Source organism: Notechis scutatus, chromosome 9 (assembly GCF_049901735.1).
Source record: "Notechis scutatus isolate UNSWTSFEM ecotype Mainland chromosome 9, rNotScu1.2, whole genome shotgun sequence".
Classification (NCBI taxonomy): Eukaryota; Metazoa; Chordata; class Lepidosauria; order Squamata; family Elapidae; genus Notechis; species Notechis scutatus.
This window is the reverse complement of record NC_142017.1, coordinates 7,989,805-8,061,893: the sequence shown is the minus strand read 5'-3', so window position 1 is coordinate 8,061,893 and position 72,089 is coordinate 7,989,805. Positions and strand designations below refer to the sequence as shown.

General features: G+C 40.3%; 1 protein-coding gene across 1 annotated transcript; it reads left to right on the top strand.

Moving 5' to 3' along the window:
* Positions 1-37,600: 37,600 nt before the first annotated feature.
* Positions 37,601-42,998, top strand: UQCRFS1 (ubiquinol-cytochrome c reductase, Rieske iron-sulfur polypeptide 1). The gene is made up of 2 exons (XM_026675909.2): positions 37,601-37,845; positions 42,263-42,998. The coding sequence occupies exons 1-2, from the start codon at positions 37,632-37,634 to the stop codon at positions 42,871-42,873; spliced, it is 825 nt and encodes a 274-aa protein (XP_026531694.1). The 5' UTR covers positions 37,601-37,631; the 3' UTR covers positions 42,874-42,998.
* Positions 42,999-72,089: the final 29,091 nt, after the last annotated feature.

Genomic DNA, 72,089 nt, shown 5'->3' with positions numbered 1-72,089 from the left:
AAGTGTGTCACACTTTTACTATGTTAGAGTCATAAATTATGCACACATAAAAAAATATGCAAATCCCCACACTTCCACATTGCCTAGGTAAGAGGAAATGTGCACATAGTAAGAATAAAATTTACTGTAGTAGAAGCTCGGATTTTGTGACCACTAAAAATGAGATGTGGGCAAAATGTTCAGGGTGAAGAAAAAGAGATATATTTCCCACACTGACTACATTGTACTTCATTGTGGGAAGGGAAGGTGAGATGTTACTGTAAAAGAGAATAACACACAGCCTTATTCATAATACCTTCTATATTGTCAGATGTTGCTGTAACGCAAAGAATAGTTTTCTGGGGATTACCAATGTTTTATGATGGGTGGGTAGAAGATTACTTATTATTAATTACTTATTATTATTACAATTATTCAGTGGACGTGGTGGCTCAGTGGCTAAGATGCTGAACTTGTCGATCAGAAAGGTCGGCAGTTTGAATCCCTAGCGCTTCGTTATGGAGTGAGCTCCCATTATTTGTCCCAGCTACTGCCAACCTAGCAGTTCGAAAGCATGTAAAAAATGCAAATAGGAAAATAGGGACCCCTTTGGCAGGAAGGTAACAGCGTTCCGTGTGCCTTCGGTGTTTAGTCATGCCGGCCACATGACCACGGAGACGTCTTTGGACAACACCAGCTTTGTAACAAAGATGAGCACCTTTACCTTTAGAAGGTTACTCAGGGCAAGAATAGATCTGGTTTGTATCTTTTGGTGTGCTGCGCAAAGCTTCAAAGGAGTCCTTGGCTTTGATGAAGATTTAATCAAAGGGTCGGTAGAAAAAAAAATATTCGACAAAAATAAGTGGTCCCAAAATACTAAACAGCAGATGGACTTCATTTGTAAGAATGGAGTTGAGTCAGAATACATCAAAAAAGTAGAGACAGAGTATCGTATCTGTATATGAAGGACCCAAAATTCAGAGAGTTGCACGAAGCAGGTATTTCTAGAATATAACATATTGGGAGGAGGACCGTCCAATCTCAGGTAAGGCACCTTAAAGCTTGAATGGAGAGAAGTTTCGTGATTTCTTCATCCTTGCCACCGAGGAAGCTGTCTTATTACAGGCCAAAATTAATCCAGGTTGGTCTTTTGCTGCTCAGCAGCAGAACTCCGAGCTCAAAGCTTTCCCCAGCTGATGTTGCTTGAACCATTCTTTAAAATAAAAATAAAAATCAGCAGCAGTAGAAAAGAAGACCAGTAGCTTCTCTCTCTCTCCCAAGTAGATCGGTTTGACTCCCCTTGAAGTATCCCTTTGATGAGCCCCTCCATATCCCCCTGTGACTACTTTTAAGATTACAACCATCAGAACATTAAATCCTACTCTGTCTTGTCATGTTTTGGTTGAGGACTGGACGAAGCTTGGCATCCTAGAACTAGGGCATCAGGGCATCAGCCACTGGCATACATCTGTTAGATCGTATTTATCTGGAGGAATGTTCTGCTTGCAACACTCAAAGTGCTGAAGGAACCAGGTCTTCCCAAAGGCTCAGCCTAATTACTTCAGTGGCCTTTCAGAGCTGTTTGTGGAGGGCTGGAACAGCTCTGATTTCTCCTTCCATCATATCTGTTCTTAGCCACTAAGTGAAGAAAAGGAGAACAGAAGGGAAAAGTTACTGCTGCTAAGACTCACCAGTTGTAGTTGGAATTTATGGCTCTAAGGCCATAATATAGATTAAGAGATAGCAATAGCACTTAGACTTATATATCACTTAATAATACTTTACACACAGGCCTCGATTGAAGAGATCTGTAGGGCAGCAATGTGGTCATCACCATCTCCATTCATCAGAAATTATAAACTGGATACGTTTGCATCAGAGGAAGCATCTTTTGGAAGAAGAGTGCTACAAAGAGTTCACACTGAGAATGGGGGCTTGGGACAAGGAGTTGGCCCACCCTCAGGACAACTAGCTTGGGTACGTCCAACGCTTTGGATTCTCCAACCCGTACAACTGAGAAAGAGTGTTGGGCTTACCTGAAATGCATCTTCTAGTTGTACAGGAGGAAAATCCAAATCCTACCCTTAAGTAGTTAGTCCCGAGCTCAGAATGGTCGAGAACAAGCACCAAAGAACTCTCCAAGTCAATCATCAGCCTTCATCGAAAACTGGGCATGCGCAGTGGAAAGGGGGCTGGACTAAACTTTGATTGACTCCATCTTTAAGCAAGGAAGCAGGAGACAGCATATTGCCCTCAACAGTCTGGATCCTCATTTTACCTACCTTGGAAGGATGGAAGGCTGAGTCAACCTTGAATCAACTCCTGGCAGTGGGAATTCAGAATTAGCCTACAATACTGCGTTCTAACCATAGCCGTACCACGGCTCCTAAAGATACTTGACTTTATTTTATTTTTAAATTATTTTATGTATTATTTTAATTTATTTTTTAAAAAATGTTTGAAGCACTCTGATCAGCCCTGGTGGCTGATAGGAGGGGCATCAAAGCTGCAAAGTGGTGTTGCAATATTCAGGCAATGCACCTTGCTTTGATGGTTGTAATCTTCTAAGTTTGTGACTCTTGATCAGAGAAAATACAGAAAGATCATTTGAGTCCCGAAGGAGTGGATGGGTCATTGGTGTCTACCCTGAGTGTTTGTTGAATAAGGGAAGTAGTCACAATATTGCTTTGAGAGACTGGAGAGGCGGGGAAAGTCATAGAAGAGAGAAGAAACCTAAACAATCAAGAGACAGGAGGTGCCTTATCTCGTAAACAACAACTTAGCACAGGTGGCAAGAAACCTGTGAAGAAACATGTCAGATCATTCAAAGAAACTCTTCCTTAGTAAACTCATATTCAACTAGGGTTGGAAACTCTTATTTTTTCAGTTTTCAAGGTTGGTATTAAAGATGAGGACCCAGATAGCTTGGGGCGATATGTTGACTCTGTAAACCACTTGGAGAAGGCTGTAAAGCACCGTGAAGCAGTATGTAAGTCTTAGGGCTATTGCTATTGTGGGATTGGAACCAAGATGGCATTTTATGCAAGACGCCAGCAAATTTGGGAGTGGCATTGCCTGTGCCACACAAGGCAGAAGGCAGACCTCTCTCTTCCCCCTTCTCATCAACCATCTATATATATATATATATAAGTGTGTGTGTGTGTGTGTTCCAGCATAACTCTGGAACGCCTCGAACAATTTCAACCAAACTTGGTACACAGAAGACTTACCCTCTGGAAACAAATATTGTGGGGGTAAGAAACCACTAACACCCCTCAGTATGTGTGTGTGCCTTAAAATGACTTGTACTGTAGAGCACAGTGGACTTGCCATGCTAACGGCTTCACAGTACTCCAGTACTCCACAAGGGGGCTCCCTCTCAGACCTCCAAGGAAATGTCAGGTGATTGGCCAAGTGCAATAAAAAAATATGAAAAACCAGCATACACAAGAAACTCCTGAGGAGAGGGATAGAAGACTTGTGACGCTGCACGAGAGACAGTAAAACAGCATCAGTTCCGACTACAAGATTTTCCTGTCTAATACATGATTGAGATAAATAAATACCTGGGCAATGCTGGGTTATCGGCTAGTTAGACATAGACCTCATTCTGTGAGATAAGTAGGGAAGGGCTTGACACACTTATATTGTCCGTATAGAACAATGGAGCATCCATTCTGGAGAACTCGCATTCATTCCAGCAAATATATTGCCCATCTGTCAGCTCATAATTTTCAGATCGTTCCAGCTTTGTTTCCCTACAAACTTCAGAAAAACTCACTCACTGAGTATGTGCAAAACTGCAAACAAGCATTTGGATGCATTTCCTTCTCTTCCCTTTCCATATTTTCCTTGGCAGGTTGACTCGACAATTTGTCGTGTTCCTAATTACTCAGACAATGGCAGCAAGGAAGCAGTTTGTCACAGCCTCGTCTCTGATCACATGTTTCACTGGAAGAAGACCCAAAAGACAGAAGGGGGGAAATTAAAAACAAAAAAAGACAGGTGTATAACTCTATGAGTTATGGAGTGGGGTTGGGAAAACGACTGAGCAGAAGATGTTCCGTCTTGGGGAATTCATGCTAAACCAGTCATTTTCTCTGTTAACGATCACACTGGTAGAGTGAGATAAAAGACTGATCCATGGGGGTGACCACAATTAAGGTTGAATTAAGGTCAAGAGCCCCGGTGGTGCAGTGGTTAGAGTGCAGTACTGCAGGCTACTTCTGCTGGTTGCAATTTGGCAGATCGAACCTCACCAGGCTCAAGGTTGACTCAGCCTTCCATCCTTCCGAGGTGGGCAAAATGAGGACCCAGATGGTTGGGGGCAACGGGCTGATTCTGTAAACCACCTAGAGAGAGAGCTGTAAAGTGGTATATAAGTCTATGTGCTATTACTGTTGCAGTCTAAGTGCTCACTGCCAGGAATTCAATCCTGATGGGGCTCAAGGTTGACTCAGCCTTCCATCCTTCCATGGTCAGTAAAATGAGGAGCCATATTGTTGGAGGCCAATACGCTGACTCTGTAAACCACTTAGGGCCGTAAAGCACTGTAAAGCGGTATATAAGTCTAACTGCTATTGCTATTTAGTTCAAACAAACGGGGTAAAATGTTAAAACCGATTTCGTACTGCAAGTAGGCAACTGATTGGATGCCATGTGGGTAGACCTTGACTTACAACTCACAACTGAGCCCAAGAATTTTCCACTGCTAAGCGAGACAGTTGTTAAACAAGACAGTTTCTCGCCCCATGTTACGATCTTGTCTCTTAAGTGAATCACTGCAGGTTTTCAGTTAGTAACGTGATTGTTAAGTGAATCTGATTCCCCCAATCGGCTTTGCTCCTCAGCAGGTAACCAAAGGGGATCATAAAAACCCAGGACACTAAACCCAATATAAATACATACCGGTTGCCAAGCATCTGAATTTTGATGATGTGACCATGGGGATACTGCAACAGTTGTGAGCGTGAAAAACAGCCACGTCACTTTTTCAGTGCCATTTTAACTAAATACGGTCTCCCTTAATGAATGATTGTGAGTTCGAGGGCTATTTACAAGGGAAATCTATACATGTACAAAACCGAGGCCTTGAGGGAGAAGACTAGAATAAAACTTTCCTTCCTTTACTTTGAGTTTCCGTGTATAAAAAAAAGGGAGCTAAGCACAATGATTGATTCTTTACTCTTTAAGGGCTGTCAGGGAAAGGGGTACGTGGCAGGAATTTCTCAGCCAGTGACCTTGCTCTAGACCGGTTGATTTTTGTGAGGAAAGGAAGGAGGCCAAAAGGGAGAAACCGATCAAAAATGTTGGGAGGCAAAACTTTTATCAACCAACTAGAGTTGTATAAGTCACTGTAAGCTTTGGAAGGTCATGGATTTTTCAATCACGCATCTAGGTTAGAACAAAAAGCAGAAAGGAAAAACTGGATGATGTTCAAGTCGCTTGAGAAGACAAATTGAAAGTTATGGAACAGGGTGTCCAACCTTGGCAATTTTAAGTTGTGGACTTCAACTCACAGAATTCCTCAGACAGTAGTAGGATTCAATTTTTTTTTTTACTACCTATTCTGTGGGTGTGGCTTACTGGGTGTGGTGTAGCTTGTTGGACATGGTTTGTTGGGCACACACACACTCCCCTCGCTGCGAGGCCACTTCTATCGGCCGATTGAAGTAGCTAGTGACTCCATTTGGGGAGCTTCCATCGCCTGAAAGAGACTGCCTAAAGATGAGGGGACACGGGCAGCCACGCCTCGCCTCAAGGGAGCTTTTGTCTGCCGATAGAAGCAGCCTCGCAGCGAGGGGAGTGTGTGTGTGTGTGTGTGTGTGTGTGTGCACTCACCCCGAGGCTGCTTCTACCGGCCGATTGAAGTGGCTGGTGACTGCATTTGGGGAGCTTCCATCGCCCGAAAGAGACTGCGTAAAGACAAGGGGACATGGGCAGCCACGCCTCGCCCCGAAGCGGCTGGGGACTCTGCCTTCAAGGGAGCTTTCATCTGCCGATAGAAGCAGCCTCGTGGCGAGGGGAGCGTGTGTGTGTGTGTGTGTGCTCGCCGCCGAGACCGCTTCTACTTGCCGATCGAAGTGGCTGGTGACTGCATTTGGGGAGCTTCCATCGCCCGAAAGAGACTGCCTAAAGGCGAGGGGACACGGGCAGCCATGCCCCACCCTGAAGCAGCTGGGGACTCTGCCTTTGGGGAGCTTTCGTCGGCCAATAGAAGCGGCCTCGTGGCGAGGTACATGCGTATGGGCCGCTCTAGGTGGGGGAGGAAATTAAGTCACCCCCGAAAAAACGGCCTACCCGTTTTTTCAGGGGTCAAAAAAAAAAAAAAAAAAGGCCCGGCCTTATTTTGTGAGAAACACGGTATATGCTCACAATTTTTCTTTTTCATCTGTAAGCTCGTACCTGTAATGGGTGACATTACTTGATAAAGTGATCAGGATTTTCAGACATGCAACCCATATTCTAGCAGGTCTTAGATTATAATAAGAACTCTCTGGTAAGAAGAAACATGCATTTGTGATTTTATTTTTATTTTGGAAGTATAAACCCTAATGGTTAAATTCTAGATTTAAATCACATAATGGTTAAATTCTAGATTTAAATCACATAATCATTCTCTGTTGCCTTGGAGGCTAGCGTATGAAGATTTGATCCAAGCTGGAAGAAAAAAAAAAAAAACTCTGCTCATATAAACACTTAATCTTTCCAAGAGAAATGAAATGTTAGAATGATTGCTTTTTTTTTTTTTTTTTGGTAGCCCAAAAATTCATCTTCATCCTGACATGTTTATATATATATCCCATTACCATTGTTTACATCCCAGGGTTTTCACTAAAGCAATGAGGATCGATGCAAAAACTAATAATAATAATGAAAAAATTAAGCCAAGATTCAGCAGATGATTTGAACGTAATCAAACTGAATAAGTTTGCTAATTAAAGATACAGATTCGATAATGAAACTAGATCATCAGAGCCAAACCAATCAATTTTCTTCACCTGATTTTCATAATGATTAACAATGCTTTAGAAATACAGAATAGCTATTAGCAATAAACATAGATAGAGTATTGGGGATATTCTTCCCATTAAAAGGGAAGGGGAAGGATCTATTTTTTTTTCTGCTTATGCAGAACTTTGCAAGGATAAAAATATTCCCCACCATTGTTGGACAGAGCTAAAAAAAAGAAAGATCCTATAAACCTCAAAGAACTGCAGCTGGTCAATGGCACCCATCCTTAGCTAGAGGAATGAGTAATCTGACCAGGGATGGGCTTCAAAAATTTTAGCAATGGGTTCTCCGCCCAGTTGCTGTGTGGGTGTGGCAATGGTGGGCGTGACCTAGTCAGCCTCCTGCACCATGGTGAGGGGGGGGGCATTTTTGCCCTCCCCGGACTCTGGAGGCTTTCTGGGAGGGCGAAAATGGCCTCCCTGGGCTCCAGAGGCTCTCTGGAAGCCAGAATGAGGCCCATTTCTAGCCATCCTGAACTTCCAGGAGGCCTGTTTTTCAACCTCCCCGAGCCTCCATGGGCACCCTGCACTTAATGCATCCAAAACGGGTGCGTGGGGACTACTGGAAGTAGAGGAGAGGGGGGGGGGCTGGGCTGGGCCAGCCAGGAGTGGGATTCGGGGGTTCTTCGAACTGCACAAAATCTTAGCTAGGGGTTCTCCTAAACCCCTGCAAACCCCCAGTAGCCCATCCCTGAATCTGACTCTTCTTAGCATCTTCTTCTTTCCTTAAAAGGCAGAACGATCCTCTATGGAGAAGCTCACATCGTGAACCACACGAATTTCAAAACATCCCTAAGTCTTGAGCGCAAGGTGTGAATTTGAACAGGTCCCTTGGGATTTCAGAACCCTTTGGCCTCTGTCTGTGGGCAGACCAAGCATTACTCCATTGCCGGCTAGAAGGTCAGGACAAGCGACACAAAGGTGACCCCAAACAATGAAGACGATTGTTTACAGCTCACAACTTTGTTCTTGTGCTGTCAACTGTCTCTCTTTCCAACCTTTTTTTCTCCTCTCCACCTCTACTCCTTTCCTGAGCTCTAGCCTTTGAGTTTTTTAAGCTTGAGGGCAAACTCGGTGTCTTGTTATATGTACAGAGACAGACAGTAGCTTGTGTGGTGAATGTTAATTGCCCTGAGGACAGCTCTCCCACTCCTACTACAAAAACCATGAAAAACCCACAAATATTAAGAAGGAATAAAATCAAGCCTGAGTGCTGAACAAGAGGCAAAGAGAAAGCCATTCAAAGGACCAGAGTAAATGGCCTGGTGAACATTAAAAAGGGCCTTTTTCCCATTCTCACACACAATTACATCCCACCTAAAGAAGAGTTGCTGGACCTTTCACAATATTTTTGAAAGCTGAGGTAAACCCAAATGCTTGGTAAGCAGGAAAGTGGAAGGGAAGTAATTTCAATAAATAATAGGCCAGAGTGGAAAGATGATATTTTATTTACAAGTAGAACTGTGACAAAAGCAGTTCAGGGCCAAATAGCCCTTAGCCTTTGTAGGGATATTCAATTATTTTAGCAGATAGGCTGTTTCTAACAATATTTGGTGGAAAGGCGCGACAGAAGACTGTTTCCTGCCTGCTGTCTCGTTTCTTGTTTTTACACGCTGTAATAATATAAATTATTTTAAAAGGTAGGACATGTTGGCTTGCAAAACCAGACAAGGTGGTTTTTGCAAGCCAAGGTGGCTTTTTAACGCATACATGCACAGATATGCATATACAGCTTTGCTTCTGAGTGAACACAGCCCATAATGTTCCTTTCTGGTTGCAAAAAAAAAACACCAACAACACCAATTTTCTTTCTTTCTTTTTTCCTTGTGTGTCGTTGTGTGCATGTGTAATAATTTGCACAAAAATCAAAATCTGAGAGGAATTACTTTTTACTTTTCCCACAATCCCAATCTTCCTGAGATCACCAAGAAAAGTGTGCTACAAATATTCCAATCCATCGTAAGGAGATTGAGGAGGTCAAATATTTTCCATCACACCAAGAGTTAAATATCTTTGTCATGTTCATTGATGCCTCCATCTTAGGTACTTGTTGGATATACGTCCTTGATTGATTGATTGATTGATTGATTGACAGATTATATGCCATCTGGTGGTTAAGAGGATGTAAAAAAGAGGTTGAGACTCTAGAAAGAGTGCAGAGAAGAGCAACAAAGATGATTAGGGGACTGGAGGCAGAAACCTATGAAGAATGGTTGCAGGAACTGGGTATGTCTAGTTTGATGAAAAGAAGGATAAAGGGTGACATGATAGCAGTCTTCCAGTATCTGAGGGCCTGCCACAAAGAAGAGGGAGTCCAGCTATTCTCCAAAGCACCTGAAGGCAGGACAAGAAGCAATGAGTGGAAACTAATCAAGGAGAGAAGCAACTTAGAACAATTAATCAGTGGAACAACTTGCCTCCAGAAGTTGTGAATGCTCCAACACTGGAAGTTTTAAAAACGATGTTGGATAACCATTTGTCTGAAGTGGTGTAGGGTTTCCTGCCTAGGCAGGAGGTTGGACTAGAAGACTTCCAAGGTCCCTTCCAACTCTTCTATTCTATTCTATTCTATTCTATTCTATTCTATTCTATTCTATGGTTATTTTCAACTCTTAGCACTATGAACTTTCATCACAGATCATAGAGTTTGAGATGATAGAATCATAGTTCATAGAATCACAGATTTTCTCCATGATTATGTACTCCTAAGCTGTTCTTTCAAATCTTTCAACAATAATTTCAATTTCTGGTTGTCTTTTTCTGCTCTTCCCTACATCAGTCTTCTCCAGAGAGGTAGGTCTGTGCTTCAGGGGTCTTAGTGTCTCAAGTATGTAGAATAATTTTAGCCTGGACATTTAGCCTTGAGTCAGAACTCTGAGCTAACTGATTTGATGATCCGCTTGTTTGTTCCTATACATACCCACATGCACATAAATATACATATAGAGCGAGAGACGTGTGTTCATAGGCTTCCTAGCTGTGCATAATATTATACAGTTCCCACCTTTTTCTTCCAACAAATTGAAGATGGCACAGAACTTCACTTTATCAGGGGACCTTGATGGTCTCTGAGCTTGGTTGTTTTTGTGCAGACACTTCATCATCACCTAAACTAGGTAACATAATCAATTCTATTCTCGTTTCTTGGCATTTCACTTTATCTTCATAACTGCATGGCAAATTATTCTGAAGGAAGAGTAAAGGATCTGGAGATGTTTTTAAAGTCTTTCCCAATGAGAGCACCTTCAGTTGTTTGGCCATAAAATTCCCATCAACCATGACTGTTGGTGTTAACAGTCTCACTCAGTCATCTAACAAAGAAAGGCTCCTGGCCATTTGTTTTGCCAAGAGAATACTTTACTGAAGCTTAAATGGTTCCAGAAGTAGTGTCAGCTGAATCTGACAACACAACACAAAGGAAAGTTCCCTTTCCACTCCAGCCATTCCCGGGTTACCTGTAAATGTCCAACCAGGTGCTTGTATATTGTTCAGGAAACAGGTACTCAGTTCCCAATTCTCCTTCTTTAGTGAAGGCTGCTCCAACCACAAAAAAATGCTTCCTATTCTGATCGTATCCGGAAAAAAAGCAGCACCTGTAAAATGTCTTCCTATCTTCCAAGTCTTGAAGATTTGGAAACCTACCAGAGAAAAAGCTTGCACATTAATAATGCAAGCAAGCTGATGCCAGCTCTTGTGGGTATTCCCTGAATAATCTATCAACCTTATTGGCTCTGTGTTCCTCTGCTTTATGAGTTCAAGGATGTTTTTATGATGCCTTTTGCAAACTGGAGGGACATTGTTGTTACTACTTTTAGAGGGCATAGCAATAGCAAAAGCACTTAGATTTATATACTGCTTCTCGGTGCTTTACAGCCCTCTCTAAGTGGTTTCAGCACATTGCCCCCAACAATCTGGGTCCTCATTTTACTGACCTCGGAAGGACGGAAGGCTGAATCAATCTTGAGAGGAGAGATTTCAGTGAGAATCGAACTTCTGGCAGCTGGCAGTCAGCAGAATTAGGCTGCAATATTGCATTCTAATCACTGTGTCACCAGGTTGAAATTCAGGATGAATGTTTTCAAAAAATGGTAAGATTTGGAGAATACCCATAGAATAAGGGTATTCTGCTACTCCTTAGAGGAAAAGCTGCTTTTAGAAAGCAGCAATGATACGTGCGTGCAACAACACAGGCATGTTTGTATGTGGGTCTGTGTGCATGTTTGACACTCCAGTGCTTCCTTTAGGAAGAGCTGGCTCATTTGTTTCATTTCTCGAAGCTGAATCCTTAGCTTGGCTACGGTGAACTAACTGAAAAGGACAGTTATTTTATGTTTTTTAAACCCTCTCACCTCATTCACGTTAGAGAAAATTGTTGCTTTGAATAGTCTATTGACAGCCTTAAGAAAATACCATGGAGGCGAAGTAATTTGCTTCCCTCTTGGTGGGGGCGCAGCTGTTGGACGGGAGAGAGAAAATCATCAGAAGATGCAGCCGCATCGCTTTTGATCATAGATCACAGGAGCATCACAGGAGCTGTGGTCAGGGCTAACTAACTGCAGCTAGTGGTAGCTCCGTGTGCTTTGAATGAGTTTGCTCAATACGGTGAACGTGGTTACGAAATTAACCCATTTTTCTGGACTTATGCAACATCCCGGATTTTAAATAAAGCAAAGAAGTAAGGGTCATGCCATGTGCTTGCCACAAAAGACCCAGCTGAGGTTCAATCTAACCTGAAGTTCGTTCGCCTTCAGAACTTGTGGGTGTTCCATCACTGGAGGCTTTCAACAAGAGACCAGACCACTGTTCATCTGAAATGGAATAGGGTCTCCCATTTGACCAGGGGGTTGGACTAGAAAACTTCTAAGGTCTCTTCCGACTCTATTATTCTATGCTCTTTGCAATAGCAACAGAACTTAGACTTATATACCACTTTACAGTGCTTCACAGCCCTCTCTAAGTGGTTTACAGAGTCAACCTCTTGCCCCCAATAATCTGGGTCCTCATTTTACCTCATTTTACAGCTTCTATCCCAAGGTAGCAACTCTATTGAATTCTACTGCATAGTGCAATATTAATGCAATATCAGGGGTTTTCAATTCAATGTATAGAATGCGAAGGATGTATATTTGTGTTTATTTTCATAGTCATAATGTACACTGAAGATGGTATTTAATTTTGCTGTATGAGGTGCAATGACAATAAAGTAAACTAAAACTTGGAAGGATGGATGGCTGAATCAACCTTGAGCCTGGTGAGGCTTGCATTGCCAAATTGCAGGTAGCCGGCAGGCAGCAGAAGTAGCCTGCAGTACTGCACTCCAACCACTGAGCCACCGTAGCTCATAGTAGAAACCTCCCAATGATCCACAGCTAAAGGAAATACAGATCGATGTCAAATTATGACCACAATTGAGGTTCAGATTATGGGGAGAAGCGGATGTCAGAATTGCAGCCAAGCCAGTAACCACTTTGTTAAGCATATTATTTGGATCCAATATTTGCTTCTCTCACTGTGCCAGATCAGCTTCTTGTTCATCTAGTTGGGGCACTGGAATCTCTCCAAATCCAGTTTGAATTATAAACTCGATATGACATAAAAAATGGACGCCATTTGGCTGATTGATCCATTTCAATCACCAAACGAACTTCATTGAAATAAAGGTGTCATTGTGCTTGTTATCGTGATCCACACTCATCAACTTCACCCACAGTGCCACACTAGCAGGAGCATAGTAGACCTTCATGGCTGGTTTACAGCTGGGATTGCATAACCTGGTTACCATTGATTAACTCAATCACGGTTTCTGTGTTGACCGCATTGCCTGGTTTCATAAGACACACTGAACTGAAAGGCACATGAGGTGGATTTTGTAACTGGTTAATTAAACCTAGTTACTTTGTATTTTAAATAATTACTTTGTATTTTAATTTGACTTATTTTCTCTTTTAAAACGATGTTGAGGTTCATTGCAGAATGGAATGTAGGAAAACTTTTATCCTACCGATTGTATGAATTGATTAGACAGCTTTTAACATTCCTAAATTGGAAAGATAATTTACAGAAGAATGGCTGGAGACTATCTCCTGAGAAGAAAAAGTTTCTTAGTGTCAACTGATATCTGGTTATCTAACTTCAAACAAATAAGCTTTGTAGTTGATTTATAGTGCAAGGAAGGATTATGCTTATCTTGACCAACCAACTTTCCACTTTCATTTGTAAGGTGGGTCGTAACCTTTTCATAGGGAGATCCCACTTTAACAGGGTACCCCAATAAATTGCTTTTAACTGCTCTTCCAACTCAGTTGCTTATTGGGTAGATAAATCGAGACAGTAGCTAAGACTACATTGGGCTATCAGAACCATAAATGAAACACATGATCTGGGTTTCCAAAACCTGTTAAGGCTACAGTTGACCTGCTTTGTGGTTATGGGTGCTGTAGAAACAAAGCCCACATTTACCAGCATCTTTTAGCATGGCTATTCTAGTAGTTTCATTCAGGTTTGGGGTTTTGGTGTCTTTGAACATCAAGAAATTTTGTCTATTCTACCCAACGTGTCCATGAGATCAAGAGTTTAGAATTGAGGGTGGGAACATGATTCAGCACAATGTTATTAAAGCCTAAAATTATCATTCCTCTTCCTTATTCTTGCAACCTTTTCAACAGCTTTGCAGTTTTCACACAGCTGCCAACAAAATGTCAAAGGCTTCGCAGGCTCTCAACCTGGAGAGTCAGACAGCAGGAAACGGGATACCGAGAGGGTTTACTTTTTGTAGCCGTGTTGGTCTTGATGAATAAAATATAGTGTACATTTGTGTACGTGTGGTGCTTTTTTCTTCTTCTTTTAAGACCATATATGGGCTTTTCACACTGTCCAGTTCATGAACAATACTGAATTCCTAAGCACCTGTTCCTTAGCAGAGTAAAAATGCAGACAGTCTGAAATTATTCCCAGGAGGGTAAAAATGAGTCAAGATGACAAAATAATAGCATTTAGACTTATACAGTGATGGGATTTTAAAATTTTTTTTACTACCGGTTCTGTGGGTGTGGCTTGGTGGGCGTGGCTTGGTGGGCATGGCAGGAGAAGGATACTGAAAAATCTCCATTTCCTCAACACTCCTGGGGTAAGGTTACTGCAAAATCCCATTCCCTCCCCACCCCACTAACCTGCTTTCCAGCTCTGTTCTCCTGTGCAGGGCAACAAAAGAAGACCCAGCCTAACACCTGGGACTCAGGAGGCAGAGAATCAGGGGTGGGATTCTACCAGTTCGCACCTATTCTCTAGAACCAGTTGTTAACATTCTAAGCAGTTTGGAGAACCGGTTGTTAGAAGAAATTCCTGGCCTAATCCTGTAAGGAAGGCAGGAAGGAGACATTCTGGTGTTGCTTACAGAAACTGCCTCTCCACTAACCCTTATTACATTCTTGGCAGGACTAGACTTCCTGTCTCAGGAATGTCACAGGAGTTTTTCCCCCTCCTTTGCTGGTACTTTGGTTGTGTGGAATGACCATTCAAAGTTACAATGGCACTGAAAAAAGTGACTTATGACCATTTTTCACACTTACGACTGTTGCAGCATCTCCACAGTCATGAGAAGCCAGGAGAGGAGATGCGTGCCTCGATGTGAGTGATATTGAGTTTGCCACACCAAGCCAATAACATGACCACCAAGCCATGTCCACCCAGTCACATGACCACCAAGCCACGCCTACCACCTAAGCCATGCCCACATAACTGGTTGTTAAAAATTTGAATCCCACCCCTGCAGAGAATAGATGGGTGCGGGGCCAGTCAGAGGTGGTATTGGCTGCTTCTCCGAACTACTCAAAATTTTTGCTACTGGTTCTCCAGAACTGGTCAGAGCCTGCTGAATACCACCTGTGGACTAATATGACACTTCATAGTGCTTTACAGTGCTCTTTTAAGTGGTTTACAGAGTCAGCGTATCTGAGTCCTCATTTTACTGACTTCAAAAGGATTAATTAACCTTGAGCCGGTCAGGATTGAACTCCAGAGTGTGGGCAGAGTTTGTCTGCAATAGAGTTTTACAATTTTTTCTGGGTGGTTTACAAGATCAGCATATTACCCTCAACAATCTGGGTCCTCATTTTACCATCCTCAGAAGGATAGAAGGCTAAGTCAACCTTGAGCCGGTCAGGATTGAACTTCTGGCTGTGGACAGTGAGTTAGCCTGCAATACTTCATGCTCTGTCCTTACAGCAACAATCAATTTATGGATCTTGTAGATGAGAGAAAGAGATTTCCAATACTGAGTTATAGAAATAGTTTACAAAGACTTGGTGCCTTTTTAAAAAATTGTAATAGATTCACTGTTACATAATATATAAACAATCTGCAAAATGCAACTGTGAGAGAATTTATTCACGATTTAGCATCTTTGTTTGTAGGGGTTTGAATACAAAGCACAGCACAATATCCAGAATCCTAAAAATAAGTATGCTAAATCTTAAATAAATCCTTTCTCCTTGCATTTTACAGATTGTTTATGTGTTACAGGAAATGGGAATTATGAAAACTTCACAGGGACTTTATAGACAACCCTATATGTGTCACGTATCCTTCCTAATGTATCTTTTTCTTTATTATCTTTTTGTTCTGTTGCCACACTGAAACACTTAGGGATTAGAAATGCTTTAAATCCCATGGATGCAAGATACAGGATAGGACAGAGACAAGGTTAACATAAGAACATAGGAACGAACAGATTTCCACTAGAAATTAACTTTATCACACCAATATTAACCTACTCTAGCCTGCAAACATTTCTAACTCTGTCTCTTTTACAAGGACTAGGACTCTGAATCTTTCTCAGTCCTGTCCTTCTTCTTGCACCTCCAAAATCTTTATCCTCTAATTTGCTCCTCTTATTGGAATAAACCCTAGGAGGAGGTTCCAATAGTGCCTGATGCCATCCTTCGATTGGTCATTCCCTAATTCAGTAATCACATGTGGTTCCACTTTAGTTTAGCATCATCATTCAGGACTTCATGATATGCCTAAGCTTTGAAAGACACAACATGATTGAGATATCTTGTCACAATTAGATGAAAGACTGTCTTGAAACAGCTTCTGCTGTCCATAGTTCTTCTCCTTGAAGAAGGAGCAAAGATATGCAATCTGGTGAGAGCAATCTTATCTGTCAGGTGCCTAATTGGGACCATACATTCAGACACAGTTCAGAAGTTTTATTACTCATGCCTATATATAAAAATCTAGTCAAGTAACATTCAATACTAAATTGGCACCAGGTAAGGGTCCAAGGAATCCAAGAGGGGTTGGACTTGGGATATTTGTGGAAACATTATGATTCTAAGCTGATGACGTGCTTAACTCCTCCCCCAGCTCTGCCTGATCTACCATACCAGATGGACCATGAGATCTCCAGCAAATTGTGGGAGGTTTTTTTTTTTTTTTGCAAGATACCAGACACTTAGCATTCACATGGATCACATGTTTTGACTTGGAGCTGCCTAGAGTTGGTTAGAAGATGGGAGGCTACATAAATATTTTAAATCAACAAATGGGTTCATGTTCTACAGTGGAATGACCATGGATTGGAGAATGTTCCCCATTACCAGCTAGGTTTTAAGAAAGGCAGTTACAGCAGAAAATGGATGGCAAGATCAAGGAAGCTGGATGAATCAGACATCTTGCCTATGGAATTTCTAAATGTGGTGGCATATTGCATAATCGAAGATAAACCACAGGACCATAAAGTAGATAGACTCGGGTAAGGTCTGACTTTTGGTATGGGCTTAAGAAGCTATTCCACCTACTTGCAAGGTCAACTACATTCTTCCCAAATAAATACCTTCCAAATGTTTTGGACTAAATTTCCAAAAGTCATAGACATCACCGCTGATGGCCATAGCCTCAACAGGTACCCGAATGGAAATAGCTAATGTATCTGAGCTTTGAGCAGTCCAGGTTTGAGAGCATGGGAACAAATTGCAGAGAAGGGAAATTACCTTGAGTGCTGAAATGGCAGGAAAAGAATCTATAAATAAACCTGTTGGAGAAATTAGAGTAATGGAAAGATGTGTCACAGAAAAAAGCAACACCCAGTTGTAGCACAGTTTCTGATATATCCAACCCTGGAGGAAACTGGAAAAAAAAGAAAAAGAAGATTGAAAGATGTTCTGAAGGAGACAAAAAAAAAAAAGAAAAGAAAACCTTGTTCCAAATGGCAGATTCCCCCCCACCTGAAATGGCAGTGGAAACATCTTGTATGGAGCTCTGAATTCCAATTCAAGGTACTTTCATGTTTGGTTTCCAGTTCTGTATCGCTTACCTTACTTCTAGGTCTTTTGTGAACAGAAGTTGTGGGAATCTTAGATGAGATAGTTGACTTCTTGTATATTGCCATCTTCTTTTATTCATTGATAATTCTATTCCAAAATATTCTGAAACCCCATAGCTACTTCTGGTTGTGAAAGTTGGACCTTAAGGAAAGCAGGAAGAAAAGGCAGGAAGAAAATCGACCCATTTGAGCTGTGATGCTGGAAAGGGCTCCTGCATATTCTTTGGACAGCAAAGTTGACCATGGTACTGGAGTGCATAACACCAGACTTGTCAGTAGAAGACAAAAACATGAAATTGTGTCTCACTTCTTTTGGCCATGTCACGCAAGGGAATTCAATCGGAAAAGTGATAATGTTTGGAAGAATTAGCAATAAAAGGAAATCAGGTCAACAAAGAACACAATGGCTGGACACTGTTAAAGTTGATATCAGCCAGAGCATAGAACAACTCAAAGAAATAGTGAAAGATCAGTGTCAACTCTGAAGCAAACTGAATAATGTGCACATTGAAAGCAGAACTCCAAGGCAGGTAGATTCCTCAAAGAACATGTTTATTGGATACATCATATCGGTACAGCCGGTGAAAACCAACTCCAAAAGTTTCCATGGTTTTCCCCTAATTAAAAGAGTAAGAATCCCCCCTCCCAGGTGTCACCAGCCACATTGTCCAATGAATATATCTGCCTGTTATGATAACCTTGGTTCCCATAGGAAAATGTTTTGTTTTGACTACTTTCCCCCATCCTTTCTACCTCTCAGGCTTCGTGGCAGCTATGAAGCAACACAAGATGGCTTCAGCCAGGCTTGCTTCAGAATTGACAGTCAGAAGTTATGGAGAGACTTGGCCCGGAGAATCTCCAATAGTCAGTCTCAACTAAATGGATAACATTATTCCAAAGTAAGCTATTCCCATTCTGCTCTCTGTTTTTGTTTTTTTAAACAAACAATTTTGAATGACAACTGCAGAAGAAGAAGAAAACTCTTAAGGGCCCTGTTTTCACCTTGCATATGAAGTAAACTGTTAAAGCAAATCCATTTCTTCACTGGGCATGATGTGCTTGCTAAAAACTTCTCCAGTTTCAGCATTCTCTTTATGCAAAAGGAGTGGAAGAAGAAAAAAAACAGCACAGAGGAAAAATACAAGTGATTGTTACTGCTGCTTACTATTCATAGCAAGAATTCTGAATAGCTTTATGAATAACGTAAATTGATGTTCTTGTCAGCAGCAACAATATTTACGGAACATACTCTTACATTAAAAAAGGGAAATTGGAAGAAAAGAGGGGATGCTGTTGAAATGGGTGTAAAAACAAGCCAATTCCTTGAGCGATGTTGAAGGGAATCATCTAATTCTCTTGTTTTTGAGGTAGGAGTATGTGGGGAGAGGTGTCTGTTTTATTGCTTTGCTCAGCTCATCATATATAAATGACTGAGACCAGTAGAGTGTTCTTCCCTGAATGGGCTGTTGTGTTTTCCAAAGTGGATATTGTGTGTCTCTTTTAGAAATTGAAAGGAGATTTTTAGTAGGGGTGAAGGATGAAGAACCAGCCTGTAATGGTGACTCAAAGAACACCTCTGGGGTAGCTTAGGGGCAAAGTTCAGAGAGGATAAGGGTTTGCTGCAGTGGTGGGATTCAGCCGGTATGCACCGGTTCAGGCGAACCGGTAATTCCAGCGATCAGTTGGCCTCGCCCACCTGCCCCTGCCCTAGCCTATCCTTATTGCCTTCTTTTGAAGCCCAGCCGATTCGCATGGCACAGTGGATTGCCATGGCTCAGCCGTTTCACTCACTGGGGCTGCAGCAGAAGGTAACTTTTAGCTGAAAATGGTTGTTTTTAAAACGCTGCACACGCAAAGCGCGCCGCGGTCACCGAACCGGTTGTTACACTGGTTAAATCCCACCACTGGTCTGCTGGTGAAGAAATGCTAACCATTTTATTTTTGGAAAGGGAGAGGGAGAGGCGCTGAATCCTGAAAGGACAGACTCTACCTGCAATTAAGGTAGATTTGTTCTTTTGCTTGGCAAGGAGTCTCATAGAATGTCACTGGTCTATTCTCTTCTCTCTCTGGGTACAGGGCTGGGAGGCCTGACATCATCCACCTCTGATAGCTCCAGTTGTTCAGCTGGTGCCTGCTTTGATCAACCTCTTGGGACTCTTGGCTTTGTATCTCCTTGGCTGACATTCCACAGGTTCAGCTGGAGCAGCTTCTCCAGAATCAGATTCAGATTCTCAATCCTGGATCGTGCTAGAGCAGGTGTTCCGACCCAGGCTTCCCCAACAGCACGAAGCAGACGCCTCATCCCAATAAACTCCTTTTATTGAGATTACAGTGAATTCCTCTCCAGCAAAGTCCCGGCCAACAGTCTTTCAAGATACTTCCCAATTTTATCAGGCCTGGAGAGCTGCCAGGCCGATATCTTTCAGATATTGCCACGCTGTAGCAAATGACGTTTGGAAAGAATGCAGCAACAGATCTTCACCCAAATGAACGAATTGTTTCCTGCAAAACCCCACTCCCCTTTCACTCCTCTTTTATTCCCTATGGGAGGGGCCATTCACCATCCACCTGTGGCTTCACTCCCAAGTTGACCCTTGTTCCTTAGCTGTTCTCTTCTTATGGCAGTTCTGTGCATGCACACACCTGGAACAGGCTCCAGCTATTCTTCTGCCTCACTAATATCCGACTCTGAAGGCAGCTGATAACTGTCAGACAGTCCTGGCCCCATCTCTGCTTCTGACATAGAGCCCTCGTCAGAGCCTTCCCCAGACTCCAGGACTGGCCCATGTTCCTCCCCAACCTCCTCACTGTCCAAATCTATGGCCAGCTCTGCTGGCTGCTGGTGGACCACAACAGCAGTGCTGTCAAACTCCCAGCCCACAGGCTGGATGGGGCGTGCGCTGGCCATGCCCACGCCCGGTTTAGCAAAGGGAGGAAAAGTCCCAATACATTACATGACACCACCGTGACGATGTGAGTTTGACACCCCTGTGATAGAAGGTTCGGACCATCAGTTTGTTGTCAGTGTATGTCAACCTATATATTTTGTGGGTGTGGTTGCCAACTCAAATGGTGAGGGGAGGAAAAATTATGTTTGGGAGCTTTGGGGAATCAAGCTGTTTGATGTCCCAGGATGGCATTTATCCCAATTTGGTGGTGGTGGAAACCTAAAACCACCTTTATAAAATCTAATTCCTTCACTAGCTACCCCGATGAGTGAGTTCTGTTTCTTTTGTGTCGAAACTTAGTGCCTTGCTGGGATGTCATGTTGAGATGAAAATTAGAAAATAAGTACATAGGTTGGCTCCATCCTGCCATTATCCCCTCGCCTCCCTTTTTCTCCTTGCCTTGGAAATATCCCAAACCCCATTTTTTAAAAAAAAATGTTTTTCAAGTTGTGTCAAAGCAAAAAATCCTTCTTGCAAAGATGATATCCATATAAAATGACCTTAAGACAATGTCCAAGATATTTTATTTTATCACTCTGTGGGATTGAGAGGAGGAAAGGAAAAATACTTCTTTTAAAAGGATCTTCTCTCCTCTTTTCCATTCTCTTTAGCAAAGACCAGATTCCCCCATTCATTTTTCTTTGGTTTTCAACTACAGTTGCGATCTCATTTGGGTCCCTGTGGATGGTTTTGAGCAAAATATTTTAGCTGAAACATGTTCCCCAAACCAATTAAAATGCATTAAATTAGTACCTGCAGGGGGAACAAATTAAATACAAGCTAGAATAATTCCATTCTCACCCTTTTTCCTTTGTATCACAACAACACAAATGTTCTGTGTTCTCCTAATATCTGAAAATGCAGCTTAATCCAGTGGGAAGAAAACTGGTAGATGTGTTTGTATGTGTGTGTTTGTATATAGATTTAATATGTGTTTTCCTTAACTTCTTATATGAACATGTGAAAAGGATCCAACATGCATCATACTTGTTTGGCTCTATGTTACCTATCACTGATGACTGTATCTTTTCTTTTATGTATACTGAGAGTATTTACACCAAGACAAATTCCTTGCGTGTCCAATCACACTTGGCCAATAAAAGAATTCTGTTCTATTCTATTCTATTCTATTCTATTCTATTCTATTCTATTCTATTCTATTCTATTCTATTCTATTCTATTCCATTCCATTCCATTCCATTCCATTCCTCTCTTCTCTTCTCTTCTCTTCTCTTCTCTTCTCTTCTCTTCTCTTCTCTTCTCTTCTCTTCTCTTCTTCATTCCAATGTTCTATTCTATTCTATTCTATTCTATTCTATTCTATTCTATTCTATTCTATTCTATTCTATTCTATTCTATTCTATTCTATTCCATTCCATTCCATTCCATTCCATTCCATTCCATTCCATTCCATTCCAAGACCTTTGTGAAAACCTGGAGCTTCTCCATGAGGTTATAGGGGCCCTTAGTGCTCTCTGAGCTTGATTGTTTTCTTACAGATATTTCATTACTCAAACTAGGTAACATCATCAGTTACATCGTCATGATTGTGATCGTCATCTATCATTGATAATGTTACCTAGTTGGGTCATGAAAGGTCTGCAAGAAAACAACCAAACTCAAAAAGCACCAAGGACCTCTCATTTCAACCCCGAGCTACAAATATTCTCCTTTATTGTTTATAGGGGCATTTGATAAGCAGGAAGAGGAGTTCATCAATCATTAATCCATGGGAAGAGAAAGACAGAAGTACAACAGGCAAACAAAAAATGTTATTAAAAATGGAAGAACGAACATCTACTAGTCATGGAACATCCATGTAATCCTTTCATCTCGCTCTGTCAATCAGTACACAGCTTCGGCCAATACTATTGGGATATTTGGGTGGTGAGGAAGACGGATCTAAGATACATTGGTAAAACAAGGAGAGAAACTACTTGCAGTTGGTTTTATGTTTTCTTCCTTCTTTGCTAATATAACCCAGAGAGTTTATAACTGAACAGCACATTATTCATTATTTCATTCTGTTGTAGGCTGACAATAAATCATAGGGTTTGGTTTTTTTTTCCCCATTATGTGTAGGAAATATTTTCTTGGATGGAGCAGTTTCCAATTATGTGAAACGCTCCTCGATGATACAGAACATGATTAGGTCTGATCATTTCACCCTTCATTTGTGATGATCAACCCCAAGACAGTAAGTAGAGGTGGCTCATTTTTAGAGGAGGAAGACATATATTGTGGCTTAACATAGGTTTGCCAGGACAAGCCAAGGAAAGAGACAATGTTCCGATTCATTTTATTTTTTTGCTCTAATTAGAAATGTTCACCCCATGGGCAGATGGAAGAGAAGAGAATCTGCAGGGGCCTTTTTTTATGGTTGGGTTTAATTTTTTTTCTTCAAATGGTAATGTAATTAACGAGCTCCTTCCTGTTAAAAGGAACTCATTATAGCTACATTTAGGGGATTGATTGATCCATAGGCATGACGCTATTTTATAAATGAAGGCACATCACCGCAATTGTCCTCTTCCCCTCCCCCACCCCACCTGGGAGATGGAGGGTGGGAAGAATATAAGATTTTAAAATAAATATTAAAGACGTGTAATTACCAGCTGTACAGTATCAGTTTTGCAGTTAATCCATCCATTAATTAGCAAGAAAGATTCCTTGGCAAAATTGTTTTAAAGCATGTTTGGAGCAGAGCAATATTTCTACTGTATGTTTTCCAACTTGGTGTCTTCCAGATATGTTAAGACTGCAACACTCAGAATTTCTTAGCAAGAAAGACAGATTTTGGCACAACCTTAAGTGAAAAGTGGAATATGCTCCTGTTTAAGGGCAAGCACTTAATTTGCACCACATTTTAAAGCAGAGCTATTCTAACTTCATATCATATGGATGTAATCATGTGTATCTGCATATTCAGGTAGTCCTCAACTTACAAGCATAAAACAGCCTGCCCATACATCCTTACGTTGTAAAGCAGGTCATCATGTGACTGACTCGATTTGAGAACCCATTGTTGCAGCAATCGTTAAGCGAACCCATAGCTTGCTATGGGGTGTTTCTGTTGAAAATCGAACATTTTCAGCAAAAACGTCATAAACCCATGTGTATCAACCCTGAAGCTGGCCTGACCGAGGTCATTTTCTGGGCTTCAGTGTTGCCACACTGGAGCAGAAGGATAGGGAGGGAGGGATAGAGATAGCTGGGGTTTGTAGCCAAAACAAAATACTTTCTCCTGAGAACCAAGGACATCTCCACAGGTGGTCGGAGAGAGGAGGAGTGAAGTTACCAGGCAAATGGGTGGGACCTTGATTGGACCATGTGACTGATTGTTTGGGGAAGGGTTAGGGTTAAACTTTTACTTTTAATTAGGTGAAAACCATGGGAACATTCAGAGTCGGTTTTCACCAGCCTGTGCTAGTATGATATATCCAATAAAACTGTTCTTTGAGGAATTTATCTTCCTCGGAGTTCTGTTTGCTATGGGTGTTTTACTTGGAACCCTGATATTGCAGTCACATGACCATGGGATGCTGAAAACCACTTAATATGGTCTCATGTCCACCAAGCCAAGTGTCAGAACTTCAGAACTGGGTTGTAAGTACCTTTTGGGGGGGGGGGGGGGTTCCCTCATAACACTCTACGGTCACTAGGAAACAGTTGTAAGTTGAGGACTACAGCTAATGATGTATTCTGTATAATATCAGGCCCAAAAGATCAGGTCCATATCTGAAGGTCAAATTAATCTGATTTATTGCTACTCGTGATAATGCACAGGGATTTATTCAATTAATAGTTAATATCTGGTTGGAGTTAGAGAAGTGTCAACAGAATTCAAGGATGTTTGGACTTAGTCTGCTTGTGACTACATCGGGATTCTAGGCTGATCTGTCTTTTGACTCCACCCCCAGTTCTTTCACTCTTTCTCCTACAAGTGTTTAATTAATTTTACACTTCCCAAAAACAACAGTTCTATGTTTCTGTCTATGTAACATACAATAACATTTCAGAGGAAATAACTGTCAGAGCATTGTTTGCAATACATATGTTGTTCTATGTCTCCCCTAAATTTTTGGATTTCCAGGAGCTACAATGAAAGCAGAACAAACATCTTCAGAAGACATTCCCAAGAAAGAAATTGTGATATCCCCTTTCAAAATAGTACAACAAAGTTAAAAGTTTCTTTTCTATTCCTCATCCTACTTCTCAAATCTTGATTTTTGTTTTCTTTCACATTTATGAGCTATGAAAATATTTTCCAGTCTTTTTTGTAACTTAATGAAGATAAGTGTTTATTGCATTAATTTTGCTCCCATATCTTGCCTCAGTCTCAAGCTGTGGAAACAACAGCTTCTGCAAATTATTGTTATTTTTGTTAGAGGTGATTGATTTATTTTTAATTGCTTCTTCGGGTCTGTAGGCAGTTTGCCAGTACACATGCCTTAATTGAATTTATTAGTTAAGGTTACAAATGGAGCTAATGCCTTACTTTTATTTTCTTGCTCAGAAAAGTTACAGGTGATTGCTCTGATTAAAACTTTGGCCAATAAGACATAAAATTAAATTAAAAAATGGGACAATTCTAGACTTCTAAACTCCAGGCTCCTGGGGAAAACTTGTGCAAAGAAAGAGGTGGGTTTTGTGCTGTAAAAATGTTTGTTTTTTATTTCAGTATGCTGAGGTGTTTTGTTTTTTTAAGATCTTCTATTGGTATTGCTTTTGAGCTTCTGTGATTGCAAGAGAGAACAAATAAGACCAGATCTCAGCATTTTATGTCCCTCTGGGCCACATCCAACCCTTTGTCTGTCCCTGTCCATTAGAAATTAGAAATCAAATGTAAGTAAGTATACATTATGCATGCAATACAACTGCATTGCTTTTATTTTGAAGGCAACCGCTTTTTGTTTTTCCAGTTTACGTATGTACATATGTGCATACCTATGGACCTTCCCAGCCCCATTGGTTTGGCTCTCCACAATAATCCTAGTTTCTCATGTGATCCCTCAGGAAAAGTAATTGTCCACCCCAGAATAAGGTAGAGATTCATTGATTTTACAGGGTAGAAATTTTCAAAGTTTGAAATAAGCCACCAAGAAGGCCATGACTTCTGTTTCTGTACCATGTTCCTCAGTTATGGTGAAATAAGTGAATTATAGGGAGGTCTTTTAATACAGACCCCTTGGAGCAGTGGTGGGATTCAAAAATTGTTTTACTACTTGTTCTGGTGGGTGTGGGTTGGTGGGCATGGCATGGCTTAATGGGTGTGGCTTGGTGGGCTGTAAAATCTCCATTCCCTCCCCACTCTAGGGGGAAGGTTACTGCAAAATCCCCCTTCCCTCCCCACCCAACAAAACCTGCTTTCCAGCTCTGTTCTCCTGTGCAGGGCAACCAAAGAAGACTCAGCCAATCAGCTGGGTCTTGGGAGGTGGAGAATAGATGGGGGCGGGGCCAGTCAGAGGTGGGATTGGCTGGTTCTCCAAACTACTCAAAATGTCTGCTACCGGTTCTCCAAGACTGGTCAGAACCGGCTGAATACCACCTCTGTTTTGGAGGTCTTCTAGTCCAATCCCCTGCTCAAGGAGGAAACTCTATAAACTCTATTTCAGACAAATGGTTGTCCAATCTCTTCTTCAAAACTTCCAGTGTTGGATCATCCACAACTTCTGAAGGCAAGTTGTTCCACTGATTAATTGTTCTAACTGTAAGGAAGTTTCTCCTTACTTCTTGGTTGCTTCTCTCCTTGATTAGTTCCCATCCATTGTTTCTTGTCCTGCCTTCAGGGGCCTTGAAGAATAGAATAGAGTAGAGTAGAGTAGAGAGTAGAGAATAGAATAGAGAATAGAGTAGAATAGAATAGAATAGTATAGAGTAGAGTAGAATAGAATAGAATGAATAGAGTAGAGTAGAGTAGAGTAGAGTAGAATAGAATAGAATAGAATAGAATAGTATAGAATAGAATAGAATTGAATTGAATTGAATAGATGAAAGAATAGAATAGAATAGAATAGAATAGAATAGAATAGAATAGAATAGAATAGAATAGAATAGAATAGAGAGGAGAGTGAGAAGGGGATGAGAGATTAATAGTAGAGTAGAGTAGAGTTGAGAGTGATGGCATTCAGGAAAAAAAACTGTCCTTGTGTCTAGTTGTTCTGGTGTGCAGGGCTCTATGGCGTCGTTTTGAGGGTAGGAGATGAAACAGTTTGTGTCCGGGATGTGAGGGGTCTGTAAATATTTTCACAGCCCTGTTTTTGACTCGTGCAGGATACAGGTCCTCCATGGAAGGCAGGTTGGTAGTAACTGTTTTCTCTGCAGTCCCAATTATCCTCTGAAGTCTGTGTCTGTCCTGTTGGGTTGCAAAACCAAACCATACAATTATAGAAGTGTAGATGATAGACTAGGTTGACCTCCTCATCTTTGTGGTAGCCCCATCCTGAGAGAAGCTTTGCTGCAATTTGGAGGAGCTTTCAAAATAATAGATATCACCTAAATAAAGCAGCCTTCAGATAAGGTTATGTTGAATGCAGGGACCCGAACACCCGTTTTTACAGAATGTAGAAAGTTTTGTTTGCATTTCAAAGAAGGAGATTCTGTCCTCCTGCTGTCTCTTCAACTGACATTCACCGTGTTTGATGCTGCTCAGGGCAACTTTATTTAGTCTTCGGTGTTTTCCTGCTTAAAGCACTCTTGGAAGCTGCTTGAGGCAATTATCTCGCCTCTGGCTGTTGCTAAGTTGGACAGTTTTTGTTAGTGTTCTGGTTTTTTATTTTTTATTTTTTTAAAAATGATAAGGTCTTTCATTTGCCCTACTGCAGTCTCAATTCTTTTTGTCTCCTTGGCAATGCTCGCAAAGGACTCAGTAAGTCCATTGGCCTGGCTCTGTGGACACTCCATTTTCTTCTCATTTTAATGCACACTTCGGTAATTCACTCTTCCAAACCTCCTCTATAATGACTCCATTGACTCCCCCCCGCCCCGCCCTGTGTTGTAGGATGCGGGTTGGGTCAATAGAAATCTTTAAGGTTAGGATAGCAGCAGAGAGTGCAGCCACCACCGCAAAGATAGAATGGATGCAGTTCTCCACTGATGTAGAAGTTGTGGAAAACAATCAGGATAGTAGCAATAGCACTTAGACTTATATACCGCTTTACAGTCCTCTTTAGGTAGTTTATAGAGTCAGAATATTGGCCCCTAACAATCTGAATCCTCATTTTACCCACCTGGAAAGGATGGAAGGCTGAGTCAACCTTCAGCTGGTCAGGATTGAACTCTTGGCAGTGGGCAGAGTTAGCCTGCAACACTGCATTTTTAACCACAGCTCTTAGATATATATGTATATATATAGAGAGAGATGGGTGGGTGGATGGATGGATGATGGATGGATGGATGGATGGATGGATGGATAGATATGGATGGATAGATAGATAGATAGATAGATAGATAGATAGATAGATAGATAGATAGATAGATAGAGACATAGAGATAGATATCAATAGCAAGAATACTTATATACCGCTTTATAGTGTTTTACAGCCCTCTCTAAGCGGTTTTACAGAGTCAGCCTCTTGCCCCCAACAATCTGGGTCCTCATTTGACTAACTTCGGAAGGATGGAAGGCTGAGTCAACCTGGAGCCTGGTGGGATTTAAACTGCCAAATTACAGGCAGCTGGCAGGCAGCAGAAGTAGCCTGCAGAACTGCACTCTAACCACTGCGCCACCATCGCTCATAGTGGAAACCTCCCAATGATCCACTGCTAAAGGAAAGACAGGTTGTCGTCAAATTGCAACCACAATTGAGCGCAACACTTCTCTTGCTAGATGGGACATTTGTGAAGTGAGTTTTGCCCTGTTTTACGACTTTCCTTGCCAGAGCGGTTAAGTGAATCCTTCCAGCTGTTCAGTTAGTAACGTGGTTATTGAGCGAATTGGGCTTCCCCATTGACTTGGCTTGTCAGAAAGTCACAAAAAGGGGATCACGTGACCCCAGATTACTGCGACTGTCATAAATATGAGTCAGTTGCCAAGTGCCTGAATTTTGATCACGTGACCCTGGGGATGCTGGAAAGGTCGTAACTGGTGTGGGAAGCCTCCTCCCCACTCCTAGAAAAATGAAATATTTGGGGGAAATATTAAGAGGCAGGATATTATATTTCCCCAAAGGAGAAATGGAGAAACATGCTCTTAAAAACAGAAAGCGGATTCAGTCTTTCTTAATAGCCTCCAGCAGATATTTTGCGCCCATTAAGAAAGATTGAGCCAGCCTATTTACAAAACAAAAGAACTTCACCTCCAAGGATGGGATTAAAATTGACATTCTCCTCCACCCAAATTCTAAGAATAGGACATGACCCTTCCGGACATAACAGGATTAACCCACTATCAGAAGTGGTATTCAGCCGGTTCAGACCGATTCTGGTGTACCAGTAGCAAAAATATTGACTGGTTCGGAGAACCGGCAAATACCACCTCTGCCTGGCCCCACCCACCCCCGTTCTTACCCTCTCCTATATTCAGTTGTTTATTAGCTCAGATGATTCGCATGGCAGAACGGATTGCTGCACCTCAGCTGAGCTAAAAAAACAACACAGCTCACCAGCGTTAATACAGAGGGAGGTCTTTGAGCCATGTGCATGGGTGCGCAAAGCGCTCTCTCTGAACCAGCAGGAATTTTTTGGGGGGGAAACCTACCACTGCCCACTACCATTTAGCAGAAGACATAGAGCTCACTACATTTCACAATCTCCTAAGAGCATTTCAGACATTGCCTGTGATATGTAGAATTATACCTGTGAAAATATAAAGCAAAGGTAATGCCATTTTTAACCTCTGTGTTAACCTAAAATAATTTACTGGAATATTATGTAAGAATTCTCTATTGTTTTGTATAAAAGTTACATATTTGGCTATCCAGTGTCATGTTAATGATGGAGATTACTGGAAATAAAAATGGGTAAACAGGATAAGGAAACTGATGTTATGATACAATAATAATAGGGGTGTTGCGTAGCTGGATACATACCTGGATAGATAGTGAACCTGGAAAGGGGCAGAGACTGTATATTTGAACCTGTATATAAACCCCAGCCTTCTTGGGAACCATGTCTTGTGCCCAAGGGCAGAATTACCTTTTGCAAAAGCTTCATAATAAAGCATTTATATACTGTTCACCAGTGTCTCCAGTTGTCCTGAATGGTTGATTTTTATCACATTGCCCAACCCCCCAAAGAGTTCAAACTTCAAAGTCACAGAAACCTATAAAGATCCATCCACTCATTCAACCATTTGTCCAGCTGACCCAGAACCGCATGCTGTCTTTGTGTGTGGTTCAGTTCATCATTAAACTTTCTTTCCAATCAGCCTCCATGTTGTTCCCAATGTCTTTGGAACCAAACCAGATGGATTTTTCCTTCCAACACTGGGGGAAAATGCTCATAAGCCACTTTTTTCCCCCCAGCGCCATTGTAACTTTGAACGGTCACTAAATGAACTGTTGTAAGTAGAGGATGACCTGTAATCATTTGTGCATACCTTTGTCTAATCCACTGTGTTTGCCATCTCTCCTGATGGTGAATTCTGGGGGGATGGAGAAACTCCAGTAGAAAGATCCCTTTCATATTTTCATCTTCCATTGTAAAAGTGGGTGTTTTATTAGCTGCTGTATAAATGCCAGGTGTTCCTCATTTCAGCCCTGCATTTGAATCGGTAACAATGCACTGTGATAAAAAATGAAATACACAAAAGAATACGGCTAGTACAGCAAGTTGCTTTATTTTTTATGCAATCTCATAAAACGGTAGCCTGCATGCTCCTTGTACGTTTCTGTCTAATCTGCTTCAAAGCTCTAATTGGTACTAGGAAGCTGAAAGTCAGTCTCTCTCCCTCTCTCTCCCTCTCTCTCCCTCCCTCTCTCTCTCTCTCTCTCTCTGTGTGTGTGTGTGTGTGTGTGTGTCTGTGTGTGTGTCTGTGTGTGTCTGTGTCTGTGTCTGTGTGTGTGTACATTCAAAGTACAAATCATTAGTTATCCAAGCCTGGATTAGACAAATTAGATTGCAGGGAAAAAATTTTTTAAAAAAGAAGAAGCTGTAAATCAATACAATTTGAATGATCAATTAATCATTCCATTTAATTAAAACCACCAAATCCCACTACATTTCATTTACGTTTTATTGCACTATTTCTAAGTTGAAGCCTTTAGACAAGGATATTGATTAGTGTTATATTCTGCATACCTGTGTACCAAGTAATTTGTTCATTAGCAGCATGGCCAGCTCCAAGGGGTCTATATTATTTAATTATCATAGACTACTGCACTGGAAAGCCTTAGACTGTGAAGTAATGAAGATATCAATGTGTTAAATTCTAAACATGTGTTAATTGTTGACAACTGCAAAGGGAAGTCTCAAAAATTAAAACTTCGAGCAAAAGTCAGGAAAGACATGGAGATGGAGGAGATTTTCAAAGCTTGAAAATAAGAGAATATTTGGAACTCAGGGCTGACATGATGGGTCCTTGGTGCTCTCTGATCCTGCTTGTTTTCTTGCAGATGTTTCATTAACCTAACTAGGTAACATCATTAGTGCTAGTGCATCAGTGCTAGTGATGTTACCTAGTTAGGGTAATGAAACATTTGCAAGAAAACAAGCAAGATCAGAAAGCACCAAGGACCTCTTGAAAATAAGTTTGCAACCCAATTTTTGACTATGGAACTATCTATTATTATTATTTTACTATAATACCATGTTTCCTAATATAGGATACTTTTTTCATCATTTTTATAATGACTATGATTCTACTCATTTTTTGTGGGTGTGCAAACAACATACCAGAAAAAAGCTGTGTAGTCCTTGGCTCACCACAATTGCCTACGCCTATCTCAACACACTAAGCCATTATTAAAAGCAAAGGAGCATAGAGAAGATTAAGAAAGAAAAATTGGCGAAATTAAGGCTAGGTTTACTTCTAGGATATCCAAAAACAATTAACAGACAATAAAAGTGTAAGAATACAGAGCTGTTACACAATGTGAAAAAGGGATTGTATTATCACCAGAAAGATACACATTCCATCTATCTATCCATCCATCCAACCATCCATTCATCCAACGAACCAACCATCCAACCATACATCCACTCATTCAACCATCCATCCCTCCCTTCCTCCTTCCATCCATCCAACTATCCCTCCATCCAATCACCCATCCAACTATCCATCTACCCAACCATCCATCCCTCTCTCCCCCTTGTTTATTTCTTTGTTCAAATAATTTATATGGTCACCAATCTCACAACAATAATTTTGGGTGAGATACTTTCTCAATTGAAACTAGAAAATTTGCCAGAATTTTGGGTTCTTCTTTGTGTTTCTTCTTGATGAGGCTTACTAAATCAGAAGTGAGATGGGGTTTTGGAATTAACCACTTGCAGTCTGATACTGTTACCCAACATTTGACAACCACGGTAGATCTGTTAAAAAAAAACCTTGCACTTTTATATTGCAGAATTTAATGGAAAATACAAGCATGCATGCTTTTTTGCTTTTTCTAGAAATAGCTTTGCTATGTATCATGCTGTAGCATTTGAGAATGAAGATGCCCTGTGTCATTTTTTTAAGCAACTGTCAAGCTCTTTTATGTGATATCTCAGTTATTTCTTCTTTCCCCAATGAAATCCGTAGTACTAACCTTCAGTAATATCCGTGATATATCTATCATCCAAGTTGGTGTCTTGACTCGCATTATCTTGATGAGCCATTGGCACTGGCAGGAAATATTATTTATCAAAAGCACACATGGAACCATTTTTAAAGGAAAATGGGGTGGATGGTTCCTTGCATCAAACTATTTTTAGCAATGAGAGTTGGCTGTATTCTACAAGCTGCAGAACTCTTGTTGAATGGCGATTGTAGAATCTAGTTAGTACAGGTAGCCTTCAACTTACCATAATTCATTTAATGACTGTTCAAAGATACAATGGCATTGAAAAAAAGTGAGTTAGGACCATTTTTTCACACAACCATTGCAGCATCCCTATGGTTGCTAATCAAAATCCAGATGCTTGGCAACTGACCAGAGGTGGTATTCAGCAGGTTCTGACCAGTTCTGGAGAACCGGTAGCGGAAATTTTGAGTAGTTTGGAGAACCGGCAAATACCACCTCTGACTGGAGATTTTACAGTATCCTTCCCCTGCCACGCCCACCAAGCCATACCCATAGAACCGGTAGTAACAAAAAATTGAATCCCACCACTGCAACTGACTCATATTTATGACGGTTGCAGTGTCTTGGGATCATGTGATCACATTTTGCGACCTTGTAGCAAGCTAACTTAACAACTGCCGTAATTCACTGACTCCCCCTGGGGCAAGAAACAGCGTAAAATGGGGCAAAGCTCACTTAACAAATGTCTCACTTAGCAACAGAAATGTTGAGCTCAATTGGGGTCATAAGTTGAGGACTACTTTCACTGTAATAACTATCACTCCAGAGAGTTAGACTTGGATGTCTCTGTCTGTAATGAAGTTTCCTGGATGACACCAGACACTCTCTCCTAATATTTTGCTCCAAGGTCAAAGCAATTGAAAAATGCACTTTCACTGACTTTCTTGGGAAAAGGGAAGGTCAAATTTAACTTATCAGGACCTTGAAGTGATTTAACTTTTTGAGCAAATTTTCTAAGGATGTGTGTGTTTGTGTGTGTGTGTGTGTGTGTGTGTGTATGTGTAACAAACTATTCTAAAAATACGAGTTCCAGGTATACTTGTAAAATGTAATTACTTGAATGTAATTTTAAGTTTCGGAGATCGCAGGATGTCTGTTTCTTCACACACACACACACACACACACACACACACACACACACGTGATGGCTGAGCATTGAAGAATTGATGCTTTCAAATTGTGGTGCTGAAGAAGATCTTTTGTGATTGCAAGGAGATCAATCCTAAAGGGAGTCAACCTTGGCTGTCCTTTGGGAGGACAGGTATTGAAGCTGAAGTTCAAATACTTTGGCCACCAAATGAGAAGAGAGGACTCATTGGAAAAGATCTTGATATTAGAAAAGGTGGACAGCAAAAGGAGAAGGGGACAGCAAGAGGATGAGATGGTTAGATGGCATTATCGACGTGGTAAACATGAATTTGGGCAGACTCTGGGAGACAAGAGGAGGAAAGGGAGGCCTGGCATGCTATGGTCCATGAAGATGTGAAGAGTCAGTCGCATGACTTAGTGCAAGGGTCTGCAAACTTGGCAAGTTTAAGACTTGTAGACTTCAACTCCCAGAATTCCTGAGCTAACATGACAGGGGGAGGAATTCTGGGAGTTGAAGTCCACAAGTCTTAAACTTGCCAAGTTTGAAGACCCCTGACTTAGTGACTGAACAACAAAAAGGTCATGTATGTTAATTCTCCAATCCAATCAAGCCAATTCATTGGGATTATAACTGCCCATTTGCATTAACCAAAAAACAAAAGCAGAATCAAGGGCAGGCTCTGATTTCCTATCTCCTCACCGTACACACCACTGAGTAAGCAATTGGTGGTTCATCCAATCATTTAATGCAGGAGTCTCCAAACTTGGCAATTTTAAGACTTGTGGACTTCAACTCCCAGAATTCCCCAGCCAGCAGTCTTAAAGTTGAAGGTCTTTACAGTCTTAAAGTTGACAAGTTTGGAGATAACGCATGGATCAGTGATGGGATTCAAAATTTTTTACTACTGGTTCTGTGGATTTGTGGGCATGCTTTGTGGGCGTGGCAGGGGAAGGGTATTGTAAAATCTCCATTCCCACCCTACTCGTGGGGGAAGGTTACTGCAAAATCCCATTTCTTCCCCACCCCACTAACCTACTTTCCAGCCCCATTCTCGTGGACAGGGCAACCAAAAAAGACCCAGCCGATCAGCTGGGACTCAATGGGAGGCAGAAAATAGATGGGGGCAGGACCAGTCAGAGGTGGGATTTGCTGGTTCTCCGAACTACTCCAAATTTCTGCTACTGGAAATTCTCTAGAACTGGTCAGAACCAGCTGAATACCTCCTCTGGCATGGATGGTGTTGAAACAACTATACCATCCAAAATGAGCACTGAAGCAAATATATTCGCCTCTTCTAATCTTTGGTGGCACCAATACTTTTCAAGAGAGATATTTTTTGATACCAAACCGAATCCAAAAGATGGTGAAAGGGAAAAAATAAATGTCAGCAGGATAAGCCTGTTGGGAATCAGCTTGTTTTGAACAACTCCCATCTATGATTTACAACTTTTTTCCAAATGAAAAATTGGGAGGATTTAGCCCTGACCTTTTCTTTTATTCAAAAGAAGCTTTTTAAGCGTTAGAGGGATCAGAGAAGGAAGACAAAATACAACTGTTTTTCTATTACTGTTGCTTTGAAGAACAAGAATACTTGGGGGAAAAGGTCAACAGTATAGGAAAACAAAAGAGAAGTAGTCCATTCTTTGCCTTGAAAACTCCATTTTGCAAGTTTTTCAGATGTGATTATATAAAAATTATGAGTAACCAATCCAACAGTTACAGGTAGTCCTTCAAAAAATAACCACAATCGGAACCAGAATTTTCATTGCTAAAGAAGTTGGTTTAGTCCAATTTTACAACCTGTTTTTGCCATGGTTGTTATTTTATTTATTTATTTAATTTATATTGCCGCCTATTTGCCCATGGCAACTTAAGGCAGCTTACACAATGTAAAACCATATTTAAAACAAAAAATAAAAATAATAAAAACTAACAAAAAGAATCAAATAAATTAGTAAAGTACAATAGAACAAAATTTGGGAAAACAAAAAAACAAAAAACAAAGCAAAAAATCAAAAACCCAACTCCCACCCTCCGCCTCGATGACAGCAGATCACACTAGCCATTTGATGGGCTCCCTCGCTCTCTGGGTTCCCCAGGTCCACTGGCAGAACCAGGTCTTCAGTGCCTTTTGGAAGAGTATTAGTCAGGGGGCCATTCTAATCTCTGGGGGAATGATGTTCCAGAGAGAGGGAGCCACCACGGAAAAGGCCCTTCTTCTGGGTTCCACCAGGTGTATCTCCCTCAGGGGTGGGACCCACAACATTCCCTGCCTCCTCGCTCTAATGGGTCGGGTGGACATGACTGGCAAGAGATGTTTCCTTAGATAACCCAGACCCCAGTCATGAAGGGCTTTAAAGGTGACAACCAGCACCTTGAATTGCACCCGGAAGCAAATCGGCAACCAATGCAGCTCCTGCAGGAGAGGTGATACATGTGCACACTGGGGTCTGCATAAAACCATGCGGGCCGCTGCATTTTGCACCAACTGGAGCTTCCGGATGCTCTTCAAGGGAAGCCCCATGTAGAGTGTGTTGCAATAATCAAGATGGGAAGTGACCAGGACATGAGTGACTGTGAGTAGGGACTGCTGATCCAGGAAAGGGCGTAACTGGTGTACAACCCGCAGTTGCACAAAGACCCTCCTGGCCAATACCGCCACCCACTCTTTGAACAGGAGTCGTGAGTCCAGGAAAACCCCTAGGTTACGCACAGGGTCTGTTTGGGATAGTACTATTCCATCCAAGACCAAAGGTGGTAATTCTCCCTGAGCCAACAAACCCCTAACCCGGAGCCACTCGGTCTTGCAAAGGTTTTAGTTTCAACCCGTTGCTCCCCATCCAGCCCCTAACAGCCTCCAGGCACCGCGAGAGGGAGGACACAGCAACACTTAACTCACCAGGGGCCGAGACATACAGCCAAGTATCATCAGAATATTGGTGATACTTTAGTCCATGGTGACGGATGATCTCACACAGCGGTGAATCACTGTGGTTGTTAAGTCATTAAACAAATCTGGCTTCCTCTATTGTCCGTGCTTGTTGGAAGCCAGCTGGGAAAAGTGCAAATGACAACCACATTCACTCCAGGATACGGCAACTGTTGGAAAGAGCAACCAGGGGCCAAATGTCCGAATTTTGACCATGTGACATGAGATAGTCATAAGCGCAAGCAGCAGATTTAAATTGCCTTTTTCAGCACCTTTGTAATTTCAAAAGATCACTAAATGAATGGCTATACGTTGAGGACTACTTGTATAGGATTTCCTGATTATATTTCCTGGAGGTTTTTTCTTTCTCTTTCTCTCCAAGTGTTTAAATTCATTTTAGTTGCAGTTTGAATGGCTTGTGAAATGTAGAATTTGGAAATGTTGGGAAACTTCTGGCACAGAACTCCGTGTCTCCTGATGACCATGTCATAAAAGAGTATATGGAGATATTCTCTCAACCGCCATGAATAAAGTATCTTTAGCTTAGCAGGCTTGCATCTCATAACTTTCGACACATATTGTATCTTACGATTTATATCGTTTTATTTAGTTTCCTGGTATGATTTATGTCGATTGCTTATTTGGTATCCCATGACTATCATTAAGTGTTGTATCTTATGATTCATGGTGAATGTATTTTTATGATGATTGTGATCATGATTTATCACTTATATCTTTTATGTACACTGAGAGCTTATGCACCGAAAACAAACTCCTTGTGTGTCCAATCACACATGGCCAATAAAGAATAAAGAATTCTATTTTATGGATAAAATGGGCTGGAGAATACATATTTTCCAGTGTCATAAATAAAATAAAACTGATCATCTATGGCAGTTAATCATCAAACCTACAGATCCTCTAGTGTGCAAGAGGAAAATGTACGCAACATATACATTTATATTTACTTATGCAAAATATAAATGTTACGATCATTTGCTACCAGACTTTCATTTCTTAACATTTATTCCTTTGACATGATTGTTATCAATATGTCATTGTTTACAGTTACTGATGAGACTTATTGTAAAAGCCATTCACCTATTTCACACAAGACTTGACATTATCTCGGGTTTAACATGTGCCTACGTGAAAACGTCTAACCAAAATGATGAATCAAAATCAATTTTAAAAAAGATATTTTTGATTCCCAGTTCAATCTATATAGACCAGGGGTCTTCAAACTGGACAACTTTAAGAGTTCAACTCCCAGAATTCCTCCTCTAGTCATGTTAGCTCAGGAATTCTGGGAGTTGAAGTCTACAAGTCTTAGACTTGCCAAGTTTGAAGACCCTTGATATAGGCTAAAGACTGCCAGGTGATTATTGGGGGGCAATAGCTCGCGCAGGCGCACTTTCCACGGCGCCCGAAAGGCGGGGACGGGCGGTATTAGCTCCGCCCCTCGGCTCCGCCCCCGCCCCGCCCCACTCTCGCTGCTCCAAACAGAAGGGCTGTGGGTGGGGCTTCCCCCGGGCGGCGTGCGTCCTCCGTCACCGCTCGGCGTGCGTCGCCTGCGTCCGCCGGCCGCGGAAGGTGACCGCGGTGAGGAGAAGGCGTCCGCCATGTTGTCGCTGTCAGCCCGTTGCGGCCCGTTGGCGCCTTATCTGGCGGCGGCCGCGCACATCGTGCCGGCTCCGCAGAAGCCTCTGGTGCCGGAGCTCCCGCCGGGGCCCAAGAAGATCCTGTCCTTGGATCCGAGGCGGCCTCTGCTGTGCCGGGAGTCGCTGTTCGGCCAGGCGAGCCGGGGAGGCCTGGTCGTCACTTCTTCCCTCAACGGTGCGGGCGGGGGAAGGGGCGGGAGGGGTGGGGGTTGGGGGGGGGGTCCCTCAAACATGGCAGGAGGGCGCCGCTGAGGATGCTGGAAGTTGTAGTCCCAGGGTGTCCCAGGGGGCATAAGGCGAAGGATGGCTGAGTGGCCCATCTGAGCTGTTTTTCTCTTTCCTTCCTTCTTCCTTTCTTTATTCTTTTCCTTCCTTCCTTCCTCTCATTTCCCTTCCTTTCTTTATTCCTTCCCTTTTTCCTTCCTTCCTTCCTTCCTTCCTTCCTTCCTTCCTTCCTTCCTTCCTTCCTTCTTCTTTCCTTCCTTTATTGATTCCCTTTTTCCTTCCTTCCTTTTAGTTCCTTCCTTCCTTTCATTTCCCTTCCTTTTTTTCCTTCTTTTCCTTCCTTCCTTCCTTCCTTCCTTCCTTCCTTCCTTCCTTCCTTCCTTCCCCTTCCTTCCTTCCTTCCCTTCCTTCCTTCCTTCCCTTCCTCTCATTTCCCTTCCTTTCTTTATTCCTTCCCTTTTTTCTTTCCTCCCCTCCCTCTGAAATGCACCCAAAGGCGCCATTTAAAAAAAAAAATCAGGAATAATTTTTGTTTCCGGAACACTTTGGCAAGTGAAAGGCTGATTTCTGGTCTTAAACATTTAAATTATTTAATAAATTTATATGCTGCCCATCTCCCAATTGGAGCAAATATTCCTTGGTCCTTAACAGTTATTACTGTGGTTTTTTGAACAATGTTCTCAATTCCGCCCCATCCACAACTGGAGTCTAGATAGGCCATAAAAGGAGGAGTTCTTGTGTTATAAAATTGCTTTTCCTTAGGTGTTTTATTCCTCTTGGTCTTAGCTGTTGTAAGAGTCACCTTGAACTGTGAAATGGGCAGTGATAAATTTAATAAATAAGGATTTGTTCCAGTCATCTTCCACTTGATGACAGCAATGGGGACGGTTGTAGCAAGGCTGAAAGACGGGAGGCTGAAGTTGGGTTAGGTTGTCTGATTGGTGCTGGGCAAACGGGGATTCAAAGATCCACATTGCCATATAATAGATGATCTTGAGAGATTTATTTTATTAAATGTATATGAGGGATGCTGAATGTCTGAGGCTCTAATGTCACCCAGTGCAAAATGTTCCCATCCACATGCTTTCATTAAGAAAACATTATTACTCTTGGTGACACTGGTCAGCTAATTCAGGGGTCCCCAACCACCGGGCCGCGGACCGGTACTGGTCCGTGGAACATTTCCTACCGGGCCGCCAGTTTGCTGGGCGCCACCATCTTGTTTGACGAGAAAGTGCTTCCGGGTGAGCTTTTCCGGTTGGAAAGCGGCGTTTGGGTCCTGAAGAATCCTCGCGCCTTAGTTTCATCGAAGGGGGGCTTGAATGAAACTAAGGTGCGAGGATTCTTTCAGCACCCAAGGCAAGGCGAGCCAAGCGACCGTCCCGAAGCGAAGCCCATCGACAAAGGTACAAAGGAGGAGTTGAAGATGGCGGGGAGAAGCGGGGGATGGCTGGCTGGCCGGTCGCTCGGCTCACCTTGCCTTGTCATGCGTGCTGATGCCAGGTACCGGGCCGCGGATCATTTTGTGATGCCGGTACCGGGCCGTGGCACAAAAAAGGTTGGGGGCCACTGAGCTAAATGTCTCCTGGAATGACACTTTTGAATAATAAAGTCCAGGCTCCTCTCCAGTTCACCTATTAGCAAATAGTTGTCCAATTTGTCCTAAGTGGAAGTTACGCTTGACTGTTAAAACTATTTTTTTTGTTAAAACTTCTGTGCTATTGCGGCCTGTCTTTTAATGTAGAGGAAAAGATGAGATTATAGATAACACTTCAATTCATAAATTGGATGGATACTAAAGTATAAAACTATATTGACGTCATGTTGCAATTGCAAAAACTTGGTACTTCTAATATTCTCAGTGTATGAATAAATGTAAGTTAGGGTAAAATTTAAATATGCTTTAGTGACCTTTCAAAGGGAGCAATCATAGTTTAAGCAAGATGGGTCTTTTCTCATCTCCCAAAGCTGCAAAACTGCTATCTTGCAGTCTCCTCGCAGGGAACAATTGTGTGGTGCACTTGTGGGTGATCTTGAGTCCTTTCCTTGTCTGGAGAGGAATTACTAAAGAGCCGGTCTACTTACTAGTTGTTCATTCTGCTGTGGGCATTGGTTCAGTCTGCCATTTCTTTCCCAGTTTATTTTGGAAAGGTGCTTCTAATTCACTATTTTTCCAGCACAAAATCACACTTCTACAATTGTGAGATTGACTTGTAATATTATTTGCCTTTCCATTTTTTTCATCCTTAGGTTAAAGGTGTAGCAAATATATAGTAGAGTTCTTAAATCCTGAAACCCTATAGCAGTAGACCAACAGCATTTGTTGGAAATACAGGTAGTCCTTGACTTATGGCCACAATTTCTGTTGCTAAGTGAGAAATTTGTTAACTGAATTTTGCCCAATTTTACGACCTTCCTCGCCACAATTGTTGAGCAAATCACTGCAGTTGTTAAGTTAGTAATATAGTTGTGAAGTGAATCTGACTTCCCCATTGACTTTGCATGTCAGAAGGTTGCAAAAGGGGATCACATGATCCAGGGACACTGCAGCCATCATAAATATGAATTAGTTGACAAGCAGCTGAATTTTGATCATGTGACCATGGGGATGCTGCAGTGGTCATAAGTGCGAAAAACAGAGATAAGTCACTTTTTTCAATGCCATTGAAACTTTGAACAGTCACTAAATGAACTGTTGTAAATCGAGGATTACCTGTATACCTAACTGGATATTGGACTTACGGTTTAGCATTTGAAAATTAATTCCCAATCATAATTCATAAGCTGTAAGTTCTAATTCTCCCTTAGACATGACGTCTCCTAAATGTCTTTCCCTCCCATAATAAGTAATATAATAAGAGTTGGGAGGGACCTTGGAGGTCTTCTAGTCCAACCCCCTGCTTACCCAGGAAACCCTGTACCATTTCAGACAAATGGTGGTCCAATCTCTTCTTCAAAACTTCCAGTGTTGGAGCATTCACAACTTCTGTAGGCAAGTAAGAGATGCTTAATTGGCAAACCATTTCCAAAGTGTTTTTAAGAAAATTGCAGGATTGATTCAAAAGGACCGTAGCAGTAACATTTTAAACAATAACATTGAACATTGAGTACCAACTGTTTACACTTAAAACATTTTCTGTTACAGCTCTAGATTTGTCAAATTCATTTCAGAAGCATTTTATTGATTTTGATTTTTGTCTAATCAGATATTTTAGGTCCACTACTTAAGGGGTATTGGAGAAACTTGAGATATTTTGCTCTTATGGAAATTAAATTGACAAACCGTATCAAACGTTTTAAAGCAGAACTTTGTCCATTTGTCTCAGATAGCTTTCTAGTGTAAACTTTGTAGAAAATGAAACATGATTTCCCCAGAAGTCCTAAACCTAATAACTCTCCAATGTCCGTAAGCTTTAGTGAAGCTATAAATGGCAGTGGGTATGCACTTGCTTCTCCGTTTCAGTATAATTTTGAAAAAATATTTGTTCATTTAAGTTTTACAATAGACCATAAGTATCAATAGACTCTTCCATAAAACGTACACGAAGTGGTTCTTCCACTTTGAAATTCATTCCAACTTTGGTTAAATTTCATATAAACTATTTTAAGAACATATTACATCTATTTTGTGGGCCCCATATTGACTTCCAATTGGCTTTCAAGTGCAGTTTGAAGTGCTGATTTTAGCTTATAAATCCTTTTATGACATGTGTGTACTTTTGACCTGGGCCTTATTGAGTAAAAAGGAATCGTCTTGAGCTGCATATAAAATACATAATATAGTTAATGTATATAAATCACGTAATATTAACAGTTTTATTTTTAAAAATAAAAAGCCCCATAAGACTGAAAAATATTACAGTCTTAAGAGGTTGTGTTACTAGCTGTCCAAGGCTGTATGCAGCCCACAGGTTGGACATGCCTGCTTTATGGCTTGTGATTGTGGCTGGGTATGAATTAAATTAATAAATAGCTGTAGTTACAGAATTTACCACATGGGACTGACAGATCACTTTCAAATATTAAGGATTTCTTCAGAAAAAAACACAATATTCTCAGAAGTTTCTGGCTCTCATTGATATGTGAAGTAGATGTGAAATACATGTCATTTGATAGGCTTCCCAGTGCGGATAATTCATTTTATATGCAATTGCAAGTAGAAAGGAAGAATCCTGTGAACAATTCAAACCTCCATGGGCTAATTCAGTTTTTGTATAAAATGTGTATTTTTGTTGGAAAAAAATGCTTTTATGTTGGGGTATTGGAGCAGGTTTTCTTCAAAGTTACTATTTTCTAATACAATGTTTGTAATGCAGCACATTCTACTACAATAACAATCCCATAATTATTCTTTCCCTTTCTTGCAGCTCCTGCCAGCGTTCGTTACGTCCATAATGATATGGTTGTGCCCGACTTCTCTTACCATCGTCGCAACAGTGTACAAGACACCACAAAATCCTCCCAAGACAGCAGCGCTGAGAGAAAAACCTTCACCTACTTTTTCAACGGAGCAACCTATTTGCTCTCTGCATACTTTGCCAAGAATGCTGTCGTTATGTTCATCGGCAGCATGAATCCTGCTGCTGATGTATTGGCGCTGGCTAAGATTGAGATCAAGCTGTCCGATATTCCAGAAGGCAGGAATATGGTTTTCCAGTGGAGGGGAAAACCCCTGTTCGTGCGTCACAGAACCCAGGCCGAGATTGATCAAGTAGCTAAAGTACCTTTGAGCGAACTTAGAGACCCACAGCATGATATGGATAGGGTGAAGAAACCGGAGTGGTTGGTAGTGCTAGGCATATGCACCCATCTTGGCTGTGTACCAATTTCAGATGCTGGGGATTATGGTGGTTATTACTGCCCCTGCCACGGGTCCCATTATGATGCATCTGGCAGAATACGTAAAGGCCCAGCTCCACTCAATCTGGAGGTGCCAGAGCATGAATTCGTTAGTGAAGATATGCTTATCGTCGGTTAAATATCTGGATTCTCGTGTACACTTTTGAGGAAAGAATCGAGTCATAAGATATTGCAAAAAAATTACAGTTGAATTGTGGGACTGTTTCGTCAGCTTTAATAAGGCATTAAACTGATGTCCTCTAATCAGTTGCACACTGTCTGTACTTATTGAATCAGTCTTAATTTTTTTTTTCCCCCCTTAAACAAAAAGTGGTGTTTTAATGACAGACAGTTAGAAGGCATGGGTGCAAAATTGGTGACCACAGATTTAGTTTGCCCAGTGGGATAGTCGGACCAATGTCAAGTCCCTGAACCACCTACCCTATTTGGAACTGGCTTTCAGGCGAGTTTCTAGTCTACTTTCATTTTAAAATTTAGGTACAGAAATATAATCTGAAGCATTGATTTATGAAGAACTTAAGGTTGTTCGTGCCCAACGGCACGAGAAACTACATATGCAGTAGAAGACTTGCCACCTTGCTTTAAGTTCACACAACACAGGAGGATTTCATTTTCCAGGTTGCAAAAGCATGAAAAAGAGCCAGTTTGGTTTGATGATTAAGTCATTAGGCTAGAAGCCAGAAGGTTGTGAATTCTAGTCCTGCCTTAGGTACAAAGCCAGCTAGTGACTTCAGCCAAGTCATTATCAGCTGTAGGAAGAAAGGAAGGCCAGGCCACTTCTTAAGATCTTGCTAAGAAAACTGCATAGACTTGTCCAGGCAATTATTAGGAATCAACACTGATTTAAAGGCTGATGCTTCCATGCTTATAAGCACACCATCAAAAAGTTATTGCAGTTTTTTTCAACTGGGGTATCCTTCAATTAATTGTAATTGGAGCCCTTTTCAGGAATAACAATTACTAAATGAGAAAGTATCGTTGACAGCAGAATTTGAGGAATACATTAAAGTCTGTTGTTAGACACTATGACTACAAAATTGCAAAGTGTTAGAAATATTAATCACAAAATGATTTCTGTCTCCCATAAAATAAAATCATCACAGCAGGGATAAGAAGGGTAAAGGAACCAAACATATAAATCAAAAGTTCAAAGCTTTGTTCTGGCTTCATAATCTTATATTAGAATATCTGGACCCTTTTCTGTCAGATTTGAGGACCGGGTATCAACAGAAAAAAACATTTGTCATGAGTTTGGATGACTTGTGATGGGAATAGGATTGGGATGGTGCATTTTATCTTTTCTCTGCTTGACCTCAGCAACCTTTCATACCATTGACTACGGTATCCTCCTGGACTAGCTTTGGAGGCTAGAAGTATGTATTTCTGTATTGTGCCTGGTTCCTCTGAGGCTAGTTCCAGTTGGTTTTGAATGAGCACGAGGCCAAACTCAAGGTGGCATGAGGCAGGGGGGAGATGTTGCCAAGTCCCATCTGCTAAGCAGCTTCATCTGACAGACTCTTTGGAGCACCATGCCACCCAAGGTGGGATTGGCCCCAACCTATTGATCTAGAAGGTCCTTAAAACCTAGTTTTGTCATAGGGCCTGGAGATTCCATGGAAACATGGAGTTCAAGATCATTCTAAGTTCTCTAAAATGGAAGGCATTCTCCCATTTTAATGGTCTGTGATGCTAATCTTGGGAAACACAAGATATAAGGCCTAGATACTGGTCTAATAAATAATGATTGAGTTAAAAAAAAAGACATGAGCATTGGGAATGTGCCTCAGAAGGATCTTCCCTACTTCTCTGGAAAATAAATGGCCACCTATCTGAACTATCCCAAAAGATGACAGCCCTGTTTTTATTATAGTTTCAGCAGTTTAAATGTATATTTAAAAATAGGTTGTTAAATGTCATCCCATAACTTATTGCACTGATTAGTTTATGAAAGATGCACCTCCTTCGTCTAGGATCCTCTGAAGCTAATGTAGAACCACCAACTCAACAATCTTCCATAATGAACAGAAGTATGATGGAGTATGATGGAGTCTAATCTACTGGAGACAATGAAGTCTCCAGTATGATGGAGTCTAGCAATGCCTCTTTAATGAAGAATTCACCACTCTGAGAATCCAACCATTGTCACTTCCCAGGTGACTTTAACCAGCCAGGAAGCCTATGATTCTAATGACCATGGGGTCAAGCCCACAGTCACAAGGACCCTATCTTCTTCCTTGGGTCCAACAGGATCAAACTTCCTAGATAACAGGACGAGATTGTACCACAGGCATATCCACAGGACCTGTACCAGCAATTTTGTCCAACAAATGCCCTGAAATATATAAGGCCCTTAAAGTGATGGAACAGATTTAAGCCCCATTGTGTCACATAATCAAATGTAGGAAAGTGGTCTGGTTTTACTTGGTTTGCAAATCCATCCATGGCAGCTTTTAAACGCTTCCCAAATTACTCCAGGAAGAAGTGTTAACTGAAAAACATCTTGGCTCCTTTTATCCTATTTTGGAGTGACAGTAAACATCTTACAAGGCTTCTTGGGGTTTAAAAACAAGAAAGAATGAATTACAAATTTGTAATTCAGAAAAATATATGAAATAATCTTTAAAAACCCATTATCTTTTTTAAAATGCACGGTGTCTTTTTGAATATGCCAACATTCACCACTGCACACCAGAACAACTAGACACAAGGACAGTTTTTTCCCGAATGCCATCACACTGCTAAACAAATAATTCCCTCAAAACTGTCCAACTATTTACAAAGTCTGTACTACTATTACTATTCATCTTCTCATCACTCTTTATCACCCATCCCCTCCCACTTGTGATTGTATGACTAACTTTGTCGCTTGTATCCTTACGATTTATATTGACTGTTTCCTAGTATGATCTGATTGCTTATTGTACCCTATGACTATTAAGTGTTGTATCTTATGATTCTTGATTCTTGACGAATCTATCTTTTCTTTTACGTACACGGAGAGCATTTGCACAAGACAAATTCCTTTTGTGTCCAATCACATTGGCCAATAAAGAATTCTATTCTATTCTACTCTCCTCTACTCTACTCTACTCTACTCTACTCTGCTCCACTCTACTCTACTCTACTCTATTCCTCCCTCCCTCTCTTCATTCCTCTCTCCTTCCTTCCTCCCTCCCTCCCTTATTGTACCCCATGACTATCATTAAGTGTTGTACCTTATGATTCTTGACTCTTGATGAATGTATCTTTTCTTTTATGTACACTGAGAGCATTTGCACCAAGACAAATTCCTTGTGTGTCCAACCACACTTGGCCATTAAAATAATTCTCTTCTGTTCTATTCTATTCTATTCTATTCTATTCTATTCTATTCTATTCTAACATTCTCTCTTGCTTCAGTTTGGTCCAATTTTCTTCAAGTGATCAGTCTGCTGCCCTAACACCATCTGTAATCTTTCTTCGGGGAGATCAAGAAGGGGTCCAGTTGGTGGGCTTCATTCTATGCAGCAAAAATCCGGTGAAGTAGCTCATCCCAGGGCAGTTAGTGGCTCGGAAGAGACTTCTGTTTGTCACAACCCATAGAAATATCTTAAGCAAAGTACATTCTACTCTCCATCTTTTGATTCTAACTTTGTGGCTATTCTAGTTTTCTGCCTGTCCCAGGATGAAATGATAGATCTTCTTCATTCATATGTTTTCACAGTTATGCTTCCTCCTTCATACTTTTCTCCTGCAGCCTGGAACAGGTTTACATGTGGTTTTACTTGTCCACCTTAAGTCCTTGCAAAACACCCTGCTCTTTCTTTCCATCTATTTTCCCCAGTCCAAAGATAGACCGAAACTAAATCTCATACCAAAGGCAGCAACTGAGCTTTAAGCGGGACTTGTAGTACACCCAACTCCATGGTATTCTTTCTCAGGCAATGTCTAACCTCCTAACGTTCGTGGCATCTTAAGTGTCTTGAGCAGTCATCATCTTGGGTTTCACAATACTTTCACAAGCTCCAATTTTTCGGAGAGGTTTTGTCAGTTCTCTCTGTTCCTTTGTTGAAACTACATATCCATGTATACTACTCAGATAACTACATAATTACCAATCAAGGAAAATATTAGTAGCCCAGGGCTGAGATGAGGAGTCCTTGGTACTCTGAGCTTGGTTGTTTTCTTGCAGACATTTTATTATCCAGCTAGGTAACATCATCAGTGCTAGTAAGGAGTGCTCTTTGCTGTCAGTTTATATGCTGGTGACTCGCCTCTCTGTGTGGGTGGGGTCAGTCTTAGAGATTCTTTGGTTGGGCTGTTCACTGATGGCTCTTTGGCAGTTTCTTGGTTGGGCTATTGCTTTCTTGATTGTTGGTCTAAAGTTGACCATGGAGTTAATCTATGCTGATTAACTATGTTGATTAACTATGTTGATTAACTATGTTGTGCTGATTACTGGTGGAGAGGAGATGGAGTCTTTTTCTCTTTGGGGTTGGTTGATTGTCTCTTTTGCATAGTCTACATATGTTGTTAACGTGTCTATGTGTCCCTACCTTCATAATTTTCTGAGCGACCTGGTTGTTGGGTAATCATGGCCTCAGCCCATACAGAGAGGGTTTTACATTTAGGAGACCTACGAAAAGGTCAGAAGAACATGCGTTCTTCTTATGTTTTGCCTGATTTGTGAGAAAGGCCTCTCAAATCACCCCTGCAGACCTTTTGATGGGTTGTCTGCCTGAATGGAGAAGCTCCGATTGCTTCCAGTGTGAATTTCATGTCATTTTCAGATTGCACGGTTGAGGTCATTAAAGATCAAAGCTCCAGGTGCCATTTATCTTCCATTCTCCATTCTCAGTTCTACCTTTCCTATCTTATTTCCCAGGCAAATAGACTTCCAATTATTTCAATAGGTCACCCACTCAGCGATAGAGATCCATTTCATTAACTTTTGTCATTGAAGTGAGTGGCACTTCATAAGGTTCTCGGCTGTGAGGGCATTTGTTCAGCCTTCTGCCCTTCACCTTTCCCTCTCTCGACATCTTAACTGAAAAATACAAAGTAGGGAAAAGTTGGAAAATGCAAAAAACCTACCCAGTAAATGAATGAAACCCAGAGAGAGAGGCCTTCTTTCAAAGCAGGACTTCAGGAGAAATTTCAATACTCAGTTGCATAAATATGAGGAATGCATTCAAGGCCTGACAAGCTTATAATTTGCCTTAGAACTCCTTGTCCAATTTATAGACAAGCAGCCATAATAAAACATTGGTCATTAGAAGCAAGTATGTGGACAATAAATGCTCGGGATCATTGTTTTCCACACGACGGTTAATTACTGCCTTTCACCTCCTGCTTGTTAATGAAGACTAGCACAATTTATGGGAAATGGTCTCCATTACCAGCTCTTCTGCTGATGGTTTTTTTTTTTTTTTTTATTCATCTAGAATTTAGGCTCCCTCAGGACTGGAGGAACATTATGGCACCAAATTCCAATTATGAGGAACAATAAGAAAAAGGACATGCATCTTCTTTCCCACTACTGAAGTTTAGCCCCTGGTCAGTCACTGTGAAACTGGACACTACTCTTGAGTCTTCTCAATGCTTTCTTCAGGATTCTAATGAACCTTAGCATTTCCACGGAGTACTATTTGAATTACCCATGGTTGGACATTTGTCGCTTTAAGATCAGCCCATTATTTTGATTAGGGGACCGGAAGTTAAACCATATGATAAATGGTTGTGGGAACTAAGTATGTCTGGTCTAATGAAGAGAAGGAAGATATGATAACAGTCTTCCAATATTGGAAGGGCTGTCACAGAGAAGAGTGAGTCAAACTATTCTCCGAAGCACTTGAGGGCAGGAAACTTATCCAAGAGAGATCCAACCTAGAATTAAGGAGAAATTTATTGACAGAGAGAACAATTCACCAGTGAATTGTTTACATCTCGGAGTTGTTGGTTGCTCCCTCCCTGAAAGTTTTAAAGAAGAGATTGGATAGCCATTTGTCTGAAATGGCACAGGGCCTTCTGTTTCAGCAAGGGTAGTGGTGGCCTAGAACACTGGTCACCAACCTCAGGGACCACCAAACTCAACTTTTGGACCTCAGGGACCACCAAACTCATAATTTTAAATCCTGAGGACTAGAGACCCTGGGAAAATCCCAAAAAAGTCTGCAGGAAAATCCCCCCGTTTTTCCTATCGATTGATCATTCTTTACCGTCTCCTGCTCCATTCTCAGAGGGAGAGGGAGAGATACTTTGGCTTCATGCAAGGAAAGCAGCAGAAGCAGCAGAAGTCTTTCTTTCTCTCTCTCTCAAACTCCGCCAGAAATGAGTCTTTGCTGGTGCAGCCTCTTGGAGCAGGAGGCCTTGCAGGGTCCCAAAGATTCATTTCTGGTGGAGTCTGGGGGAGAGAAAGAAAGACTTTTGCTGCTTTCTTTGCATGCAGCCAAAAGCAGAAGAAGAAAAAAGCAGAAAGAAGCAGTCCGGTGGCCAGGCGAGGTTGATTCTAAAAGACCTCCAAGGCTCTTTCCAACTCTGTTATTCTGTATCCTGTCTCTAACTCTCTGCCCTATTTGAACTGTCAGTAATTCTCAGAGGATATTTTGCCAGTCTTTGAGCCCTGGCAAGAAAAATGATTTTGACAATGGGTTGTGGGCTTTTTTTCCTCCCCAACCCATTTTCCATCTGTTCAGTTTTCTCCTCCTTTTTCTTTGAGAACATGTTACATCAATCTTCATTATTCTCAATTCATGTTTTATTTAGAGCAAGATTAGCTTGTCATTCACTTGTCTTAAGGCACGGCTGTCCTGAAAAACGCCTTTCAGCGTTACTTCAGCAACACTTACAGTATCAGGAGGAGGCTTCTGCTGGACCCTTAAGCTGCTAAGATCTTCTTTCTTTGGAATATTGATTATTACTTTATATCAACTTCTCTATAACATGCTCCTTAATTATACATGCCATTCTCTGATCTTCTTCCATTTATCATGCTACTGCTTTATTCTCAAACCTTTAATGCACTCCAAAATTCAAATGTTTAGATTGTGGACAATGGAAACAACTCACAAGAAGATGTTGAATTTCAAGCATGGAATGGGAATAACCCCTCCCTCAAATTATCCGGCTTTTTAGCTCACTTTTAGTGTATGAGCAGCTACAATTCAAGGATCTATTGCCCACCTATTATTATTAAGTCAAATATTTCCCCTGTTAAGACTGTCTCCTTTCCTCCCCTTTCTATGTGTCTCTGTTTGATTTTATTTTGTTATTTTCACTGAACTATTAAAACCATTTAAAATACCCCTTGGACTGCTCTTCCTCCTTCCCTCCCCATTTTATTTGTATACTGTACATGTGAACCAATGCCTGCCAAATAGTTGATCTATATGGGCTTACTCTAATAAACTCAGGCTTTGGAAAAAAATACACTGCACAAGTAGGAAATCAGGACCAAGATGTACAATTACGCTGTAGTTTCCCACACATACGATTAATATCTTTTTATCCCTTATGCTTACTCCCAAATAAGATTGTTTACTTTTCAGACTAATTATCTGTTGATCTCAGCCTTGAAATTCTACCCATGATTTCTAAAGCATTTAAAAAAAAAACTGCTTCAATTTAGGCTTCTGCAAATAACGTATTAACCAAAATTTAAATTACAGAAAATAATTTTCTGTGATTGCTAATTCCTCCCTTCAGGGGGAGCAGGGGAAGAAAATTAATTATTTTTATATAACTTTTAATGCTAAGGCAACATCTTCCCTTCCTTTAAGGCAGTGGTCCCCAAATTTGTGGACACCAGGGACCGGTTTCATGGAGAGAAGTTTTTCTGTGGATTGGAAGGGTGTGGTTTCACACGCTACCTGCATCCCACGGATGTGACTTTGCTTGTTTGCATGGCCCAGTTTCTGGCATGCTGTGGCCCACTGCTGGTCGACAGATGGGGTTAGGGACCCCTTCTATAAAGTAAGCTTTGTTAGCTGATTATAATAGAAGCCAAGTGCTGCGTATCTCAGACTGTAATCATGTAGTTCCTGATAACAATAAGGCCTGATGATCAATAGAAGACCATTCACAACACATAATTCCACATCAAATCTAAATGACAACCAAATTTCCCCGAATACCAATAAGAACGCATCACGGCCAATGCTGCAATAATGAAAAGTAAAATGAAATCATTTCCACAATGCTTTCCAAATTTTGCATTATCAATAAATCTTACTTGCCTTGATCTGGTCCTATCTATCCATTGCTAGTGGGTGAGTTTAGGACAAAGGCTAATTATATTGATGACTGTGTAGACAATGAGATAATCAACATTTGTTTTCTGTTTCCAGCCTGCCAGCCTCTGAGTTTATGGCTTCACATGCTGGGACCAACACTTAGTGAAATAACAGACAGACTGTCCACTTCTTTTAATAAAAGGTGGAAAACTAGTGTAGATCCATGATTCCAAGAAACTATATAGATTCCAGTCATCTGTGGTCACGTATTTGATTATGCTTGATCATTTGCCAAAGTGTTCTTTCAGGTAAGCTGTACAGGTCTGGTAATGAGGGAAGACTGAATTTTGGAACTCTAAGCAATGCAAAGAAACCTTGAAAACATTTCTTTGGTCATCAGAACTGCAAGCACCTTGAAGTGTATTTACAAAGGGCAGAAGAGCCTCAAAAGTATCAAAGATAAGAAAAGCCTCAAAACAAAGATAATTAAAAGCCTCAAAAGTAACGAAGAGAAGAATTAGGGGGTGAGACAATAGCTGTCTTCTGGTATATGAGGGGTGGTTTTAAGAAGAAGAAGTTGACTTATTTATCAAAGCTCCTGAGGGCTGGACAAGAAGCAATGAGTGGAAGATCCTTAAAGAGAGATTCAATCTTGAATTAAGGAGAAAATTTCTGGACGGTGAAAAACATCAATCAATGGAATAGTTTGCCTCCTGGAGTTGTGTGTGTTCCATTGCTGGAGGTTTTCAAGAAAAGATTGGACATTCATTAGTTTGAGATGATATAAGGTCTCTTCCATGGGCAGGGGGTTGGACTAGAAGACCTCCAAGGTCCCCTCTATGATTCGATTCAATTCCTATTCCTATTTCTGTTTCTATTCTGTTCCATTCCATTCTTCATTCCAGTATTCTATTCTATTCTATTCTATTCTATTCTATTCTATTCTATTCTATTCTATTCTATTCTATTCTATTCCATTCCATTCCATTCCATTCCACTCCACTCCACTCCACTCCACTCCACTCCACTCCATTCCATTCCATTCCATTCCATTCAATTTACTATGACACCAAACAAGCAAAATTTGTAGAATCAATAAAATTCTGAAAATATGGCAACGATCATGCAAGTCATCCAACTTTGATACTAGAACTCTTTCTTGGCTAGAATGGCAGGGAGATGGAGGTGAGACAGACAATCTCAAAAATGTGTGTGTGTGTGTGTGTTGGGGGGGGGGGGGATGAGAAGCACAAGAGAAATACTGACAAATATATATTTCATCTAACCCTGGGACAATGGAAAAATAAATTGATTTCCCAAGAATGGCCAAGAACTTGAAGTTTTTGTGTGTGTTTAGGGAGGGGCTTTATTGTTTGAAATAATTTTACAGGTTTGTGGTAGGACACACCATGTGATATACCAGCAATTGTGCTTTGTTATTTTTGCATGCTATCAATCTTCATGCTGTGTCCTGTGATCTCCATATATCCAGCTGAAGTTTCCAGCCTGATGCAAAGTACACTTCCATGTTGGTTCAGAACGCTGCAAATTTCCAGTTGTGCAAAGCCAGAGGTTTCATTCCTATGATGATGCCTGCAAAAGACCTTGTGTCAATGGGGCAGGTGATCTTTCTCTCTTGAAAGCAGTTTAAATGTCAATGTTCCATTCAACATTTTAACCAATATTATCCCTTTCTGACAGTAGTACTTCAAGAAGTGAATAATTCAACATTTTCACTTTTGCCCCTTTGTCATAAAGAGCTGTCACATGCAAATTTCCCAGTAATTACAGAAAGATGGATTGCTCACTTACTTGCAAACATCCCATAGTGGCATATATTTAAATATTTAAATATATTTAATTCACCACATGTATATATTCTCCATTTAAGGACTAGCTGTAATAGAAATATCCATGCACCCTGACATAATTGAATTTTATTGATTATGCACCAATAAGGACTAATTCGGTGATGATCTATTTGTTCCTAATTGTAGTTTCCAAACATGAGTAGTAATGGCATCAAATTCATATATTCCTTAAAATCTCAGGACCAACTTTCATAAATAAAAAATTAACAAAGGCATAGCAATAAAGGATTAATAATTCATTAAATCCTCGCATATTATTAAATATGCACAATTATCATATGAATAGATGTCCTTTCTCATGCTAAAAACCCTGATTCAAGGTCTCTAACCAATCCATTGCCTCATATTGCTTCTTTACCTTCCTATCTGCTTTTTTTTCTCCCAGATGCTTTCTTCAAGCAAATATATGATATGTAGCAGAAAGCACTTGTCTTGACCAATGGAAGATTTTTGGAGATTTTTTTTTTAATGAAGTTTTATTTGGGTTTTCACACACAAAATACAAGTAAAACATCTTTTTTGAAAATAGCATGGTCCCGGGTTGAATTTCTTTATACAGACACAAAACTCAATTTCATGCTCCTTTTTGTATTCTATTCCATATCTTATACTACTTTACATTTTCTATATAGTTTTTCCCCTCTTTTAATTTTCTCAATTTTATTTTGAATCTCATCTTAATTCAAATCATTATATTTATACTTTTGTCTGTTCTGTTTCAATTTCATATTATCTTTTCTCATTAAACAAATTTTCTCCTGTAGTTACTAATTGGAGTATGACACCTTTATATCTTTTAATTACATCCATTCAACTCTTATTTAAACTTCAATATATACCTTAAGTTTATGACCTTCAATATAATACATAATACATAACTTCCAATCGAATTCTGCTTGGTACATTCTTATAATACACACTATATTCTTTAAAAAAAAGATTGTAAATCTAAGATTACTTGTTCATTAAAGGTGGCTTCTTCTTTGTCACAATCTTCTTGTTCTGCAGGCATTTTTGTTGTTTCTCATAATTCCAAATCTCCATTTCTAAAAACTGAAATACGAAGCCAAAAGAACCTCTCCCTTCTTGTGCATCTTCTTTGTACTTTTTAAGTTCCATTTTCAGTTCTTCTAAAAGTGGAGCCATTTTAAACAATTTTAAACAACCACCCAATTGATTTTAGTCATTCAAAACAATAACCAAGAATCCAGAAATCATCAAGTAATCCAGATAGTCCCGAGTTATATCTTCTTATTTCTTTTTCGACTTTCTCTTCCTGGGGTTTTTGTTGCAATATTTTAGTTAGAATGTATCTTTTGGAAGTCTTGTTGAGATTTTGCTGTAAGTTCTTTTTTAATTCCAGGCAGTCTCCTCCCTTCCAGATCCTACCCTTTTATTCTTTTTCTCTCCTTTCCTGTTTTCAAAAGCTTTTAATTATCCAGAAATCTTTATTATCCCTTTGACTTTTTATTTTCAGCATTAAATGCCTATTGATGTCAAAGTGGATTTTTTCCCAATTTCTTGCTTAAGTCTCTTAGCTGTCAGTATAGGAAAAGGAGAAAACCAAATATTTTCCCTTTTCTCTCTCCTTCGCAGCTTAAAAATCTTCTTAGGGAACAATGTTATTGTTTTTTAACAGTTTAAATTCCAGGGTACCTTATTTGTTGCTTTTGCTGTTTGACCAGGTCAACCAAAACTTTCACTTCTTATCTTCCTCCTGCACATTCTTTTCTGGTCGAGTTCTTCTTTGAGGTGGCCATTTCTGACCACCGCTGCAACCGCCTTCGGGAAAGGGAGTAATGGCCAGCTGGGGAGGGGAGATGTGGCTCTCCTCAACCCTGCAGGCAGTCTCCCCCCTCTTCACCACCTCTACGGGGTGGCTTAGCCCCGAAACCAGCCGGCTCGGGGCGCTCCAGCGGTGAGCATGGATCGAAGCCTCGCAGAAACGAGGTTTCGGTCTGTCGCTGAAGAAGCTCAAACCAGAAGTCATTTTTGGAGATTTTGTTTACTTATTTAAAGGGCTTCTATGCCACTCCAATTGATAACTGACTCAAGTGCGCCTTACATGCTATAGTTTTGTAAATAAGCTTAAAACAAGATAGTTTCTGTAGACAATATCTATAACAAGCAGGATGCAGCAGAGTTTGGTGCCAGAGATGAATAAAAGAACCCTGCTTCAATCCAGCCTCCCCCTCCTCCAAATTATAAGTCTGTCTTCTGCATCTCTATAACTGTCTGGTTTGGTTCTACAACACAACAAGACAGACACAGACTTCAGAAGATAATTAGGACTGCAGAAAAAACAATTACTACCAACTTGCCTTCCATTGAGGACCTGTATACTGCACAAGTCAAAAAAGAGGGCTGTGAGAATATTTACAGACCCTCACATCCTGGACATAAACTGTTTCAACTCCTATCCTCAAAACAACGCTATAGGGCACTGCACACCAGAACAACTAGACATAAGGACAGTTTTTTCCCAAAAGCCATCACTCTGCTAAACAAATAATTCCCTCAACACTGTCCAACTATTTACAAAATCTGCATTACTATTACTATTAATCTTCTCATCACTCCTTATCACCCATCCCCTCCCACTTGTCACTGTATGATTGTAACTTTGTTGCTTGTTTCATTATAATTTAGATTGACTGTTTCCTAGTATGATTTGATTGTTTATTAATACAAAAAGATACAGGAAGCCCAGTTCTGCAGTGATGTCATTCCACAAGTCCCTCCTTTACATGCCTGGTCCCAATGCTGCTGCAGACTGGGTCTTGAAGAGGGACATCACTGCATATGCTCTGACAGACAGAATAGAATAGAATAACAGAGTTTGGAAGGGACCTTGGAGGTCTTCTAGTCCAACCCTCTGCTTCGACAGGAAACCCTACACCACAATCTGTTGCAGGGCCGTCAAACTCATGGCCTGTGGGCCAGATGCGTCGCACGCTGGTCATGCCCACACCTGGTTTAGCGAAGGTGAAAAGTCATGATATGCCGCCGTGATGCCACAAGATTGACACCCCTGATCTATTGTTTGCTAGCAAAAAAATAAATAAATAAACAGGCCAGACACTTCCTCTCTGCTTTCTAACAACCATCAGACTGGCTAACTTGTTTTCTGACACTGATTGCCAATTACCAGCCAAGAACTGGCTGCTTTTTTTTTTTTTTTTTGATCTGGCAAGGAATAATTAAACTGTCATTTATTTATTTTTCAGACTGGAATAAAAAACAGAAATCCAGGGATCAAGTTATGTCAGCTGATGTCAGAGGCAAAAGTCCAGGTCCATGCAGGAAAGGACAAGGAAACTGTTTTATTTCTAAAAATAAATAAATTCTATGCACTAGAATCTTCTAAACTAATGCTTAGCACCTGCTTGGAATTAGATAAAGGTCCATGGAATTCAAGGGAGATGAGACTTAAACTGCTTGTGGCTACACAGGGATTCCAGGCTGGTGCCTCTTTTGACTCTGCCCTCAGATTCTCCCACTCCTTCCCCTACAGTTGAGTTTGCTAACTCCAGGGGTTCATGAGCAGGCTGTCTGAATCAATGGGACCTGAAGGAAACTCCTTCTACATGGATTCTTTTTTCTTTCCTTTGGCCCTACTGATTTATCCTGGTTGCTCAAGGCTCCTCCCTGTTCTCATTTCCTTTTGAATCCCGTTCACTTTCCTGAAAGTGCTATAAAGGCAGCAGAAAGCCAGACCTTGTGCCAGGGACAGTGTGTAACCGAGAAAGGAGAGGCAGAATGTGGAAAAACGAAGTGCTCTGTCACTGACATACCCCTAAGGAACCTCTGTGGAGCAATGCATCTATCACAGTAAATGCATATTGTTTATCCATTGCAGTACACTGTCATGGGTGTTGCATGATAAAATCACTTTCCACCAGCCAGTTAGTGCCAAGAGCTTCCCGTTACTTGTGAGGGGAAGGGAAAAGGGAGCGAGGGAAGAAAATACCAGATAATAAATTATGTCTGAGAACCCCAGATGAATAATAAGCTGCAACCCAAGTCTGTTTTGTTAAAAACAAGGGATACAATTAAAGGTTGTTCATCTAGGGATGTGGGAAAGCGGTGGTGAAGAGCTATAATAATTCAGCAACAACAACAACAAAATGAACACAATAGGCAGGTTTTTCTGCAGACGAAAGAAACGGCAACAAGATATTGCTGCCAACAGAGTTACTGGATAAAGCATCAGAAAGGACCTTTTGTGCTATTCTGGCTCTCTGAATTTGATTCACAAATCAGGAAGGAAAAGCTTTCTTCATCTGTTTTGTTACACATCCCAGACTGATCATTGTTTGGTCATGAAGGACATCTTCTCCAGGGTGTGTTAGGGCTGGGAAAGACACCCACCTGAAACCCTGAAGAACCACAGTCAATAAGGATAGACCAGGGAGTGAGCAACCTCCATCTGAAGGGATGATGGTGGCTCTTGGCCCAGTTTTGAATATCCTTGGGCTGTGTTTCAGCCAGGAAGCAGAAATAGCAATCTGTTTAGGCTTTGCAGGAGAAGCTGGAAAGAGGAGGAGATGAAGAAGATGGAGGAAAAGAGAGAAGAAGAAGAAGGAGGAGGAAGAGGAGGAGGAGGAGGAGGAGGAGGAGGAGGAGGAGGAGGAGGAGGAGGAGAAGGAGGAGGAGAAGGAGGACAAAGGAGATGAAGAAGATAAAGTAATAGATAAAGCAATAGATGAAATCTACATAGACTTCTGTAAAGCCTTTGATTCAGTGGTACATGACAAACTACTCATAACAATAAAATCTTATGGTATCTCTAGATGCATAACTGGATAGAAGCATTCCTGTCAAACAGACAACAAATGGTCAAAATTGGGAGCATCCTATCAAATTCTGTACCTGTCAACAGTGGTGTCCCCCAAGGCAGTGTTCTAGGACCAACTCTCTTCATACTCTACATAAATGACCTCTGTGATCACATTAAAAGAAACTGTGTTTTCTTCGCTGACAATGTTCAATACCACAGACAATACCGCTACCCTTCAAAAAGATCTTGACTATGTATCAGAATGGTCAAACAAATGGCAACTTCAAATCTCAACAAATAAATGCTCTGTCTTACATATTGGCGGTCAAAGGTCCCTCTTTTCACTGCAGTTGTGACTTTGAACATTTGCTAAGTCCATGGTTGCAAGCAGTGGTGGAATTCAAAATATTTTACTACCGGTTCTGTGGCTGCGCGCGGAGCATTGTAAGACGGGCAATTTTCAGCATAAAAACTTACCTTACCATCAGCATTAGTAGTAAAACAGCTGAGGCATGGCAACCCACTCTGCCATGCCTATCAGCTGAGTTACAAACAAAGAAAATATAGGACAGGAAAGGGCGGGTGTGGGTGGGTGTGGCCAATTGCTGACTGGCACTACCAGATCGCTAGAACCATTGTGAACCGGCAGCATAACACCACTGGTTGTAAATCCAGAGGACCTGTAAAACTGCCTCTCCCTAGGAAACATCAAGGCAGAACCATCTATTTCCGACAGCATCCTAAAGAGATAGCATAGAACTTCATCTTGCCGAGTCAAAGATCTGAGAGAATATAAGCCTGTTTATTTATCGTCCTTTCCTTTCACCCAGTGACAGATATCTAGTCATTTTGAAAGATTTGGGCTTCCATCTCCAAGCATAGGACTGAACAATGCCACCCTTAAATTTTTATTTTCTTTGTTCCGTGTCTCTTCTTGCGGAACATAATTGCACTTAATCGCTTTTTAAAGTAAGATGATAATTATCTTCATGTCAGATTATCTGCTTTTCAGTTGAGGGGGCTATTGGTGTTAAGTTTTCACACACTCACCCCCTCCTTGTCTTCAAAAGTAGTGCAGTGATCTCCTGATCTTCACATCACTTCTCCTGTAAACATTGGGCTGTGATAAGGTTTTATTTTTTTCCTCCCCTTTCTTAACAAGGGCTGGAATGCAATTTATTTTACATAGCTTCGCATAATAAAGTGGCATTTAGATAACTCATTCAAAGGGCAGATAGCAATTCTCTTCAGACTTCATTAAACCATTCTTTTCATGCTGAATTAATGTGTCAAATATATTTGGAACAACAAACTGAATTATTCCTTTTTGTGCCCTGAGGAAAAAAAAATATGATAGAAGCTGAGTTGCCTGGATTTTTATCAATTAGCTTTGTATTGAAAATCTGTTAATAGCCTCATCAGGCTCCATTCTGTGGGGGTTTCCTTCTTCTGTAAAAGAGCAATTTTTCCCCCTGCATTTGCTTCTGATCTATTGACAAAAGGATGAAATTTTAGCAGAAATGGTTTAGGGAGGGCCGTGCAGCTTGTTGATTTGATCCCGACGTCTTTGTTCTTTAAATCTGAGACATCTACATCTTTGAAGTGTAAAAAGGCAAATCCATATGGGTTGCTTCAGCAGAGATCCGCCTTCATCTAAAAAAAGAACCCCCCCCCCCAAAAAAAGGCATTGAAAAAATCACGTGTCAACTTTGCATCTGCAGAAGAAAAATTTGGAAAGAATGAAATTTAGAAAGAATGAATTACAGGTAGTCCTCGACTTACAACTGTTCATTTAGAGACTGCTCAAAGTTACAACGGCACCGAAAAAAGGGACTTATGACCATTTTTCACACTGAATGACCTTTGCCCTGTGATCATGTGATCAAAATTCAGATGTTTGGCAAGTGGCTCATATTTATGACCGTTGCTGTGTCCCAATTTCATTTGATCCCCTTTTGCGACCTTCTGACAAGCAAAGCCAATAGAGAATCCAGATTCACTTAACAACAAGGTGACATTACACTTATCAACTGCAGTGATTCACTTAACAACTGTGGCATTAACAAAGTTAATCGGAGAAGCCAGATTTCTTTCATAATTGCATGATTTGCTTAATGACCCCAGGAAGGAAAGATCGTAAGATCAGGTGTGACAATCTCACTGTGCAGCAGCAGCCAAAAATGCCAATGCAATCCTAAATTGCATTAACAGAGGGATACAATCAAGATCAAGGTACTAATACCACTCTATAAAGACTTAATAAGACCACACCTAGAGTACTGCATCCAGTTTTGGTCATCACATTATAAAAAAAATGTTGAAACTCTAGAAAAAGTACAGAGAAGAGCAACCAGGATGATTAGGAGACTGGAGACTAAAACATACGAAGAACGGTTGCAAGTACTCGTCATGGCTAGTCTAGTGAAGAGAAGGACCAGGGGAGACACGATAGCAGTGTTACAATATTTGAGGGGCTGCCACAAAAAGGAAGAGGTCAAGCTATTTTCTAAAGTGCCTATAGGCCTGACAAAGAATAATAGATGGAAACTGAACAAGGAGAGATTCAATATAGAAATAAGGAGAAACTTTCTGACAGTGAGAACAATCAACCAATGGAACAGAAGTTGCCCTCAGAAGTTGTGGGAGCGCCATCACTTGAGACTTTCAAGAAGAGATTGGACTCCCATCTGTCAGAAGTGATGTAGGGTCTCCTGCTTGGGCAGGAGATTGGACTAGATGACCTATAAGGTCCCTTCTAACTCTGATTATCTGTTATCTGTGATGGAAGCTACAGTTGCAGGTGTGGCTGGAAGTTGAGAAATACCTGTACGTTAACGTCAAAAAGCACATACCTTGCTTTGACACAAAGTTTTGGCAACTCCAAGAGCATGTTGAGCAAAAGCAAAATGTTAGAAGACCTCCAAGATCCCTTTCAACTCTGTCATCCTGTAGTTACTCCATCATCTCCAAATATCACTGCCAAACTGTGATATTTTTTTAAATGTAACAGAAAATCAAATTTACCAAACATAAAGAGGAATCACGCAAAAAGCATGTAATTGTTTTAAAGTAAATTATACTATTAAAGTACATTTACTAAAGTGAGTTTTTGGTCCAGAGACATCCACTTTTGGGGTGCTACCTTCTATACAATAGTTGTAGGAGAACAACGGCCATTGGTGAAGGGAATGTCCATGAACAAACAAGTTGTTCTTCGTTTAAAGCAGAAAGTGAGAATTAAATTAGTAAGAACTAGGTTGAAAAAAGCAGGAAGCAGGATTCAAAGGTAGGAAATTGAAATTACCAAGTTCCTGTTTTTCATGCATAAAGAGAACTCCCCATCCTATGCTTTTTATGTGTTCCTATCTAAGCCTGACACATCTATGAACATAGAGTCTTTCCACATGTCAAGAATGCATAGCGACTCAACCAGAAGCCCAGAATATTGGAAATGCAAAAGTAAACAGGGCACCTATTTCCCTATGTGGTGGACGTGTTCAGAAGCCAAGACTTATTGGAGTAGAATTAAAAAGTGGGGAGAGGAAATAATGAAACAAAAAATTGAATTCAGACCAAAACTGGTTTTTTTGTGAATAATAAGAGGAGACTATACTAAGACAGACAAATACATTATTTTACATATAATAACTGCGGTCACAACTGTGTACGCACAGTACTGGAAACAGGATAATATACCATCTGAGGGGACAGTGATAAGAAAGATTTTGGACTGCGTGGAGATGGATAGCCTGACCTTAGAGTTAAAAGATAGAGGTGAATCAAAGTATTATCTGGTCTGGTATACCTGGTACACCTGGTTAGACAATAGATATAAAAGTAACACAGTAACTAATATATGAATATGAATGTTCACAATGCTGTAATGTTGTTGAAAGTGTTGATATGTTATAAATTGCTGGAAAATGTTTAATAAAAAGTATTTAACAAAAAAGAATGCATGGAGACATTTTCCAGAAACAGCCTCTGTTAATACTTAGATCAGGAAATCATATCCCTTACTCGGGCCTATCCTTGACTTGCTCCATCGTACATTGGCACAACATCTGAAAAATGCCTTGTCAAGCAAATCAGCAAAGGAACTCTTCCAGAAGGAGGGAATCTGATGAGATGCTAATTGCAAAAGACTAATAAAATGGCACTTCCTGGCTCATTCGAATAAATGCTCCTGTAGATGTTGCCAAAGGTAATGTGCACGAGAGATAGAAGGGAAAAAAAGAAGGTCAAAATGCTAGGAACAATAGTCATCATTTAGCCGAGGGAGTCAGCTAACTGCCTCATTTTCGCAAGTCCTTGTAGCCAGGATGGCATGTCAGAAAATGATTATTTGTGTAAATGTATGCACAATTTTGAGGGTTATTTTTTTAAATACATGATATCAGTCTCTGAGGGAGCCAAGTGTGATTTTTGCTCAGCGATGACCTTTCATTTGGCCATGTCATATGCGCATGATTTTCTTTGATTGCCCATTTCAACATAATCAGTTTTTATTACCATCATCAGCTTATTATTTCTTGGAAAGAAACGGCGCTAAACTGGATTTTGTGAAAAATGCACCAGTCTCAAAGAACAACTGACCTTTTATCCTTCCTTCCTTCCTTCCTTCCTTCCTTCCTTCCTTCCTTCCTTCCTCCCCCTCCCTCCTTCCTAATTTGTTTCATTTCCCCCTTTGTTCCTGTTTTCTTTTATCCCTTTCTTTCCTTTTGTCTGACTCTCATCTGTTCCTTCTTTCATTTGTCCCTTCCCTTTTCCTTCTTTTAGTCTCTATCCCCTTCCTTCTTTGATTTTCTATTTTCTTCCCTCTTCCTTGCAAGGGACTTTGGAGGTCTTCTAGTCCAACCCCCTGCTTAGGCAAGAAACCCTACACCACTTCAGACAAATCCAACATCTTTTAAAAGACTTCCAGTGTTGGAGCATTTACAACTTCTGGAGGCAAGTTGTTCCACTGATTAATTGTTCTGTCAGGAGCAATTGCTTCTCTCCTTGATTAGTTTCCACCCATTGCTTCTTGTCCTGCCCTCAGATGCTTTGGGGAATAGCTTGGCTCCCTCTTCATTGTGGCAGCCCCTGAGATATTAGAAGGCTGCTATCATGTCTCCCCTGGTCCTTCTCTTTACTTGACTAGCCATGCTCAATTTCTGCAACCATTCTTCATATGTTTTAGCTTCCAGTCCTGAATCATCTTTGTTGCTCTTCTCTGCACTCTTTCTAGCATCTCAACATCTTTTTAAAGATGGCATTCATTCATTCATTCATTCATTCATTCATTCATTCATTCATTCATTCAATGCCCATCGCCATCAAAAGCTGGGGACGATGGGAGTCATACTCCAACATTTCCGGAAGGTGCCACTTGAAGGATGCTGTTCTCACTTTATTACTGTTAAGAAAAAAAAGGATTCAGGGCTTTTTCTTTAAAAAAAAGGAGGTTATAGTTGCATGTTCCATCTATTGCAATGTGCCAAGGAGACCCATATTTTATCCCTAGTTCCATGAATGACAAAAGAGGAAATAATGAAAAAAGAATTTTTGTCTGTCACAGCCAATTGGGGGTTGTCTCCTTGCTATCCTCTTTGGTACACTTATTATAGCACGATATGCATTAAAAAGTGATATGAATTGCATTACAGTGTAAGAAGGGAGCCATCACGCCATAAATCAGAACCAAATGCTGAGACAGAAAGGCTGAGCTGAGGAAGGAAGAACAGCACAAGGAGCCCAGACTTTTATTATTTTAAAGGAGTTCACAATATTTAATTTCCTTGTGTGTTTAGACTCTAACAACCACTGAATCAGCAGAGACTCTGAGGGTGGCATTTTGTAACCTATCTCAACACAGCAGACCCGGGCCTTAATGCTAATTGACAGCATCCTTTGCAAAGGTGGGATTCAGCAGGTTCTGACCAGTTCTGGAGAACCGGTAGCATAAATTTTGAGTAGTTGGGAGAACCAGCAAATGCCACCTCTGACTGGCCCCGCCCCCATCTCTTCTCTGCCTCCCGAGTCCTAGCTGATTGGCTGGGTCTTCTTTGGTTGCCCTGCACAGGAGAACGGAGCTGGAAAGCAGGTTAGTGGGGTGGGGAGGGAATGGGGATTTTGCAGTATCCTTCCCCTGCCACGCTCACCAAGCCACACCACGCCCACCAAACCACGCCCACAGAAACAGTAGTAAACATTTTTGAATCCCACCATTGATCCTTTGGCTATAAGGGCTCAAATCTCCCTTTGGCAATGCGGTAGGAATCTGGGGGGGAAAGAAATTATCTGCAAGATAATTCTATCCTGATATTTTCTTCTGCCTTAAAAAAAATTCTCCTCCTTAAGTCTGATGAGTGAGGAGTTGCCTTTTTTTTTTGCAAATGAAAATGCAGGTAGTCCTCGATTTACAACCACATTGAGCCCAATGTTTCTGTTGTTAAATGAGTTTTGCCCCATTTTCTTGTTTTTCTTGCCACCGTGGTTAAGCGAAGAACTGCCATTGATAAAGTTAGTCACCTTCCATCCTTCTGAGGTTGACTCAGCCTTCCATCCTTCCAAGGTGAGTAAAATGAGGAGCCAGATTGTTGGGGGCAAGAGGCTGACTCTGTAAATGCTTAGAGAGGGCTGTAAGGCACTGTGAAGCCATAGAGAAGTCTTAAGTGCTATTGCTATTTAATCTCCAAACTTGGCAACTTTAAGACCTGTGTCCGAAAGGTGCTTTTTTAGGAGGCAACTGGACTTTCTTATTTTTTTCTTTTAAATACGTTTTTTCCCAAAGGGGAAAAAAAAACAAAAACAAGAGAGTGCAATTGCCTCGGTCAGTGTTCCAGAAAACCTCCACTCCAACAAATAACTCCGAGACAGACATTTTCTGAAAAGTTCTTTTTTTATTGGATAGTAAACTAGGGGGAATCCTGAATCTGAAAGTTCCGGGCTTCCTTGCAAAAAGTAAAAAAATACAAATCCACCCCCTGCACCCATCATCCCATCACATGCCCCAATCATCATCTGTCCCAACTTGAGACTTACCCTCACTTAGGCGCAAACTAACATGACCTTGAATTAGAAAAAGAATGTTATTATGTCTAACAACATACACCCCAGGAAATTCTCCCTTCCCATTTTCCCAGGCTCAAAATATGGCAGCTTGGGAGCATCTGATCTCAGTGTTGCTTCCAAAGTTGAGAGCCTCCTGAAAAAAGCACCTTTCACACAACCATCAGCTGGATGGCCGAGAATCTCTATAGACTTTTAAGACTTGTGGACTTCAATTTCCAGAATCATACTGGCTGGAGAATTCTGGATGTTGAAGTCCACAAAGTTGCCAAATTTGGAGACCTCTGATATATTGTGGAAGCCAGGATTTAGATGCATACTATTTCCGCCTTTGAAACAAAAAGATTTGTAAAAAAAAAACACCTTCTCTTTTGTCTTTTTCTATGAGAATCGGTGCTTTAAAAAAAATGTAGGGTATTTTTTTTCAGCTGAGCACTAGTCTGGTCAGATTGTATCCAGTGATAAAATGGGACATCTCCACAATTAGAATTAGAACCTCTACAATTAGAATAAAAGGCAAAAATTATGTATCTCCATGATTAGTGGAGCTCTTCCAGATTATGTTATTGGAAAAAAATAATCGTTTTATTTCTGAATATTGCCCTGCTAATTTATTAGCTCAGATATTCTAATTTTCAGTTGAGAAATCTACAATTTTGTCCTCATGACTTTTAATTTTTTTTAGAAAATATATTGATTTAAAATGTTTCTGGTTTCTTCTCCTTTTCTCTTAAAATTATAATAAATCCCATTACTGCGTCTAATAAACCTTAGTTTGCACGTTGGATAATCTATGATTCTTTCTATTTATGCAATGTATTTGTTCCATAAAACTACCCACCATCTTTAATTAAACACATTTTACATTTTCATTGCAATTGCAGAAAACTTCAAAAACACAACAGGGAAGGTATTACTGAGCTATTATGCACTTCCCAGGTGATTGAAAACACTAAGTGTTTCTCATACGTCATAATGCACTTGAACAATGATGGTTATTAGTAACATACCCATAATAGTGGAATGAGAAATGCTAACACTCTTTTAGCTTTAAATGGTGCCTATACAGCTCTATTGTGTATTTATACTAAATAAGTTCTCAGTGGTTTTATCAGATTGGCTGTGGAGATTCTCCGTCTTCCAGGTCATAGTTGTCTCAAAGATGCTTTTTCCCCCTGCAAAATGCAATTGGACTGGATGACGAAAATGTTTCGTTTCTCATCCAAGGAGCTTCATCAGTTCTGATGGCAGGGTACTGACACTTGAGACTGGGTGGTGGAAGGATGGAAGGATAGGTTCTGACAGGATGGTAGTGGGAGTGAGGAGTTGGCAGGATTATATTTCTTTGCAGTCATCCGGTTGTTAGAACTCTCCCTGAGAGCTGTTAAGGCCACTTGGTTTTATCTGTGCCCTCAGGTTCACCTGAATCAAGACGCAATTGGTTGTGGAAGATTGATTGCCTCAAAGATCTGGCTGAAAAATGCCGCCATTTTATAAATGGAAAAAGGTGAAGGATTGAGCGTGAAGGATATAAACGGCTCAAGATGATAAATAATTTTTGAATTTTAAACTAGTAAGCCATGCTATGTTCACTAAAAAGCATATTTTTTTCATGATATGAAAATATCATTTTCATGATTGACTGTCCTGTCCTGATTCATCATAGTCATCTGTTGAAGTGAAACTGAATTAATTAGGTACGTCCAATACTATTGTTAGGAAGCAAATTCAGATATTTTTTTAGTTGAGTAATTGAGATTGGTCTTATTGTGTTTAATCAATCAGCAACTGATAAGAGATGCCATTAAAAAACAAACATGGATATTTGATCCGGAATCAATTAGGATTAATTTTTAGGATGATCCTGGATTGAAGCCATGGTAAAGTTTTCTAATAGTTTAATAACAAAGGAATTTCAATCTTGTCTTTTTTTATCATTATATTTTTACTACTTGTTTGCTTTTATATAGTATTTCCATTCTTATTGTTTTTCCTGTTAACTATTTTGTTATTAATAGCATATATAGCTGACAGGCGAACAATTTGTAAATGGATTTAGTAATTTGGCCTGTTTTGCAAGAGACATTTTTTGTTTTATTGTGTTTTTTCTTTTGTTTTTGAAAAAACATTTTGGTGTTTTTTATTTTAATTATTATTTAATTTATTTTAGTTTAGTTTTATTCAAACTAAATATCATGATAAAAAGATATTTATTTAAGACATTTGTACACTGCTTCTGATAGAAGCAGGAGACAAACACATTTAAAAATAGTACTAACCCCATCATTCACTCATGGTGGCTATGCCCCAAAGTTAAAAAGTATTGGATTAAAATACAAAAATGGCTATACGAAATTACAAAATGTCAAATAGAATTGAAGTCGGAATTGTTTCTTTAAAGGATAATTAAGGGGAAATATAATAACAAGATAAAATACATGATCTTGCATATAACTACGGCAGCGAGAATCACACTCACACAATGTTGGAAAAAGGATACTACTGTCAGAAGGCCTAGCAATCGAAAAGATCTTAGATTGCATGGAAATGGATAAACTCACCTTAGAATTAAAAGCAAAGGAAGACTCGGAATATTACATGGTTTGGGAAAATTGATATGAATGGATGGATAATAGGAATAAGAATTGTAGAGATTAGAAGAAGATATAGAAATGTATATGAATAATTAGAAATATATGGAAATGTGAAATATAGATAATAAGAATTATTTAACAAATTTGTACTTATAGTTTTTGAAATTAGGCTTGATATATTTATATACTTCTACATATTTATACTGTATTTATTTATATATTTATGGATATATATTTATATATAGAACAATTAGAATCAGAACTGTATACATATTTATTTATACATTAAATCATATTAGTATTAACATATAGTAATACCATATATAGTTGAATATTTATAGCACTGTTTATTTGCTTACTTGTATTTATTATTAATTGTATTTACTATTATTTATTATTAAGGAGAACTATATGTACTGTTAAAGATGATTGGGTTTTGTAAAAAGAAAAAAGTACAATATTTTTTAAAAAAAAAAAATAGTACTAACCCAAAGGTCTTTAAACAGTTCATAAAATTTGCATTAAAATGGATGGGAGTGGTGAAGAATATAAGAACAAGAAAGATCTGGATGAAGAGACAGACTTTCAGTTTGGCCCTTAAATTATGACATTGTTGATAGCCATCAAACATCAGGAAAGAGCATAAGAGCAGGGTGCCACCATGAGAAATGAAAAATGACACCATCTATCAACCTTTGTCTCTGCAGATTTATCTAGATATCCTGGTGCAAAGTCATTTAGGATTTTATATACCACTAAGCTGCCAAGTTAGCAATGTGGACTGCTCTTCTAAGTCATTTAGTCTTCTAAGAAGGAATATAGATCCAACCTTAAGAGAGATGGAGCTATACATGCAATGCAATCAATACGATCTTAAGCAAGTTTTCTTCTGCCTTGGGTAAGGTAGAAGATAAATATTCTCTCACCACCAAAGTTTCAGTACAACTTACCGCTGTTCAATTCTGTCCAGAGCACGGACCTGGAAGAGGTATCAGTTTCTTCATCACCCCAAAGTGGTCTTGGAGTGAACTGAGGCAGGATGTAAAATTAGGTAATTAATCAGAATTAACGTTTATGCCAGGACCAAAGAACAAATCAATAGGCCGAGTCACGAGTCAAGAACAAGAATGCAGAAGAAGGACAAATAAATAAATGTATCTCACAAAAACCATCTCACTTGTGCTTAGTTGAAATAGAGAGTTCCTATCATTCATTCATTTATTTATTTATTCATTTATTTAATTAATTTATTGGCTACCTATCTTACCATAAGGTGACTGTGGGCTGTTTACAGACATTAAAAAAAAAATTAAAACAAGAATAAATTAAAATCAAGGTTAAAATCAAGGACATGTGGGGAAGGCAAGGGTGTAACGGGATTTTTACTATTTTACTATTTTAATGGTAACATTTTACTATTTATTATAATAATATATTATTATAAACAAAATTACTATTTATTTCCCCAATGATATATGAATTTCAGTTTCCCTGAATTCTCAGCTATGGTCTAACCTAAGTACTACAAGCGTCTATACTTAATAACCGTGATGGCAAACATAGGCACACATGCCACAAGTGGCACGCAGAATTAACGCGAGCCAGAGGCAAACTTACCTCACTCCACATGCGCGTGCTTCACAGCTGATTTTTTTCAATTGGTTTGAGGCCTTTTTCGGCCTCCCAGAGGCTTGGAAAAAGCCTCTGCAAGGCTTTTTAGGCCGAATTATAGGCCCGTTTCATCACTTCCTGTAATACCGGAAGTGTAATACTGGAATTGCTGACACCCGTGCAATTTTTGGCACAGGAGCCAGGAGCCCAAAAAGGTTACTCACCACTGCTTTATAATGACATATAGAATATAGGCGAAGCTACATTTGCAATAATTTTGGTGGTTTCTTTTCTTAACTGAGATTTGTTTATTAATTTATAATTCACACTTTTTTTCAGACAAACATTTGTCTGAAATGGTATAGGGTTTCCTGCTTGAGTTGAGGGTTGGACTAGAAGACTACTCGTAGCAGAATACCTTATGCCACTGAAATTTTAGACCTAAACAACCTAGAACTACGCCGCCTTCGGTTCAATCTAAGTATAGTACATAAAATTATATATTGCAATGTCCTACCTGTCAATGAATAGTTCAGTTTCAACCAAAACAATACAAGAGCACACAATAGATACAAACTCAAGATAAACCGCACTAAACTTGATTGCAGGAAATATGACTTCAGCAACAGAGCGGTCAATGTCTGGAATACTCTACCTGACTCTGCGGTTTCTTCCCCCAACCCCAAAAACTTTAACTTTAGACTGTCTACTCTTGACCTCACCCCTTTCCTAAGAGGTCTGTAGGGCGCGTGCATAAGCGCACCAACATGCCTACCATCCCTGTCCTATTGTTTTTTTTTTCTTATTCGTATCCATTTCATGTATTCATAACCATGTTTATACTTATACCTGTTATCTAATAATCGCTTGACAAAATAAATAAATAAAAAACAAACAAATAAACAAACAAATAAATAGATAAATAAATAAATATCACCAATAATTATCTTTACTTATGTTCTCTGGAAACAAAGCATGTATCTCTAGCGGATAGTTCCTCTCTGAGTTTGGCGGCCTTCCCAGTGTGTGTTATCTGTGGATATCCTAACCAACCCTTATCTTGCCTGGTTTGTGTTGCTTTTTTCCTTCTTTGTGTAACTGTGTGGGTTGTTGTTGTTTTTTTTGTCTTCCATCAAAGATATTCAGAGCTTGGAAGCAAAGTGAAGGAATAAAAGGGGCTTCCCCCATTTTCTGTGGCTGTATTTGTTTTGTATCCCACCCTGGGTCATCACAATTTGTCTGAAATGGTATAGGGTCCCCTGCTTGAACAGGGACTTGACTAGAAGACTTCCAAGGTCCCTTACAGCTCTATTCTGATTGATCTTGGTTTGTTGCATTATCCTCCATCATCAAATTTCCTCAATTAAGTTTGGTTACCCACGCCTGTCTCTTTGCTTGAAGAATGAACCCAGTCTGTGTCTTCCTCATTTAAATTGAGTTAGATTTCCCCACCAGCTTTCTTAATTGTCATTATTCATTCAAGCCTACCTGTCAATTGACCCAGAGGATCTAATCAGTTTAAAGGGAGGAGCTGGGAGAAATAAGATTTTGTAAAACAGAACACCGCTGACTGAAATAGAGCAGAGGCAATTGATAATCCGAGCTGTGTTTGGAGTGGACTGTGGCAAAATACAATAAATACTCTTCAGGTGGGCCAGAAAAGCAGCCAGATATCAATTATTAAAATGACACAGTTGGCCTTTACAACGTCTGTATTATTTATCCTAGAGAGCTGAGGAAATGGCTGGAACTGCTGCTTTTTCTTGTAAATTAATCATTTCATAAAGATTTCCTTCCCCAGAAACAACATTACTGCCCTCTCCCTAAGCCCAGTCAAATTTCAACACCCATCTCTCCATTTTGAGTGATCTTTCTGAAATGTTTGGATCCCCCTGTCACCTTAAAATGTACAATTTTATAAAAATAAAATGTCTAATTGGCACTTCACTGTTAAAGACTCAGAAAAGTGATTTATGAGACCAGCAACACGCAGTCAAGACACCCAGCCAATTAATATACATTGCCATTTCTCAGATACATAATATATGTTTTATATATATATATATATTTCAACCGAAAGCATTTGATGAAGATGTTTACAAGAAGGAATTATGGCAGATTAGTGAAAGGAGACTTCTATAGGTCCTGGAGTTACTTGCAAAGCAATGAAACATTTCACCGTTATAGCAATAGAAATAGCACTTAGACTTATATACCGCTTCATAGTGCTTTCCAGCCTTCTCTAAGCGGTTTACAGAGTCAGCCTCTTGCCCCCCAACAATCTGGGTCCTCATTTTACCCACCTCGGAAGGATGGAAGGCTGAGTCAACCTTGAGCTTGGTGGGATTTGAACTGCCAAATTGCAGGCAGATGATAGTCAGCAGAAATGGCCTGCAGTACAGCACTCTAACCACTGCACCACCAAAGCTCGTTATGTAGACTTACTCATTGGTCTACTGCTTGGTTGATACCTAAGATGCTGGCAGCAACCCGTATCTACTACCAGTGCCAGTCAATGATATTTGCAATACATTTTTAAATGTTCAGTTGACTGAGTTTCATGTTTAATAAATAAAAGAGATAATAATAATAATCCAGGCTGCTATTTGCTATGTACTCCAAACTTCCTTCAAATGCACCCCACAAGTCTAACTAGCATAACTTTCATGCCAAGGCCATTTTTCTCTCTTGGTCAACAAATAAATGTTTCGACTATTTTTCCTTTTGGCAATATTAGAATGAAACAAAACTAAACCAAAATTGCTCATCCCAGGTGATGCTACAGGTTTTCCTTCCAATTAATGCACTCTTCTGTTAATGCATGATAATTAATTCACCCACTCGTTCCAAGTAGATTACAGCCATCCATCAACACTTCCAAAATCATACAAATGGCCATCTGCAATGCCCACTTAATATTTTGGCTCCAAACCTCTGACAATCTATGAAGTCATTCATTGCTAAAAGTTAGTGCATTTGTTGTGGGATTGTAAAATATTGATTGTCCTGTCTTTTCCCTTTGAATGCTTATGGAGTGCACCTTTCCAGCACTTGCCATTATGTGCTGTCCTGGATTGAAATGCATTGTTGGGGTCCAGACAGTCCAAGACAGAAATAGAAAATAGTTACTGATCTGGTTTCTCATTCAAACTGACTCTAAGAATGGATGGTGATTTCTTCTTGAGCCCTAGAGGAAAATCATTAATGTCTTGAGA

What these genes read in the sequence shown, in the direction of transcription:
- UQCRFS1 (XM_026675909.2), top strand. Translation starts at nt 37,632, where the DNA reads ATGTTGTCGCTGTCAGCCCGTTGCGGCCCGTTGGCGCCTTATCTGGCG. An exon ending in CGTCACTTCTTCCCTCAACG is followed by an intron (nt 37,846 to 42,262) that starts GTGCGGGCGGGG and finishes CCTTTCTTGCAG; the next exon opens with CTCCTGCCAGCGTTCGTTAC.